The following is a 72,089-nucleotide window of genomic DNA, read 5'->3' on the forward strand; positions in this document are numbered from 1 at the left end:
AGGCTGATTCTAATCAGCTCTACATGCCCATTGTGCCTCCATTTCTGAGTTTGTGCTCTCCAAGCTTTCCACCTCCATTTTCTTCCAAAACTCCTCAAAGTGATCAACTTTCTTCTAGTTTTCTTCATCTAAACCTCATGGTTGAGTGTAGGAGAGACTTGGGTGGGAGTGTGACCCTTGTTTTCTGAGTTTAGGCCACTGTAGGTGAGGGAGAGAGAGTTGACTCCTTGGCTTGTGAAGAGGGAACCTTTTCCTTGTTGTGTGAGGTTGCAATAAGCCATTTTGATGGCAAAGAACCAAGCTTTGATGGTCAAATTCGTGGACCCTTTGAAGTCAGACTTGGGAGCTGCATAGAGAGCTCCAAGAGCCTTCCTTGTTCTGTTTTGAGAGCCATGGGTATGTTCTTGAACCTTTGATCATGAGTTTTCTTACTAAAAGAAGAGTCTTGGCATGTTAAATGAGTTGTATAGGTAACCAACACGAACATGAACCTAAATGTGTATAAAAATGCATGCTTGGATGTTAAAATGGGCTTAAAATGGAATCTTGTATGGGTATCTTCCCCAACTCTCCTCAGCCATTAATGCAACTGCTCCTACCCTATTTTCCTCTCTCCCACGTTTCTAACCTAAACCGTTCCACCTCCTTACCACCACCATTAGCAGTTGAATACCACTAACCCTAACCACTCGTTCTATAACGTTCCCTTTCCACTACCTCCTCAACTTCCATTCCTTAACCTCCACGTCCTGAAAAACTTCTCATTTCCCCTCCTCTGCATGCCTATTTAAACTCATCTCTTTTCTCCTTCAAAGCCCTACTATTTTCTGCCAACTTAGAAACTTTCGCTCTTATTAAATCCCTTCCCCCCTGCATTTTTCCCTAACCTCGTCTTCTTCCATAACCATGACTAGACTTTCAGTAACTGTCACCCCTGTGGCCAGCCGTGACCAAGCACCTAAAATCACTGAAGAAGTTGTATCTCTCTACCCAGAGAGGAACATCTTCTTGCAAGACAAAGCTCCTCTTCCATCATTCGTGAAGAGGGCTTTAACCAAACTCAAGTGGAATTTGTTTGCCATAGACGTATAAGAACTCAACACCGCCTTAGTGGCTGAGTTCTTGTATCATGTGAAGCGGTTGCCTGAAGGATACACACCTGATGTGGTGACTGTGAGGGGGAAGAAAGTATCATTCTCCCCTTCAGCCATCAAGGAAGTACTCCATCTTCCAACCATTTCCAACTGCCCGTACCAAGGGTACATAGAAAGCAAAGAAGTCCCAAAGTTCTTGCTGGAAGTAAAGAACTTGATCACCATTGGTGACCCTATTTATGCCAAGGGAGCCCTCTGCAAGGGCAGTTTGAAGACGAAGCCAGATTCTGTGCTTTGTTCACTAACACCAATCTTACCCCCTTCAATCATGATGCCATTGTCAAGTAGGCATTACAGGTGCAACTCTACTGCATCATGAAAAATATTTCCATTGATGCAGTACCTTTCATTTATGTCAGCCTGAAGAAGAAGATTAGGAAAACTTCTGTCTGCCTTCCCTGCCTAATTACAAAGCTCTGTCTAAGAGCTGGAGTACCGACTTATGATGATGAAGACCTAGTGTTGGGGTCTGTCATTGATTTTAAGACGTGAATTGGTTTGAGGAGCACCTACATAGAAACAGAGATTCCATGTCCTGAAGGTTACAACGTCAGACGTGACGTTGATGACATTGAAGAAGAAGAGGGCACTGAGGCCCCAAAGAAGAAAACCACGAAGGCAACCCCTTCAAAATCTGCAACCACTTCCACCTACACCCAGGCAAGGAGAACTGTTCCCCCTTGACACGAGCTGTCGAACTCGCGCAAATTAAAAATTATTTTTTTAATTAGGGTTCAGAAAATTTGCAGTAAAGTGGAAACCCTTAGTCGTCTCTCAAGGAAATTGTTTTGGTTAAAATCGCTTATGAGAACAGAAAATTAAAAGGGGGGTTTTGGATTTTTGTTTGAATAATTAAAAGACAGAATATAAAAATTGGGATTAAAAACTCGTAATTAAAAATTAACCAACCTAAGGTTAGGGTTCCTAGGATGTCCTTCCTTGGATAAAAATTACCAAATTCGTGATTAACCTCAATTGAATCAGAATCCTTATTTTCAATTGAGAACAATCTGATCATAAAATCTGATGATCATTCTTTTCCTATAATCGCAATTGTGAACCTCAGATCGAATATCCACAATCACAGAATATCGATCTGAGTTAGGGTAAAGAAACGAAACTGATTAGAGAGTGATCGCGAATCCTTTAGACAGATCCATGGAATCCCTTCCCCTTAGGTTGATTAAAGGGGTTTTAGCATAGCATGGCTAGGATAAACATGATTAAAAATTAAAATAAAATAAAAAGAAGAAGAACAAGATGAAGAACGCGAAGAACGCTTCAGAGAATTTGCTTTGATCCTCAAATTCGAAAATTACAGAATGAATAAAAGTTTCCTACTCTGCCGTCATATACCCCTACCCAAATCGGGTTAGGGCTCAGTTCTGATCGGCCCATCTGTCTATAATACGAAATAAAATAAAATAAAACTAAAAGTTGGCTTTGGGCCACTTAAGTAATTGAGTTTTAATTTAAATTACTAGGCCAATAATCAAATAAAACTTCAGCAAAATGCGTCCAACTTAGAGTCAGAAATCGACCAGCTTCCAGTCCGAATTGGGCTTCAAGCTCTTCATAAGAATTGTATCCCTCTGTGTTATCTGAAAAACCCAACAAGAACGAAGTCAATCCGACAACTGTGGACCGAGGTATGGCCAAAATACAGAAGTAACGTAAAACTGAAAAATTCTGACGAAAATAAATTAAACCCAATTAAAAACTAAAAATCTAAATTAACTCAAAAAATCATTATTTTATTCAAATAAATCCTAAAAATACTAATCAAGAGTAACAAATAAGTGCAATAAAATATGAGTTATCAAATTCTCCCACACTTATCTTTTTGCACTCCTGGGCAAAAACTAGAATAGAAAAAGAAAACAAAGAAATAAGAAAAGAGTGAAGATCAACCTATCCTTCCTAATAATTAGCAAGTATACAAAAGATAACAAAAATCACAAGTCTTGAACAGATAAAACAACCAGGACAAAAATTCCTTAATCTCAAATCACAAGACCTGTCAATTTCAACTGCAACTGCAAACTACACAAAAATAGTTCCTCGCAGGATGCTCTCAATTTTCTCTCAAGTGTATCAGTTAATTTAGTATATCACTCAAATCAACTCAAGAAAATCATCCTACCATAGGCTTGCTCAAGTTCTACTTCTTCACTGCTAATATCACATGCATGCACAAATCAATAGGGCTTTATGCAGGGTTGTAATAGGGTTGAGGTAAAGGTATGGATGAATATGGAAGAGAAAGCTAAACACCCCAGAAATTTACAAAGAGCAAAAGTTAAGAACTAAACTAAGAACATAAAACAAAGATAATGAAAAGATAGAGAATAACACACATATTTTTTTCTTTTTGCTTTTTCTCTTCTTTTTGTTTTTTTTTTCCTTTTTTTTGTTTTGTTTTTGTTTTGTTTTTTGTTTTTTGTTTTTAAACAATAATACAGACAAAATATCCAGATGGTTACCCCCCACACTTAGACTTTGCACGTCTCGGGCAAACCCCCACACTTAAACAAAACACTATAATAAAACCAATGCTCAGTAAATCTCCAGATGTGAAATTAATTAGTTTTTCACTTAGGCTTGTAATGTGGCTAAGAAACAAGGGTTACATAAGGCACAAAAGGGCTAACCAAGGGAATACAATGTAAGGATGGCTATTTGGCTAAAGTGGGAAAGAAAAGAAAGAATGCCTCAATCATATTCATGCATGCAAGTGAAAAATGCAGTTCCAAAAAGAACAAGAGCAAGTTCTAGAGGACAACAATCAAGAGCAGAATCACACAACAAAGAAAGATTGGCCTACAGACCATGTCTACAGGCTCAAAACCTCACAAGGGTATACCAAATCATGCAATCAGCAGCACAATATCAAGTAACAAGTAATGCAATCCAAGAATCAAGAACCAAACCTAAACAGAAATTTCTATCAAACCCTGTGATTTAAGTATAAGCCATGTATAACTCACTAATCATAAGAGAGAACAAGAAAATCAATCAACTTTTTTTTTTTAAATCCAAACATGAAAAACAAAGCTAAGAAAGGAAGTGAACTCCCTGTCCTCCCTAAGGAGGGTAAACAGCATCAAGCAGCCGAAGCTTTGCATCCATCTGTGTCTCTACAAGCTGTTGTTGTGCTCCTTCATAAAAGGGCTTCAGACGATGCCCATTCACAGTGAAAGTGTTTCCTGTCTGCTTATCATTTAATTCAACTGCACCATAAGGAAAAATATCAGTAATAACAAAGGGGTCATCCCATCTTGATCTAAGTTTACCAGGCATGAACTTAAGACGGGAATTGAATAACAGCACATTCTGGCCCACTGCAAATTCTTTCCTTAGGATCTGCTTATCATGGAATGCCTTTGTCTTTTCCTTGTATATGCGTGAGCTCTCATAGGCATCCAAACGAAGCTCCTCTAACTCTTGCATTTGTAGTTTCCTTTCTCCCTCTGACTGGATTAGGTGTATGTTACACTGCTTCACAGCCCAATATGCCCGATGCTCCAGCTCCACTGGTAGGTGACATGCCTTACCATAAACAAGCCGGTAAGGGGACATCCCAATCGGAGACTTATTATAGGCAGTCCTGTATGCCCACAAAGCATTTTCCAACCTCTTGCTCCAATCCTTCCTATTACCATTGACAGTCTTCTGAAGGATTTGCTTAACCTCTCTGTTTGAAACTTCAGCTTAGCCATTTGCCTGTGGATGGTATGCTGCAGCTACCTTGTGGAGGACTCCATATTTTTTTAGTAAGGCATCCATGCTCCTATTGCAAAAATGCGAGCCCTGGTCACTGATAATAGCTCGAGGAATGCCAAACCTGCAGAAAATATGAGAACGGACAAAATCTGGTGCGTTGCAAAGTCCAAAGGGCATCCGCCTGTATGCATATGTGCCAAAGGGGCATGTGAAGGTCGTTTTCTCCTGATTCTTAGGTGCAATGTGGATCTGAAAGTAGCCTGAGTATCCATCCAGAAAACACTAGTGGGATCTACCAGCCAACCGCTCCAACATCTGATCAATAAATGGAAGAAGATAGTGGTCCTTGCGGGTTGCCTGGTTGAGCCTACGGTAGTCTATGCAGACTCTCCAACTGTTTTGAGCTCTTGTTGTAATCAGCTCATTATTCTGGTTGGCAATCACAGTGACTCCCGACTTGTTAGGGACCACCTGAACAGGACTAACCCACTGGCTATCAGAGATGGGGTAAATCATTCCAGCTTGCAAGAGTTTTGTTACTTCCTTCTTCACCACATCTAGAATCAGTGGGTTCAAACGCCTTTGGGGTTGTCTCACTGGTTTAGCTCCTTCTTCAAGTAGAATACGGTGCATGCATGTGGAAGGACTGATGCCAATAATGTCAGCCATTGTCCACCCAATTGCCCTCTTATTTGCTTTTAGCAAAGTTAACAGTTTATCCTCCTGCTCAGGTAGAAGGTTCTTTGCCACAATGACTGGTAGCTGCTCATTCTCCTCTAGGAATGCATATTTTAAGTGGTCAGGCAGAACCTTCAACTCCAATTTCGGAGGCTGCTCAATGGATGGAAGAGGTGTAGTTGGTGGTGCAAGTTCTGCAGAAAACAAGTTAGCAGCTGTGCCTATAAACAAATTCTCAGAAAAAGAATTAGGATCGTCAATAATATTAGCAGGCAATTCAGACAATGCAGATTCATCAATCAGTGCATCATTAAAACCAGAAAGATATGATGTTATTTCAGCACACACAATGCACTCTTGACTATCACCACAACCACAAAAATCAGAATCATGAGTAGATGAAAAATCAGAAAAATCAGCAATGAATTCAGCAGAAACATCCTCAACAACTTCATCTATCACATCAATGCAGAAAACAGAATGTTTTTCCCTAGGATGTTTCATGGCATCAAATATATTAAAATGCACAATGTTATCACCAAACTCCATGGAAAGAGTACCAACATGAACATCTATCTTGGTCCTAGCTATTCTCATGAAAGGCCTACCAAGTATAATTGGTGATCTATTACTAGCAGTCTCACTCTCTATTTCTAAAATGCAGAAATCAGCAGGAAAAATCATATTATTAAATCTGACCAATACATCCTCAATCAAACCAGATGGGTGAATACTACTCCTATTAGCTAATGTAACCACAATACTAGTAGCACGCAAAGGACCAAGACCAAGAGACTTATACACAGATGTAGGCATAACATTAATGGAAGCTCCTAAGTCTAGTATGCAATCATGAAAAACAGAATTGCCAATCACACAAGGAATAGTAAATGTCCCTGGATCTTGACACTTTTTAGGCATGGGCTAGATGAGTGCTGATACATTCTGACTCAGGCTAACTCGCTCATCTCCTTTCAGTCTCCTCTTATTGGTGCACAACTCCTTTAAAAACTTGGCATATCTCAGAATCTGTTGTATTGCATCCAGAAGAGGGATGTTCACCTCAACATTTCGGAAGGTGTCAAGTATCTCTTTATCTTGAGCCTTTGCTGATTGCTTCTTGGACTGAGTGGCTTTTTGAGGGAATGGCAGAGGGATATGGATATCGGATGTATCAGTGCTCTGCTTCTTGGAACTAGTGTCACCTCCCTTAGATGACTCAGCAACAGCTTGGTTTGGCTCTTCCACTTGCTTTCCAGACCGCAGAGAAATAGCACTCACATTTCTGCTTCCATTTGGATTTGGAATTATTTGAGATGGAAGGGAGCTGTCACCTGCTTGTTGATTCTGACTCACTGATGTTGCAAGTTGGCCAATCTGTGTTTGCAGATTCTAGATGAAAGACTCAATCTTCTGCTAGAACTGCAGATTGTTAGTTGCCATTTGCTTCACTAAATCCTCTAAAGAAGGATCATTGCTACTGACTTGTTGCTGCATTGGTGGCTGCTGCATTTTCTATGGAGGTGCAAATTGTTGAAAATTTTACCTCTGTTGTGAAGGTACAAACTGCTGCCTCTGCTGGAATGGTGCACTTTGCTGATTCTGCTGGAATGGTGCACTTTGTTGATTCTGGCTCCATTTGAGATTTGGATGATTTTTCCAGCCAGGATTGTATGTATTGGAGAATGGATTGTTTTGCTGCTGCTGCTGGTGGTACTTTGGCTTTCCAGGAAAAACTGCAGCAACAGACTGATCAACTTGAAAACCACTATCTTGAAAAGAAGGACAAGCATCCGTGGGGTGAGAAGGATCACAGCAGATGCCACACAGGTTGCTTATCTGTTGAGCAGAAGGTTGCACAGTCTGTGTCACTGCCAACTGCCTCACCATTGATGTCAACTCATCAAGTCTGTTCTCCATTCTCTGGTTATCTATGCTTAATGCTCCTGCTGCTGTCACTATTGGATTTTGCATTGGAGGAGCTTGCACTTGGAACACTGACTGCTGTTTGCTCTAGTGCCAAATTGTTGAGCATTAGCCGCTATCTCAGCAATCAACTCTTTTGCCTCATCAGGTGTTTTATTGCTCAGGACTCCTCCACTAGCTGCATCTAAAAGATTCCTATCCATAGGCAGCAACCCTTCATAGAAGTAAATAATCAGGAGATTGTCTGGAATCTGATGGTGTGGGCAGCTTGCACAAAGCCTTTTAAACCGCTCCCAATACTCATGCATGTTCTCCCCATTAGCCTGCCTTATGCCACTGATCTCCTTTCTGATTAAGGTGGCCCTGGATGAAGGGAAGAATTTCTCCAGAAACAATCTTGACATGTTATTCCAGCTGACAATGGAGGAAGGTGGCAAGTAGTACAGCCAGTCCTTAGCTCCGCTGTCCAAAGAGAAAGGAAAAGCACGCAGCTTGGTTTGTTCCTCATCCAACCTACGTGGTTTCATAGTGCTGCAGACTATACGAAATTCCTTCAGATGTTTGTGAGGATCCTCACCTGCAAGACCATGAAACTTAGGAAGTAAGTGTATCAGTCCAAACTTAAGCTCAAAAGGTACAACAGGATTAGCATAACGAATACACAGGGGCTGCTCATTATCAACATTAGGAGCAACCAATTGCTTAAGTGTTCTATCACCCATGATTTCAGAATCAAATAAATAACCAAACAAACAGACTCAACAGACTCAGATTCTGAGGTATGCTCAGGAACAGCTCTACTGTAAGTCAACCTACGAGCTCTACTACCAGCATGCAATGACCTCTCTATCTCAGGGTCAAATGCATATAAATCATCAACACTGGTAGTACTCCTAGTCATGCATCATAGGCAAGGGCATACAACAGTAAAATCACAAAACATACGATAGGACACAAAAATTTGCCGAAAATAGCAAACAAAAGCAAAAATAAATCTATGAAAAATACTAAATGACCTCAGAATGCTATGAGACCAACTCTCCTAAACTCTAAATGACCTTACAGACTCAAAAATCAAATAAAATTTTTTCAAAAAATAAAATAAAATAGTAAACGAATGAATTTGGCGAAACTAGGGCCTGATTCGTGGGGCAAAGCCCCATGACTTTTGACAGGGATGATCGTCTTCTTCAGGACACAAAAAACGCGAAGAACGCTTCAGAGAATTTGCTTTGATCCTCAAATTCGAAAATTACATAATGAATAAAAGTTTCCTACTCTGCGACCCAAATCGGGTTAGGGCTCAATTCTGATCGGCCCATCTGTCTATAATACGAAATAAAATAAAATAAAATAAAACTAAAAGTTGGCTTTGGGCCACTTAAGTAATTGGGTTTTAATTTAAATTACAAGTCCAATAATCAAATAAAACTTCAACAAAACGCGTCCAACTTGGCGTCAGAAATCGACCAGCTTCTAGTCCGAATTGGGCTTCGAGCTCTTCATAAGAATTGTATCCCTCTGTGTTATCTGAAAAACCCAACAAGAACGGAGTCAATCCGACAACTGTGGACCGAGATATGGACAGAATACAGAAGTAACATAAAGCTGAAAAATTCTGACGAAAATAAATTAAACCCAATCAAAAACTAAAAATTTAAATTAACTCAAAAAATCATTATTTTATTCAAATAAATCCTAAAAATACTAATCAAGAGTAACAAATAAGTGCAATAAAATATGAGTTATCACCCCTCCAACCAAAATAAAGAAGGAAGCCCCTGTTGCTACTGAGAGCAAACAGGGAAAAAAGAAATCTCCTACCAAAGCTCCCCCTAAAAAGGGGGAACGTCCCAGTCAGAGGCTGAAGAGATCCTTCAGTAGCGCAAAAAGGACAGAGGGAGCATCCTCTGAGAAGCCCATCACCCTTTCTGTCAAGGAGGAGGACAGTGAGGAAAATGAGCCTATTGCAAAAAGGTTGAAGAAAAGAGGAACGTCAGAACCTACACCAGCCGCTAAGGAGACGTCCCCAAGTAGCTCTGCTACTTCTGAGTCCTCTGACGTTCCATCCCCTCCACCATCACCTGCTCATACTTCACCACCACCAAGAACACAACAACCCTCTCCTAGGCAACAACAAGGAGGGGGAATGAAAGAAACAGATGCAGCACTTGCTACAGAAGAACAAGTGGCTGAGCAAGAGGCTCAGCCACAAAAGAAACCTGACAAAGGAAAAGCGATTCTTGTTGAATCCCCTAAAAAGAAAAAGCCAACTGTGCCCAGGAAAATCAGCCTGGGAGGGCCCTTCTCTTGCCCCATTATTCGTCCTGATACTTCTAGGGACGAGGCCATTGCTAGGGCTCTAGCATAAGAAGAGGGCTTGGAAATTCCTCCACTGATGGGGGAACAAACTACAGCAGCCCCCTCTTCCTCCAAAACAAAAGAGGTTGTGATCAAGCAAGTACCTGAAGAACCTCCAGTTGCTGGAAACAACAACCAGAATAAGAGGAATAAGCCAGCCTCCCCTATTCCAGCAATACCCATTGCATCAAGGAGAAAATCTCAAATTGGGATTGCTGAGATTTTTGAAATGATGGGAAGGAAAATGGAGAAGCTGTTACCTGAAGCACCATGCGTTCCTCAGCTGGACATGACCAGCACTACTGAAAAGCTGAAGGCTCTAAGGAACGGACTAGAGCAACTCTCATCTGCCTTCATCAAATTCCAGGAACAACAGAAGGCAGATAAGGATCAACTTCTCAACACCATCCAAGCCAGCCTCAAAAGCATCAATGTTGCACCCTCTACACCTACCCTACAAGCTGTCAGGGAGGAAATCACAAATGCATCTGACTCCCTGAAGCTTGCTCATGCCATGCACAACACCAGAGCTGAAAAACAACTTAGAAGACTCTACCTCCAAAACACTGAAGAACGAACAGAAACTAAGGAAGCTCTCAAGGCTTTTGGAACATATTTGGAGGGGAGAATTTATCAGCTGGGAACCCGAGTGCTGGATATAGAGGGGCAACTGGTGCATATTCATAATGGTAGGATAATGATGAGATCCACTATTGACCACCTTGCTGTTGTAATCAGTGATCTACTGAAAGACGCTGAAAAGTGGCTTCCTGAAGCTGAAGTAAGAAGATTAAGAGATCAGCTTAGGAGAAGGCCACTTACATAGGAGGAGATTGAGGCTGAAAAGAACACCGAGTTGGGCAAGAGACGTCCACAGTGAAAAGGAGAAAGACCCTCCTATTTTGTTTATTTTTCATTTATTGCTTTCTGCAAGTTTACTTTTGTTTTTTTTTCTGTTCCGTAGTGTAAATTTAATTTCTTTTTGAAATAGAAAATCTTTTTTGTTCAAACTGTTTGGAGCATACATTTCAGTTATAGTATTGTGGCTGTAAAAATTTAGATAACCAATGGCATGAAACACAAAGTCAATGAGTAATCATTCTTTTTCTTACTCTGAATGCTTGAAATGGGAAAAGTGAAGTGAATTTAATCTTCAGATTTTTGAAGGATACTGATCTGTGTGAGCTAAAGTTGGTAAGGAATGAAAAATGTCAAACACTTACTCATGAGAGCGTTTCTGAGGTGTCACCACAATGAAACTTCTAAACTTGCCTTGTTGTTGTAAGTACTGCTGAAGAACATGTGAATTCCACTAACAAGGATCAACCATCAAACACTCACCTCATCACAATCAAACAGACGCTTCTATTCCCATTCATACCTCAGCACAACCACACACACTCATACACATCTCCAGGTCAACTAAAAAGGGCAAGGAGCAAATCCAAAATGAGCAAAAAGGACAAGAAGAAAGGAAACAAAGAAAATGGGAACAACCATTCAAAAGAATTCAGAAAAAAAATACCCGACAAGATCCCTCCAAAGGAAGAAAGGAAGGTACAAAAAGATAAGGTGTTCCCTCAAACAGAAAAGTCCAGCACTGAACTAGAAAAACTAAAACATGTTCTTTGACCCCAAGACCTATGACCATTCCATTTTAAACCCTTCCATCAATCTTTTCAACAAAGATCCCTTGAAATAAAAGACACATGCACTTCATAGGAAAGCAGCAGAGAAGCAAGTTTGAAGAATCACATCCAGGAATGGATAGAGAAACACCAAGCCTATAGTGATAGTGAGGCAGAAGATCAGCAACCTTCACTTATCTTGGAATAAATTCTTTCTACTTGTCATCTATGGAAAGTAGTTCATTCTTTGAAAACATCATGATTACTCACTGGCTCAAGTTTCTGAAGTTGAGCTATTCTTTGAAATTAAGCAGCCTAAGCCACTATTTCTGAGTTGTTTGAGGACAATCAACAATTTAGTTTTGGGGTGTTTGATGGGACGAAAATTCGTTCCTATCTAAGCCCATTTTGATGGAAAAATACCATCTGTTCCCTCATCTGATGAGCAACTTTAGCACTAAAAGCACATGTTTAATATCTTTATGACAAAAACACAGTGGGGAACGGATGGTGACGTAATCCTTTGAAAATATACCAAAAGGGGAACAGATTTGGAACATTAAATACACCTGCTCCACTAACTCAATCTCTCTGACCACTTTTCAGGAAACGTTGAAAAGAAGTTTCCATAAAGCATAATCGGAGCAGCAATCAAGCAAGAGGAAACGTGCGCAACAGGGAATAAACGATTCCTATTGGCTAAGAGGAAAGCAAGGCATGGAGAAAATCAAGAGGAAAGACAAATCTCAACAATAACTGTCTCATCCAGCCACTTGCGCCCCTCAAAGCACGGTTCACACCGCCCTTTTCAGGCAGTCAAGAAAACAACTACAAGGGAATTACGCATTTTGCCACTCGTTCTTCTGCCTATAAATAGGACGTCCCAGCAAGAAGAACAATATCGAATTCCTTAAGAAGAGATCACTTAGTTTATTTTGTAGTTTTTCTTTTGTATAGTTTTAGCTGTAGTTAAGTGACAAACCTTCTCCTTTATTCTATATCACCCACCTGAGACTCCTCACGAGCAGCAACCATATTCTCCATTTTTCATTTTCTTGTAACCTAATTTGTTTCCAATTAAATACAAGTGTTATTTGTCTCATTTCCACTCGTTATCTCTAAACTGAATCTCGGGTCTATGGGATTTCAGTTCAGAATAATTATGTTTAAAGTAGTAGCCATGGGCTAAACTATCTGTGGAACGGAAAAGCTGCAAAGTTCTTAAAGAATTATTTTCAAAACTTTTATACTGAGTTTTTGTATTTCTCTGGTTAAGTAAGCTATATTCATTGCGTATTAATGGAAATTGAACACATACTGAGAGAGAAACTTCCATAAGGAAGGGATTTCAGACAGCTTAACCTGAGAGGGAAGGCAATTTTGTGGAAACAATACTGCTGGTTGCCTTAGGAATAAGGGACCACCTCGTTCATTTGAAGGTTCTGTACTAAGTAACAATTGGAGTCAAGGGAGCCATAAGAATATGGAAAGTTGTGAGCCATTTAGTCCATGAGCTGAGGAATCAGAGTTGGCAGTTAAGAGACTGGAACAAATACAAAAGTGTTAAGTCTTGAGCAGAGAAAATAGCTATTTAAGAATGGAACAGTGAATCCGTTCCTTGTGTTAAAACTATTTTTAAACCATCCATCTTGTTGTCTCTTAATTACTGTTATTACTGTTGTTATTTTTGCTTTATTCAATCTTGTATCTACAAATCTCCAATGATTATTGTCGTGCCTTCTTTCACCAAGAAAGATTACATATATAACGACGCGAGGAGCTGTTTGCTGTCAGATTAAACCTACTGTTCTTGAGAAACGTTGTCAAGACAGTAAGGAACGTTTGAACAAACAGGTCAATTACTAACATTTCTTTTCATTTTCATTCTTTTTAAAATAGTTTAAGGCATTAATTAGAGCTACATCCTCGTGGGAACGATAATCTGGGCATTAACACTCCTATTTATTACTTGATGCGTGCACTTGGGTTGAAATTAAGAGAACGAATGTGTTTTCTCTTACTGAACTAAACAAAGGAACAACATTCATCATAATATTTTAATCAACCAACAAGGTTTTGACCCAACAGGCACCCCGTGAAGCCTCACGATATCGCAAACATCTAGCTTGGCCAACTGCTCTATAGAGAAGCTCACTTTAACCGGAAGAAAATGGGCAGACTTAGTCAATCTGTCCACAATGACCCAGATCGGGTCACAACCAGCCTGAGTCTGAGGCAGTCCCACTACGAAGTCCATGGAAATGCTCTCTCATTTCCATTACGGAATCTCAAGAGGTTGAAGCTTACCAGACGACTTCTGGCGTTCAATCTTTACCTTCTGACATCTCAAACATTTGGACACATATACCGCTATGTTCTTCTCCATACCCGACCACCAAAAATTTCTCTTCAAGTCCTGATACATCTTTATAACTCCAGGGTGGATAGTGAATCAGCCCTTTGAGCCTCTGTCAACACCCCTCTCGGTCAAAGGACCTCGAGGAATTACAATCTTCATCTGGAATATTATCAACTCATTTTTATTCCAAGACACACCATCTTAGTTCTTCACATAATTCAGACACTTTCTTTGCACTTGCGCCTCTTTGATATTCTCCATTAGCTCATTCTCTACTCTTATCGTCTTTATCTCGAGAAGTGCACCCCCAACAGAGAGGTCACTATCAGATCTTGAACTTCTCAATAACATCAAAATCGTCATTCGATTCTCTGGAATCACCAGTCACTTTATTAATAGAGGTGACCTGACCCTACATACTCTATATTCTATTCCTCACAATAACTTGGGTAAGTTTAGGTCCTATTCCATGACTGTAACCTCGACTTGACTTACAGTTTTATAAATCATTATTCTCCAAATAAAATCCTATTCCTTTCACAGTACGAAATCATAATCATGTTCATTTCAATCAATACATGTTGGCTAACATGCTAATTCACATAGTAATGTACCTTAGTTCACGTACACCTGCAAAATTTTCAATTCCAATAACATAATAAATCAAATACTCCATACAATCGTATACCTCAATCTCCATGGCATCTTACCTTTCATGCCAAACTTGGCATATCACTCTTCGTATATTTTACGCATCCCACCACTTGGTGTTTGGAGAGTATAAACTCATATTTCAAGTCTCCTTATGCATTACTATAACATGTGGCAAACTGAAATTGATTGATCTGTGCACCTCGTGCACCCGGGCCACCCGATGAGTCAAACTCAAATCGATGCCCTCATGGGACTTCCAAGAGTCAACACTCTTAGGATCCAATCCCCAAAGGAAAGCCCATGACATAGATTATCGGCCAAAGAACAATAAGGCATACCAGCCTCCTGTGTACCTCGTACACAAAGACCACTCAATGAATCACACATCAACTGAGCGTCTGATGGAACTCCTCAGAGGCAACCTCTTCGGATACATCCCCTCCCGGGATAATCCACAATACAATGATGGCCAATAACCCACTCAATCAACCTAGTTCCTCAGGTCATATTGTCAAACACTACAATACAACATTCAACACACAATTTCTCAACAGCCTGTCCATTATAACACCTAGGGGTGTTCATCAACCGATCCAAACCGATTCAAACCGCAGTAACCGAACCGAAAAACCGATAACCGAATAAACCGAAAACCGAAAAACCGAGAACCGAATAAAAACCGCAAATATTAATTGGATTGGATCGGTTTTTGGATGGGTTGATGAAAACCGATCCAATCCAAACCGATCCAATATATTAATTCCCCTCTACTTACTTGGGTCTTTCCTCCCATCATAGCCCAAATTTTTTTAAACCCAAGACCTATTAACCCATCAACTAAACCCAAGAAAAAACCTAGTCACATCTCATCAACAAAAATTTATTTGTGTAAAGCTTCATATCTCATTGCCAAAACAAAAATTATATTATCATTTACTTTTCTGTTTAATTTTTTTTTACAAAGCCTATTATACAAAAAAATGTTATTTGCACAATAACTATAAAACAAATTTTAAGATTTTCAAAAAACCGAAAACCGATCCAATCCAAACCGAAAAAAATTGGATTGGATCGGATCGGATTTGAAAAAAAATCCAAACCGAATGGATGATGACATGATCAAACCGAAGAGATTGGATCGGATGATTTTTCCTTCCAAAACCGATCCAATCCAGACCGCGAACAACCCTAATAACTCCTCGCAATTCTAAATTATGTATTAAAATATTAAATGAGTAATTAAGTGAAGAATTGGTGAAAATCCTGAAGATTAGGCCAAAATACAAAGAAAAGGCAAAATGGTAATTAGCCAACATGCAACCCTATGAAGATAAAAATTGAGTAGAAAGTCTCAGATGGTAAAAATAACCCTGGAAATGGATTCAGAACAAAAAAATTGAGTGTTTAGGTATGTTTCAGAAAAATCAGTGAATAGTGTTTTTACTAGGTAAAAATATCGCGGTACGATTACCCCGTAAAACGTGCCGATTGAGTTTTGAGCTCTAGGTTTGAAAATAAGTTATAAATGATTCATAGAGCTAGGAAATATAATTTTTGATGAAATTTGATGGAAATAAGTTAGCTTGGGGAAGCGTGCCAACGGCGCGCGCAACAGCTTAAAACAGCATTTTCCCTGAACGACCGGAAAACTCAGGATTCATGTGATCAAGTATCATTAAAGGAGAATGGTTAATGTTAAAAATTAGAGTTTCTAAATAGGTTTTGAATTTGTGGACGGTTAGTGGAATCAGAGGAAAATTCGTGTTAGTTTTAGATCGCGTGAGGTGGTGGTGGGACCTACCCCACTCAAATCCACTTAAGCCACATCATCCCCTCACTATTCATCATCATCTTCTCTCCCTTTTCCCCTTGCAAACCCGCGCCAACAGCCCCTCCACCACCATCTTTGTGCAAAATTTTCAATTTCTCCACCGAATCCATCGATTTTTGTCTTGAAACTTGATGGAAAACACCTCTTAAAGCCATTGGTAGTACTCTTTGGCCTTGAAACCGTCTCCTTGGTGAGATCCAAGCCAAAATAAGTTAAGAATTTGTTGAGGAAAGTTGATGTTCATGGAGTCATTTGGCCTTCCATTGCTTGGATAAGTCTTGGAGGAGTATCAAGCCTTGATTGTGAGTATGTTTCTATACCATTTCCATGGTTTATTTGTGGATCACATTTATGAACCCTAAACCTTGAATTGTTGATGTGTGATGTTAGAGAGCTCAAATAGAAAATGTGTATTAGATGATAATGTCTTAGAATGGGGTGTTAGAGCTAGAAATGCCATGAAAATTTTAGGTGAAAAATATGATTTTGTAACTTAGAATATTTTGAGGTGTCATGACTTGAATTTTGAAAATGCATTAGGGTTTTATTGGTGAGTAGTTGGATGATTATATGTTGATATAATGGTATTGTGTGAAGTGTGGAAGGGTTGAAAATTGAATGAAATCCCTTGGAATTACATAGGTAACAATTCGGCCATTTAGGGAAGTTTAGGGAATTGAAGTTATTTACATTGCTTGGATGATGTTTCAAGTGTTAAATGGTATTTAGATGGGTTGTGTGGTGGTTGGAAAGTGGAAGAATCAATGAAAAATAATAAATGGTGTTAAGGGTCATAAAGGATCCTAGAGTGAATTATTAAGCAAAACGGTTCTTAAAAGGCGTAAAATGGAAAAACGGCACTTGATTTAGCCTTTTGGCAACCTATAGTTTGGCCCTTTAGCTTATGCTGGGTTGTTCTTTCATTGAGCTCTTCATTTCTTCGAACACAAGTCCGCATCAAATAAAATAATTGTAAAGAACCAATAAAGTCAATTAATGATTTCATATTTCTCTAACACGTTCCCTGAGACAAGAGTTTATTAAGCTTGAAAGGATTGACAATGCATAAGCCCCTTCTACCTATGCTACAAACTCTATTACAAAACTCCATAATATTTAATTATTTATTAATAAAATGGTATAAGAGAGGATCGAACTCAGTGGAGGCCAATTAATCGTTTTATATTTCTCTAACAATAATAACAACATTTTTTGCTCTTCCATAGATAAATATATTAATTAATCACATGAAGAGGAAAAACTAAATGAATTTAATGTGGCGGGCATTCAAAATTTACGTTAGTGTGATAATATTTTTATACAACTCACAAGTTATCTTCCCTTGTACACGGGTTTTTTTATAATTTATATTAAAAGTTTGCTTTGTTTAATCATTATTTTATATAAATTAGATTCACTAAATATTTTTTTTCTAAATAATTTTATGTAAGTGAATAGAATGTTGAAATTTAAAATCAATTTCCTTTTATATTGTATCTTTCATTTAATGTTTGATTTTCTTTTTGTGAAATAACTTATTTTATTGTTAATACTTCCATTTACATATTTTATTATATTATAAATAACTAAATCTCGTAATAATTATTATTATTAATTTAATTATCGATATTAGCAATTGCTTCTAAAGATAATTTTATTATTATTATTATTATTAATTACCATCACCACTACTGTAACACCCTGTATATATCCGGTAGTGTTATCATTACATCGTATTAAGCTACGCTTAATTAAAAATGCGGAATATTTTTTTCTTTTCAATTATGACGTCATTATCAATTACCAACTTGATTACTTAATCAATTTCATAAAATATCGCCTGAATGTAAATTGCAATAAGACATCTACTGAAATACCTCAATATATAAATAAGTGAATATCTAAGTCACGACATTACATCACGTAATCCGGACAATATCCTGATACATTAATACAACTCTAATTAAAACAAGACATAACAAGTCTACGTGGCATGGACAATCTTCATGCTCACCAAATCAACAGCGTCTCAACAAGATAATCCAAAAACATAAAATGAAGCTAAAAGCATATAAGCAGCAAGCATATCCAGCATCCAACAAGTCAGCATATAATATCATCAATATCTAACTCAGCTCCGGCCTCCTGCCGCCTGAGGTCTCAACATTTCCTGACCCTGTAATAAGCATTCCCCAAACGTGGGGTGAGATCTCTAAACCAGAAATCTCAGTAAGATTAGGGGTCCTCAAGGATCTTCCACCCCAAGCTCACTTACACATGAAATATAAGTTCTAAAAGCATTTATATCAATATCAGTTCCAAAACTATGCAGTGCAACAGATATTCATGCCATGTGTGTTTATCACTATTCTACTGGCCAGAGAAATGCAGGAATACGTCTATACCTACATGTAGTACAAGGAACACCGCTTGCACCTCATCCACAGCCTCACCATATTGTATGTACCACATACTCAGGCTTACCGTATAGGTGGAACACCACATGCATATCATAAAGGCACTAGCATATAACAGCTCAACAGCATTTCCAAAACATCAAAAGCATGTAACACAGCATGCATATAACCATACCCCCATGGGACATGGTGGAACCACAACATGGCTAAACCGAGGACATGAAAGCTTACCTTGCAAGATCACTATCCAATGCCAAGAGTCCTCACAGCTCAAGTCCAACACACAGCAGATCACAATCTGATTTAGGACCAGCAAGTGTATCAACATACATAGCTCAAAAGCATTAACATAAAGACTACGTTCTCCTTTTACGATTTACGTCTTAAGGCTTCCAACAAAGCCCCAAGCCCTTAATCACATGATTCTGACTTAGTTCATTAATTACAGAAGTTCAACTTCATCAATCTAGGGTCCACAAACTCGCAATAGCCTACTGTACCCACAGCACAGCTACTGTTCTTCGAAATCCCAGAATATCCGGATATTCCTCAGGGACATATCCGGATATCCAATATCCGGATATCTTACTGACAATATCCAGATATCCAATATCCGGATATCCAGATCCCCATATCCAGATATCAATATCCGGATATCAATATCCGGATATTTCACGGGCAAATATCCGGATATTTCGCGACAGAATGCAGTTTCTGCATTTCGCGAAGATATCCTTCAAAGGTCCAACTTTTACAAGATATACACGTCCAAGGATTCATTTTTAAGCATATGCAGGTTCACATAGTTGTTGGTTACTCCATTTTTAACCATTAACATGCAAAGACATCACCTTTAACCTATCAAAACTCAAGATGAAGGGAGGGAACTTACTCAAGGCCTCAAAACAGAAAGTGAAGGTGCTCTTGGAGCTCACCCTTCAGCTCCAAGGTGCTGACTTGGTCCAAGCACGAAAATGGATCAACAAGAAGGGTTCCTCCTTCACAAAGGTGATACTTTGAAGCTCAAAAATGTCATTACCAAGGTTCTCATCAACCAACTCTCAAACTCAGCCCTTAACCCAAGAACTCAGAGGCCAAAGACAGCAAAAGGGACACTCTACCACCCTCACAAGGATCACTCACACAATGCCCAAGTGTTTAGATGAAAGAACAAGCATCAAAGGTGATTACTTGGTCAAGAATGGAGAAGGAAGCCAAGGAAAACCATTCTGGTCAGCCACACTCTACCAAGTCACGTATAGCATGAGTAGTTATCTAGGGTTTTGTGCAAATGAGAGTATATATAGCCACTTTAAAATAAAACACACAGCATTAACTTTAATTTCTACGCTTAGCATTTTAATCTCAAACTTTGGATTCTTAACCTACACAATTTTACAAGAATTGACATATTTTTATTATATTTTTCGGAGCACTTTTCCAGTACGCGCTTTTCATAGCCAGTATTAGTTTCTGGCACCAGTTCTCATTATTTGGACTTGAAACTCATTTTACAAGTCCTATATATTATTCTAGTAATTATCATGCACTTTTTATAATTTTCCGGGATACTTTTTCGGTACGCATTTATATCGACTAGCAAAACTGGTATCTGCACTTTTCTTCCGAAAAGCGACTTTCAGCATTCTTAATCACTTATCATAATTATTAAAGCCTCTTAATAATTATTATGGTCAATTATGGAATCATTTCTTAATTTAACATAATTAATCAGTTAAATTCCTTATTTAACGGTGCGGGTTCTTACAACTACCATCATCATCTAAATCAGTTGGATAAATTTATTGAGAAAACAATGGGCTCTCATATTAGCAGAAGAAAAGGGTACAGATTAGTTCAAATGCTTTGATCAATCTCGTAATATATGCAGTGGGTACCCTGTTCTTCGACTTATTCTTCCATACCTTCCTCTTCAGTCTCATAGTCATCAAATTCAAGCTCATTGTCAGAAAAATAATTGAGAGGGGCCTTAATTTGCGATGGGTTTGTTTAGAGTGTCGTCGCAAATTTGACAATCGGTGGAATACAATATCAATTCGCCATTTCAATGACAGCCATTTGTGACATTCTGATTCCATCGCAAGTAGCGACGGACCTGTTTATCCATCGCAAAATTTCATCGCAAACCCTATTTGCGACAGATATTGCCAATCACAAATAAGTTACTTTTTAGTAGTGTAACCTATGCGCTGATCAAGGACCCGAATTCGGGTCATAACATTATTTTTCCTTTCATTGTCGTTTCGTAAAATTTTAATGCGTATTATGATATATGCATTCTTAATTTATTGAAAATGATACTAGTTGCAATGAATATATTTATTTGGGAAATGTACTATGTCTCAGTTGAAAGCAAGAGACATATATGCAGTGGCGAACCCAGCTTTTTATGATAAGCGACAAAAGTAAAAAATATTATTATAAATCAAAGTACTTAAAATACAATACAGACCTAATATAAAGAAATTTGAAAAAAAAAATTATTACAGAAATTAAGATTACTTCACTTAACTCTTACTTTACGTGTTTTCATATCATTAAACTCTTCTATAATTTAATATGTGCTAAAACTCAAAACAAATTCTTTTTCAATGAATGTATCAAAGAATCATCAAAAATTTGTCCTATGCTTTCCAACAAAAAATAATTAAATAAATAAAGAGAAACAAATAGAAAAATAAGTCACACATATAAACACATGTCTAACAAATAAAAATAAGATATGTAGATGCATACAACACCCATAAGTCAAATAATATTTTTTTATGGAAATTTTGAAAATAGACAATTTTTTCAACGAGGAAAAAAAGAGGAAAAAATATAAAGAATAAAGACTTACTGTTAGTTGTGAAAGTCTTAAGAATCGATGGTGAGCGATTAATGATTTGGATTGGATAAGAAGTTAAGAAGGAGACAAAAGAGTAGCGAAATAGACTTGACAAATGAAAAAATGGAAGATTATAAAATTTTAAAAAATGAAAATAAAATCAAAAGCTATTACTTTATTACAGAATAACTAGATATTATTTTATTAAAAATAAAATAAATATAATTTGTTAAAAATTATGAACTGGGCTTAGAGGTCATGCCTAGTAAAATAGACTTGTAACCTATTTAAATCCCTCGGCAAAGATTTTATTTTAGGGATTTTTATTTTTTAATTTGAGGGGATTAATTTTTAAGACAAACAATCCACTAATACTATCAAAATGATATTTTGTATATATAATTTTAAAAAAAAAAATAATTAGGGAAGGGCGGATGACAACCTTAGCCCCTCTACCCCTAGGTCCACTCTTGGACAAATTTGAATTAAATCCTTTGCTTTTAACTTATTTTAAATGAAAAAGAAAATTGGCAAAATTATTGATATTTGTTGCCTTGCTAACAGTTATGCAAGCTATGTGCGCAAGTATACGCGACAACAAGTAATATAGGGCTTGTTTGAGTCACAGTTATCGTTCCCACAAAGATCTTTTGGCAAAAATTTCAAAAACACAAAGTGCAAATGCTTAAACTGAATTTATGAAAAGAAACATAAAAGCAAAACTAATCTAAAATAGCACTGACCATGTTACTCTATTTTTTTTAGAATTTTCTGAATTAATTTCTTTAGCTAAAGGATGGAAAATAGTAGAAAAGCAATTTAAGTATCTGATGTAAAAAAAAATTATATAAAAAATTGTAAAACAGAATGATGATTAAAAATTTAAAAATCAGAGGAACAGACAATTGCGTTGGTGAAAATGTTTAGAAAAATAGGTTGGTCTTTGGTTTACCTTTCCCACAGCAATGGATTGACTGCCAATTACATATTACTAAATTTAATTCCCAGTTAACGGATCACTCTCGTTGATTTTAATCTCTTAAAATCATTTTATCCCAAACAATCATTTACACATCTCTGTGCTAAATGTAGTGAGGACTCATGCATTTCAAGTCCAAAGTTACATGGTTGTTGTCCTTATCTCTAAGTGACAGCCCTTGAATAATTTCTTATTCAAGCCCATGTGCTTAATGCATTTTCCAGAAGTAGCCACCTCTCGATGACCTCTTCCTAACACAACATCTAACATCAGGCCTCAATTAAAGAATGTTTAAATATAAAGCATGGCATTAAACAACTGAGAATTAAATATTAACAATAGTAATTAGCAATCAACCATCACTGAGGTTCGGGTAACCTAAACCCAACCTTAAAAGGTTTAGCTCATGCCCATAAGGGTTGAGTTACAAAAACAGCAAACGAAACTTAAAAAGAAATTACAACTCTAATGGAAATTATGAGGCAGAAGCTATATCCACAAAATAGCTCTACTACATTGCTCAGAAAAAACTAACAAAAAAGAAAAATGTAAAAATGTAAAGATCAGAACAGACTACAACGAAAAATTGAAAAGATGGAGTGAAAAAGTTGCCTACAATGCTTTTCTCCTCTCTTTTATAACTGATGTTCCCACATACAGAGACGATTCACACCTCAGCCAGCACGTGTACTACGTACGCGCTCCTCCCAATTATGCGTTTTCCTTGCAAAGGCAGCAACCGTACTCCAAAAATTACTTTAGCCAACACTCCTAACAAATTCCAGCTCACCCAATCAGTTATGGGTAGTGTTTGGCATTTTCTGTTTGAATCAAAGTGGCTAGGGTCAGTGTTTTGGTTGAATGCTCACTTAGGGGACCATAGGTGAGGACTAAGGCTCAATGGGTAAACCAAGATTAAGGACCTAGTGTGGCTTGGTGGTTTGGCTGTAAAAAGAAATCAAGAACGGAAAGCTTGGGGTTATGGTTGGACGGAAATGGGTTGATTCGCAAGATGAAGGTTAGGGTTCACTGGTTACATAATGCTTTTCCAATTGTGTCTCACGCTCCTTTGACTTCCTTTCTTCCAATTCTTTCTTTTCTTTTTCTTTCTTCAACTGGGCTCTTTTGCCTTGCTTTACAAAATTCAGCCCACTTCTTTTCTTCTTCTTTTTTTTTACTTTTCTTTCTTCCTTCTTTGCTTTGGAAAGTATTAAGATGTGGGCCTAAAAACAAAATTAAGGCCCATTAGCATTTAAGTCCATAACATTCCAGCTCAATGCAATTGGGATATGAATTATAAACAAAGTATTCTTTTTTTCTAGCATTTTCATATCAATAACCATATGTTTTAAGTCACATGCACTAATTAATATCCAAAAGAAAAAGTCAGTGCACATGCCATTGAGAAAAGTATTCTCAGTACTCCTGCAGTAATAAAAACTAAATGAATCCTTTATCAAATTAAAAGAAAAAAAAAGTAATATAATTAACTTTTCCGTTTTACCCATCTTTTATAATTATTCTCTCCTACGTCTAATATTTTATATTTTTAGTAAAGTAATACGTACTCTAGTATCCAAGATATTCTTGCCATTGAGATTGTGGGTCAGAGTTTAGGGAAACTCTTTTTCCTATAAACCTCACAAGATTACTGATTTCCTTCTAATCTAATTTATTATTATCTCCGTGAACATTGATCCATTAATTTTGATGGAAAAGAGAACCTTACCACAAGGCGGCAACAACGGTAAAGAGAGAGCACGAAAGGAAGAGGTTGGAAATAAAAAATGGAATTGAAGGTATAGGTTTACACATATAGAGGTTTAATTGTATCGAGTGGGCAGTGTAATTAGGTTTAAGTTTACAAGAAACGAATTGAAAAACTTTAACCACCCCACTCACTCATCGCAGAACACACTGAATCGGAACACCATTCATATCACAGCCATTTTGCACGCTCTCCTTTGGATCCAAATCGCACATTTTTACACTAACTGGATGTCAAATCCTTTTGGAGGACATAAGTTGATGTCGTTGCTTGGATCAATTATTATATACAGATACAGCAAGCACTGAATTTCCACAGACACCATGATTTGACCAAGTTTTGAGAAAACTTAATAATGAATGAATACACGATTTACAAAGGAAAAGAACAACTCATCTATCCTTTTTCAAAATGTATTCTACTTTTCTACCTCAGTTTATGATTATATCCTCGCCTCCAATTTTATAAAATACCAAGTTACCTCAAAATATCATAACCAAATTGGAATATCCACTATATTGGGCCTGGCCCAATCACCCTCTGCTAGCGACTAATACAGTTATTAAGCATATCATTTTGATGATTATTCGGTCATCAAATTTAGTAACTTCCTGTGTTCTCGAAATTGAACAGAATAATTAATTAATGTAATAGACAAAAATTATATTACAGAAAAACATGCAGGTATAGTTTTCGGTGATATTCTACACATTAAATTTTAAGTTATACAAACTGATTAGTAAATAATTGAGTTAAACGGTTTCAAATTGTTATTTACAATAGATAGAACGTAATAGCATGAGCCACCAATATCTTAAAATGAGTAGCGCCAACTGTTATCATCCAGCACCCCTTCAAAAAGCATGCTACGCGCCACTGCTAAAGTTTCATGGCAGACCGTTGAACAATATCATAGAGAGACAGAAGGATTTCAGCACCAATCAATGCAATAATGAGCCACTCTAGAAAATCGGATTTCCTATTTTGAAGAATTTCTTGTAGAAAGCGGATATTGTGCTGCAAAATTTAACAGGGGAGAAGTTAAAATGCAAAACCTATAAATTAAAAAGTGAATGGGAAGACAAAATGCGGAATATATATGTTTCCAAGTAAGAAGTTACACCTCCACAAATTTCAACTTGAAATCAAGACTTGCAAATCTCTGAGTTAATTCAAATTCATCCCTGAGATACTCCCATATCTGAGCATATTTGGCATCCTTCCAAGCAATATCTGATCTGTAAAAACCATTTAAAGTCGAACAAAAACACAGAGAAAGTGACTACAATATTTGAAATCTTACTATTGTCAAGTGTGAATGTGTATTGTAAATCCCATATCTGATTACCCGAAACAAGCATTTTAATTTACTTCAGAAATTTCTATTTGGAATATTATTTCAAAATTTTAAATTCAAAGAATCGATCTATAAATCAAGTCGGCCATGAACAGGATCCGCAATTTTTTGCATGCTGTTAGAATGTGTATATATATTAAGCTGTGCTAGTCCCACATAATGTAAATAGGGCCCAAACCCATGTATTTTATTATTACAAATATAATCCTTGTATGGTCGTCCAGACATATAATTTCCCCAACCTTAAATTGGTACCAAAGCTCTATGTTCTGGGCAACCCTATTTCCGCAAAACCTGATTCCCTTGTACCCACTACGGCAGCTCACCCTCATCGCCAGGCTTCATACCAGCAACAACAACTTATCTTCCTTGCCATACATCCTTCCTGCAGCCCCCTTTTTGGCCACACATCTTTCCGGCCACCTTGTTCAAAGGACCGTCGTGCCTCTAACCAACATTGCTGCCCCTGGCCACTATCAAAACACAACTGTTCACATTCGCCTCCGCATGATCTACACCATTGCCCAAGTCATGCGACCAAACTCCGCCACAAATGCCTGCATGCACTAGAAACAGCCAGCGGCCAGCTTTTCTTCCACGTGCCCATAGCAGCGTGTGGATGCGCCTCCCTTCTCCAATCAACCACAGAACAGGTCGCCTAGACCTGTACTACTCAGATGTTCCCTCTCCAGCCGTGGGTCCTCAATTTACGTGATTTCCCCTCCTCCTCCTCTCTCTCTCTCTCTCCTTTTTGTGTTTTGTAGGTCCGTTTTGACTCTATCTTCCCAAATCCGTGACCCACTATGATGGAAGACCACAACCTTGTTTCCCACGGTAGTGGCTATTGTCGTAGCATACCTCGCTATCATTTTGTCATAGATCTCTAAGGTTGACATTATCCTTCCAATTGCTTTCTTTGATCCTCTGTCCACAGGTGTCTTTGGTCCTACGGTTGTCCCTCCACCATCTTGTACTCCGATCACTTGACAGTGACGCCCTCAACTACTCACCGATGCCAATCCCATTTTACAAGATATTGTTCCTGACTCACTACCTCCTTGTGTCAGACAGTCTTCCCATTGTCATCCATAAAGGTACTAGCTCCACTCTTAATCCTTATCCTCTTTATGCCTTTTTGAGTTACGATCAACTTTCTTCATAACATTTTACCTTTGTTTCGAGTATTTCTTCTATATTCATTCCTAAAACCACAGGTGAAGCACTTTCACATTTGGGTTGGTGAAAAACAATGACCGATGAAATAACTGCTCTACATCAATGTTGTTAAAACGTAGAGTCTACGCAGAAATGATGGGGGTGAGCAAAAACGTAAAATCGAAAAACGTAAACGAAACGTAAGAGTTTACTACGTACTGAATATATATATATATAAATATATCCAACATATATTACACCAATACATAATATATATATATATATATATGGGACAAGATCATCTTACACCGGTGTAAGAATAATAAATCTTACACCAAATCTTAACCATTGATTTTCTACATCTAACGGTTAAGATTTATTAGGTCTAACTCATTAATTAATTTTTAATTCCCAACAAATGGATGCACGGAAATCAACGGTTAAGATTTGGTGTAAGATTTATTATTCTTACACCGGTGTAAGTTGATCCTATCCCTATATATATATATATATATATATATAAATAAATATATCCAACATATATTACACCAATACATAAGTTATTATAAATTTAAGTTCAAACATTAAAGTAAATAAAAATTAAGTTTAAACTCAGTCATCATGATACAAATTAAAATCCAAACATTAATTAGATGAAATAACCCAATATTTAACATTATTAAAATGAATTTGGATAAAAAAAATTCACATATAAGATAAGTAATAAAAAAATATAAAAGATAAATGATAAGAGTTTTTGAATTTTTTTCCTATAATTTTATAGCCATTATAGTGTGTGAATATATTCTAAATATTTTCAATTAATACACTGTAATATATTAATGGGAAAAAAAACATAAGTAGCAAACTAGGCCAACCCAATCCAATAACTAATGAGCCCAAGTCGATAAGAATATGAAACACAACAGTTTTGTTAGGGTTTATGAGTTGAATAACAGAGGTGAGAAATCAGAGAGGGAAGAAGGGGTGGGAAGATGGGAAGAAGAAGCGGGAAGGTCATTGCAAGAAACTCTTTGTCATCGATTGGAGTCTTGCAAGTTCAAGTATTCTACTGTTGATGAACTCGTCAACCATCTTCGCTCAACTTACCCTGATTACCAGCGAACGAAGCACGAAGACAGATTGCAAAAGATGGAAGCATCATCACATTAGAAGGAGGATGCGAAGCAATCAGATTCAGGGCCCTCCGTCGACATCCTCTGCTTCAGCTTCGGAGAGCGAAGAAGATGAGGCTGTTTGTGTCGACGTCAGAGTCGATCTCTTTCTCTCTTTTTTTTTCTGTTCTGAGTTAACTCGGTAAAAACGTCGAGTCAACCGAGTTTACCGAGTTAACTCGACGTTTCAACCGAGTCTATCCAAAATCCGTTTCTATCATCGTTCTGAAACAATTTTGGCCAAGAAAACGTAAAAACGTCTATTCCAACCGAGTTGAACGACGTTTTAACAACCATGCTCTACATTCAAATGGCACATGGGACTTGTTTTTGCTCCTCCGAGGAAATCTTTTGTTGGATGTCGTTGAATGTTTATTGTTAAAGTCGGTCCAAATAGCGTTAGTAATCGTCTCAAAGCCCGCTTAGTAGCCAAGGGATACACTCCCAAATTTTTGAAATTGATTATAGAGATACCTTCTCTCATGTAGCCAAGATGGCCTCCGTCCGCCTATTTCTTGCCCTTGCTGTTGTTCGTCACTGGCCCCTTTTTTGGCTTGATATTTAAAATGTTTTCTTACATGGTGATTTACACAAAGAAGTTTACATGGAGCAACCACCTGGAGTTGTTGCTCAATAGGAGTCTGGATTGGTGTGCAAAGTCTACATATCCTTATATGGCCTGAATTAGTCACCTCGAACTTGGTTTAGCCATTTTAATTCAGTTGTTCAGGCTTTTGGCTTAGCTCATAGCAAAACTAATCACTATCTTTTCTATTAGCATAATTCCCCTGATCAATGCATCTATCTCCTGGTCTATGTAGATGACATTATCATCACTGACAGCGATCAAGTTGGGATTGAACAACTAAATCAGTACTTGTTCAATCAATTTCAAACCACGGATCTTGGCATGCTTCAATATTTCTTAGGCATTAAGGTGGCACAATCTAGGCACAACATCTTCATCTTTCAGAGGAAGTGTGTCTTAGATATCTTGGAAGAAACTTGCATGTTACGATGCAAGCCTACCGATACACCCATGGATCCAAATGTCAAGCTACTACATGGACAGAGGGAGCCTCTAACAGATCCCTGTTATCGAAGACTGGTCAACAAGTTGAATTATCTTACTGTAACGATGTCGGATATTTCTTTAGCAACTAGTGAGGCTAGTCAATTCCTTGATTCTTCTTGTGATTCCCATATGGACACAATTGTCAAGATCCTCCAATACATAAAGAAATAGAATTGTGGTAGACTCCTTGTGATTCCCTGAATCTTCTTTAGCAATTAGTTATGTTTTCTAACTACTTTGAATAAAAAGAAGCGAACTGTGGTAGCCAGATCAAGTGCAGAAGCTGAGTATCAAGCAATGGGAACTGCAACTTGTAAGATATTGATCAGACAATTAAGTCTCTGCGAACAACGACAAATGAAATTGATTTAGGACAATCAAGCAATGTTGCACATATCCTCCAACCCAGTCTTTTATGAAAGAACCAAGCATTTTGAAATTGATTACCATTTTATCTGAGAGAAGATTCAGTCCAAAGAAATCGAGACAACATTCATCAACGCTAATGATCAGCTTGCAAATATTTTCACTAAGGCTATTAAAGGTCCTCAGGTTGACTATATTTGTAACAAGCTTAGTGTCTACGATATATACGTATCAGCTTGAAGGGTAGTGTTAGAATGTATATATATATTTATTAAGTTAGTTCCAATGTAAATAGGGTCTAGACCCACGTATTTTATTATTATAAATACAACCCTTGTATGGTTGTTCTAGACACGCGATTTCCTCAACTTTAAGTCATGCTAATGGACCAAATACCACATTTAAACGCAGTCCAAATTAAATTCCTCATCTTAGAAGGACATATCAAGACCTCTAAAATGACCCTTAAATGCTCGTAGCTCTATGGACAAATCCAACAATCACAAAATATACAGTAGTCTACACAAAAATCAAGAAACGTATAAATAAATTACTGTTAGTCTCATAATCAGCAAGACGACATAAACATCGGGACAAATAGCTTTGTGAGGTTTGGAAAAAGGAAATTAATCATTTGTCTTAATTCTATTGAGTACTACAGTTCATCTGACATACAATCTGTCAAACTAAATCTAGTCATATCTAATGTTGTTTGAAACCAAAATTAATTCTATACTTAATGTATGTCAGATGAACTGCAGTACTCAATAGAATTAGATATGACTAGATTTAGTTTGAGAGATTGTCATTATCATCTAACATATACAAAGGTCTGCATAAAATGCACCCTGCCCCAAAATTTTAGCCTCCTTAATCCTTGTTTTTGCCAAAGCATTTATATATCTAATAATCAATAGATTCTGTTCCAAAGAACATTGTTTAAAGTGTAAAATATAGATTCTCCCTCCTGTTGTTTCGCACATTTTCACCTTTGAATACACAAACATTTTTTAACATGTAACCTCCTGACGTTTGGATGAGAGTGAAAATGTTAGTTGCTCTTAGTTTTAATGAAAGGTCACATGCACCTTTCAATCTTGAGCACAGTTTTTTATGTTTGCTTTCCCTTTAGATGCATCTGGGGTTTAAATGATGAAATGAAAGTATTGGCCTTTGGAGCTGGAGAAGGTGATGCTGCACCTTCTCTATTCAAAACAAGAGAAGAATGCAGAGGGCGTGCTACTGGAACTTCCTTTCATTGAGGGGACGGTGGAGGAGGTTGCGGAGCGGTAGTGGTTGAGTTTTCTTCTCAAGAATCATTGTTGAAGGGTGTGGAAGTATGGAAGTGGATGTGATAGTTGAAGTGACTGCAGCTGGTGTTTTCCCAGTAATGATACTTGTTAGAATATTAGATATGATATGATTAGATTTGATTAGATATGATATGATTAGATTTGATTAGATATGATTGGATTCTGTCTTATCCGTAAATAGTCTGACTGTATTCTGACTGTATTAGGATTAGGTTTGGATTAGGTTTGGGCCTTACACTTAAGCCCATTAGGGTCTCTATATATTGTAACTCCCTGACACAGATCAATACACAACGTATTCTTTTACATTTAACTTGGTATCAGAGCATGGATGGTGCCGGAATTATCATCGGCAAAGACAACTGAGCTGACCAGGACATCAGCATCAAGATCCCTCTCAGACATTTCATTTAACATGGTGAGCAGCCGTGGTTTCCCCTTGACTATGCTACAAGCTTATTACAAGAAAGACCAAGTACCATAACATCAAAATAAATCTCCTAAATGAGAAACCAAAAATCAACAATGTGCTAAAAATAACGTCGAAATGAACATCAACATGGAAAATGCCGGAATGATCATCGGCAAAGACAATTGTGCTGGAATGACCATCAGCAACATGGACGGTGCTCCCCCTCAAGAGGAACTTCTAAACAGTGCCGGAATTATCTTCGGCAAAGACAATTGTGCTGGAATGACCATCAGCAACATGGGCAGTGCTCCCCCTCAAGAGGAACTTCTAAACAGTGCCGGAATTATCATCGGCAAAGACAATTGTGCTGGAATGACCATCAGCAACATGGACAGTGCTCCTCCTCAAGAGGAACTTCTAAACAATGCCGGAATTATCATCGGCAAAGACAATTGTGCTGGAATGACCATCAGCAACATGGACAGTGCTCCCCCTTAAGAGGAACTTCTAAACAGTGCCGGAATTATCATCGGCAAAGACAATTGTGCTGGAATGACCATCAGCAACATGGGCAGTGCTCCCCCTCAAGAGGAACTTCGGTATCAGCGGAGACAACATCAGCAACTTGGACAGTGCTCCCCCTCAAGATGGATGATGAATAGTATAAATACTCCATCTTGGGAAGAAAGAAGATTAAAGAAAAACAAAGCTTCGCGGAATCGGAAAAGTCGCCGGAGACGGCGGTGGGTCGTCGGAAAAGTCGTCGAAAAGTCATCGGAAAAGTCACCGGAGACGGCTGTCAACGGTGGACGACGCGGTCAACGGTGGTCGGTCAACGACAACGGTGGTCAACCCAACAACTTCCCAAGGATCATTCTTTTCTGATGTGACAGATCAGTCTAAGCTGCAGTCACAGAGCATACTAAGAAAAACCCGAAAAAAAAATAGCAACGGGAATCCCTCAAGGAGGGTGATCTCTCTATAACCATATTGAAATTATGGAAAATAGAACTAAGTTAAACGGATTAAGATTCCTCTTGTTAGGCTCTAGATACCATGTTAATTACCAAGAGACAAGAGGTATTCATTGTAATCCTTGTTATATTAAACTACACAACATTGGTGCTATTATATAGAACACCAATTGAAGAATACAAAGATACACACTCAATGTGGGACTTCTACACTATTAACACTAACACTCTTAACACTCCCTCTCAAGCTGTAGCATATAGATCATATGCTACAAGCTTGATACATAAATAATACTCCCATTAGGAACCAAAAACAACAATGCTACATCAACGAAATGAAATGACTAAGTACAACAAATCAACTGGAATGACCATCAGTCTGAAGAGCTGATAAAGAGACAGTGCTGGAATGGACATCACTTAAGCCCATTAGGTTTGGGCCTTACACTTAAGCATATAGATTAGGTTTGGGCCTTACACTTAAGCCCATTAGGGTCTCTATATATTGTAACTCCCTGACACAGATCAATACACAACATATTCTTTTACATTTAACTTGGTACCAGAGCTATTTCGTTCTGGGAACCCTCGCTTCCGCTTAGAAATCTTGTTCTTCGCTTTAAAACCTAAGCCCACTGCTTAGGAGTCATCTTTTCTTTGCCGTGCGTCCTTCCGGTAAGACATCAAAGGCTGTAAGTCCTCTCCAGGCATCTTCTGCACGTGTCCACATCCCCAAACAGTCACCGGAGCACCATCAGCCACCGTCAGCCACTGTTCAGGCTGCCGGAGTACTTTTCCGGCGAGTTTTCAGTCTGGAACGAACGCGAACAGAACCCTCTCCTCCCGGCGACCTGCTCTGTGGAAGTCCGGCCACCATCGGAGTTGTCACGCGCTCTCACGCGCCTCCAGTCTTCTCTGCGCGTGGGCTTCACGCGCCACCTTCTGCCGGCGCGTGAGCACTATTAGTCTCCATCTCCTCCTTTGAGAAATTCTCCCAATATCATCTCTACCAATATTGGGTCCATTACCTCTTCAAAATTGAAGGGATCTGTTAATTACAAGAACTGGGCCACCTCTGTTCGAGTTTGGTTCTTTGGACAAGGATATGGGAACCATCTCACAACTAAGTCTACTGATGTCCCTAAGGAGGACAAGTCTGATTGGGAAAAGATTGACAACCAGCTTCTGAGTATCCTCTGGCAATCCATTGATCCGATTGTCTTGGATATCTTTTATTCATTTCAAACTTGCACTGAAGTGTGGGAAGCAAAAAACCTCTACACTAATGATGTTCAGCAGCTCTATTTCATCATCTCTCAGTTTATGGAATTGAGCAAATCATCCGACATTCAGATGGAGACATATATTGGCAAGAGTCGCTCTTTGATGCAGGCATATTTGGATATGCTGCCTTACCCTACTGATGCTACTGCATATCGGAAACAGGTGGAACGTCTCTTTATGGTTGCCACACTTTCTGGCCTTCCCGAAGAATATGATAATGTTCGTGATACTATCTTGACTAGTGGGGAGCCTGATCTATCCATGACGTATCAGCGTCTTCTGAATTTGAATAAGAAATCTGCTCCTGCATCGTCTTCTGCTGTTGATTCTACTGCTCTAGTTTCCCGTACTGATTTTCGCGGGCATATTGGAGGTGGACGTGGTCGTGGTAGAGGCCCAGGAGGCCCAGGAGGCCCAGGAGGACGTAGCCCAGGAGGTCGTGGCCCAGGAGGCCCAGGAGGTCCAGTCGGACGTGGTCAGCGACCTCGTTGTCATTACTGTCAGCAACTTGGTCATTATGAGGAACGCTGCTACACCAAGTATCCTCACATGCGACCTTCTTTTGCTGCTAATGTAGCTCAATCGGATACTGCTTCAAATGGTTCAGTCTCTCTCTCCTCTGAAGAATATGCAGCATTCCAGGCCCTTCTCAGGAAGTCCTCTCCTCAATCTCAGGCCTCTGCTTCAGAAACTGGTAATCCTGTTGCTTGTGTTTCTCATTCTGCATCACTTGGTCCTTGGATATTTGACTCAGGTGCTACTGATCACCTCTGTGGTAATAAGGAACTCTTTTCTTCCCTTACATATTCTAATAATTTACCCTCTTTTACTCTTGCTGATGGAACTAAGGCCCCCGTTCATGGGATTGGACAAATCTGTCCAACCTCCTCATTGACCTTGACATCTGTCTATTACATTCCTCACATCCCTTATAATTTAATATCGGTTAGTAAATTGATCAATTCTCTTAATTGTATTGTCACATTCTCAAACCATTCTGTTTCTGTGCAGGACCCGGGTACGGGGAAGATGATTGGAGTGGGCCGTGAGTCACGGGGTCTGTTCTACCTTGATGTGCCGAGTCCTTCAGTTGCTTGTTCTCTCACAGAATCTCCACAGCTCATCCACAGTCGTCTCGGGCATCCTAGTCTTGCGAAATTGCAGAAGATGGTTCCTCTTTTATCCGGTCTTCAAACTTTAGATTGTCAGTCATGTCAGCAAGGAAAGCACATACGCTCCTCCTTTGCTAATCGAGTCAATAAACGAGCTGATGCTCCTTTTTCAATTATTCATTCAGATGTTTGGGGTCCTAGTCGTAGTGTGTCTATTTTAGGTTTTCGGTATTTTGTCACCTTTATTGATGATTTCTCCCGTTGTACTTGGATTTATTTAATGAAAAACCGTTCTGAGTTGTTTTCTATTTATCAAAAGTTTTCTGCTGAAATTCATACTCAATTTGGTGCTTCTATTCGTATTTTACGTAGTGATAATGCTAAGGAGTATGTTTCTGTTGACTTTTCTCACTTCTTAGCCACACAGGGTACTTTACACCAAACCACTTGTCCTCACACTCCACAACAAAATGGAGTAGCTGAACGTAAGAATAGACATCTCATTGAGATTGCCAGGACTCTTCTTATTCACATGCATGTTCCTCTTCACTTCTGGGCTGATGCAGTCCTTGCTTCTTGCTTTCTCATCAACCGCATGCCTTCATCTGTGCTTAATAATGATATTCCTCATAACTTATTGTTTCCAGATGTTCCTCTCTTTCCTCTATCCCCACATGTTTTTGGTTGTACCTGTTTTGTTCATGATCTCACTCCTGGTAAGGATAAGTTAACATCCAAAGCCTTTAAATGCATTTTTCTTGGTTATTCTCGTCTTCAAAAGGGTTATCGCTGTTACTCTCCTGACCTCAAGCGTTACTTAGTTTCCGCGGATGTCACCTTTTTTGATCAACAACCCTTTAATTCTATCCCATCTCCATTGTCACAGGTTGATCATGTTCTTCCTGTTCCTTTTCTTGACTTGTCTTTGCCAGATGCAGGTGCTTCTACTCCAGATAAGCAATCACCTATTGCTCCAGTACCTAAGGACCGTCCACTTCTCACTTATCAGCGTCGTAAGACAGTACCTCCAGTCGACTCGACCCCTGCTGACTCATTGCCCTCTGCAGTTGATTCTTCCCCTCCGGATCCTTCACCAGAGGCTCTTCCCATTGCTCAAAGAAAAGGTACACGTACTACTCGTAACCCTTATCCTCTTTATACCTTCTTGAGCTATGATCGCCTTTCTCCTCCTCATTTCACCTTTGTTTCTAGTCTTTCTTCTGTTTCTATTCCTAAGACCACAGGTGAAGCACTTTCCCATCCAGGATGGCGCCAAGCGATGCTTGATGAGATGACCGCACTTTATACCAATGGCACTTGGGACCTTGTTTCTGCTCCTCCAGAGAAGTCTATAGTTGGTTGTCGCTGGGTGTTTACTGTGAAAGTTGGACCTGATGGCCATGTTGATCGTCTCAAGGCACGCCTAGTTGCCAAGGGTTTTACTCAAATCTTTGGCCTTGATTATAGCGATACATTCTCTCCAGTCGCTAAGATGGCGTCCGTCCGCCTATTTCTTGCCCTTGCTGCTGTTCGTCACTGGCCACTCCTTCAACTTGACATCAAAAATGCCTTTCTTCATGGTGATTTACAAGAAGAAGTTTACATGGAGCAACCACCTCGTTTTGTTGCTCAGGGGGAGTCTGGGAAGGTATGTCGTCTTCGAAAATCCTTATATGGTCTCAAGCAGTCTCCTCGAGCATGGTTCAGTCGCTTCAGTTCTGCTGTACAGGCGTTTGGCCTAATTCGCAGTAAAGTTGACCATTCTGTATTCTATAGGATTACATCTCCTAACAAGTGCATCTATTTGTTAGTCTATGTTGATGACATCATCCTCACCGGAAGTGATCAAGACGGAATCCATCAGTTAAAACAACATTTATTCAGTGCATTTCAAACAAAGGACCTTGGGAAGCTGCGTTACTTCTTGGGAATTGAGGTGGCGCAATCTAGACAGGGCATTTCTATCTGTCAAAGGAAGTATGCCTTGGATATCCTAGAGGAGACTGGTATGTTGGGGTGTAAACCAGTTGATACACCCATGGATCCTAATGTTAAGTTATTGCCCAGACAGGGGGAGCCGTTATCTGATCCTGGATGTTATCGAAGGCTGATTGGGAAGCTCAATTATCTTACTGTGACTAGGCCAAATATTTCTTTCGTTGTCAGTACGGCCAGTCAGTTCCTTGATACCCCTTGTGATTCACATTGGGATGCTGCTGTGAGATCCTCCGATACATCAAAGGAGCACCAGGAAAAGGTTTGTTGTATTCGGATCAGGGAAATACAGAAATTTGTGGTTACTCAGATGCCGATTGGGCAGGATCACCCTCGGACAGACGCTCTACTTCTGGTTATTGTGTCTTCTTCGGAGGAAACTTAATCTCATGGAAAAGCAAGAAACAACCTGTTGTTTCCCGATCTAGTGCAGAAGCTGAGTATCGTGCAATGGCAAATACTACCTGTGAGTTGATCTGGTTAAAGCAGTTGATTCAGAAGCTTCATCTTTGTGAACAGAAACAACCCATGACACTCATCTGTGATAATCAAGCTGCGCTACATATATCCTCTAATCCTGTTTTTCATGAGAGGACCAAACATATAGAGATTGATTGTCACTTCATTCGGGAAAAGATTCAGTCAGGAGAAATCAAGACAGCTTTTGTCAACTCGTCTAATCAACTAGCAGATGTTTTCACTAAAGCTCTTAGAGGTCCTCGGGTTGAATACATTTGTAACAAGCTTGGTGCTCATAATATATACGCACCAGCTTGAGAGGGAGTGTTAGAATATTAGATATGATATGATTAGATTTGATTAGATATGATTGGATTCTGTCTTATCCGTAAATAGTCTGACTGTATTCTGACTGTATTAGGATTAGGTTTGGATTAGGTTTGGGCCTTACACTTAAGCCCATTAGGGTCTCTATATATTGTAACTCCCTGACACAGATCAATACACAACGTATTCTTTTACATTTAACTATACTGAAACTGAAGAAGGCAGCAAAGACAAGTGCAATCTGATTTAACAAGATCCTTATGACCAATCAATACTCAAAGTTCACATAGGCGGAACCTCCTGAGACTTAAACCTTCTATTAGGGAATCAAGTTTTGAATTGCATGCCCTCTGTTTCCATCATAAATAGAATATAAATCTTATTTTCTTCAACAAGTAATCCTTTCATATTAGTTATATTCGTAATGAGGTTGGTGCATATGATTTATATGCTTTTTTTTTTTTTTTTTTTGATAACAAGATTTATATGCTTTAACTTAAGGGAAACACGTATATTAGTACTTTCCTTATTTCCTTAAACGGTATGGCTGAAGCTTTAGATAAACAGTTCTCCTTCCTCAAATATTACCTCTCTCCTATGACGGTCAGCCTGAACCTTCATACGGTTCTGTGCGAGTCTCAGATTGTGCTGCAAATCATTAAGAATGGTGTCTCTCTCAAATAACAATCTAGAAATTTCATCAACTGCAGTATCAGGTGTTTTTGCTAGAAAAAGACTAGGTGGATCATTGCCATATAACACCTTGAATGGAGTCATGCTAGTGGATTCCTTGAATGTGGTATTATAACAATATTCTGCCCAATGCAGCCATTTGGGCCAGTGTTTGGGCTTTGGGCTGCAAAAAACAACGGGCCAGTGTTTGGGCTTTGGGCTGCAAAAAACAACGCAAGTACACCTCCAAACAGCAGTTGACCACTTTTGACTGCCCGTTAGACTGTGGGTGATAGGCAGTGGTGTAGTTCAAGTGAGTGCCAGATAATCTGAACAGTTCTGACCAGAAAGTGCTTGGACCCGTGCAGCCTAACAATTTCCTTAACAAACACTTCGGCTATAGACTTGGCTGTGTAAGGGTGACTTACAGCCACAAAATATGCATATTTGGTCAGCCTATCAATGATTACGAAGATGGTGTCAACTCCAAAAGCTCATGGCAGCCCTCCAACAAAATCTATTGAAATGTCAGACCAGACTTTAGTGGGAATAGGCAAGGGATTCAGCAACCCAACTGGAGACAAACTTTGAATTTTATGCTGTTGACACACATTACAATTCGCCACATAGTTCTTAATCTGTCTTCTCATTCCTTCACAGTATACAACTCCAGCAATTTTCTTATAAGTACGTAGAGAACCTGAATGGCCTCCTATTTGGGAATCATGAAATTCTTCCGACAGCAAGGGAATTAATTGCGAATTCTGAGGTAGTGCCAACCTTCCTTGATACAATAGTCTTCCTCCACACACCTCAGAACCAAGATGGGACTGCAGATTCAACAAGTCTTGAATGATACCGCGCAGCTTGGAATCAGCTTCAACCTCCCTCTCCAGTTCTACCAAATTGTTCAATTCCAAACAAGAAATGGCAACAAACTGCTTTTGCCTAGATAAGGCATCTACAACAACATTCTCTTTACCGGGCTGAAATATGATCTCAAAATATATCTTAGCAACTTCAATATCCATTTTTGTTGCTCTTCTCCTAGGGCATTTTGACCTGTAAGGAACCGTAGGGTTCTTTGGTCTGTTTTAATTTTAAAATGTTTGCCCATTAGATAATGCTTCCATTTCTGGACAGCAAACACTATGGCCATTAGTTCCTTTTCATAAACGGATTTAGCCAAAGCCTTTGGGGAAAATCCTTGGCTGATATAGGCAATGGGCCTATTTTCTTGCACTAACACAGCTCCTACCCTTTTGCATGAAGCGTCAGTCACTACTGTGAATTCCTTGGTAAAGTTGGGTAGGGCCAAAATTGGCACCTTACACATCAACTCCTTCATCATCTCAAAGGCCCCTTGAGCTTCCTCTCCCCACTGAAAGTTATCTCCTCTCCCCACTGAAAGTTATCTTTTTTTAGATTAGTAAGGCCCCTTGACCCTCCCACCTCATTGAGTAATTCACCAATCATTGGAATTGGGAACTTATCAAGCACAATATGTTTATTTAAAGCCCTATAATCTACACATACACGCCAACTTCCATCTTTTTTTTACTAAGATAACAGGGCTAGCATATGGACTGATACTCTGCTTAATCCATCTATTACCCAACAACTCAGATACTAACTTTTCTATTTGTTTTCTGATAGTATGGATACCTGTAAGGACGACAGTTTGGAATTTGGCTACCTAGTTTCGAAGTTATAGCATGATCTTGACTTCTGCTAGGAGGAAGTCTTGTTGGCTCCGGGAATAAGTCCTGAAACTCTATCAACAGCTCTTCTAATTCCTTCCACGAAGTACCCCTACCTTCACCCTCCATCAGTTTTTGCTCGATCAAGAATCCTTCCCCTTCACTCTGGAGCGCCTTTATTATGGACTTTAATGAGGCTATGGACTTTGAAAGGGATGGGTCCTAAGAGTAAATTACGGAAGAAATTAAACAATAAGACCACTCTAAGAGTAAAGAACGCTGTATTTATAATATGAATCCTCCCATCTGGGTTTCAGCTCAAATTTACAATGACAAACTCCAGGAAGTTAACCAATTCAAGACAACAACAGAAAAAATTACAGACTCTAGATCAATATTCTCCAAAGGCAACTACAACCCAAGGCATTCAAGAGGCCATGGTTCTCTCCTAATGCCAATACCAAAAAGGTCCCAAAATTCTCAAGATGACGCTACTGTATTATTCTCTGCTATAAGTAAGAGTGTGGGTGTTGAGCGTGTGACCCCCAAATCGCCTGTGGATGTTGCTGTATGTGGGTGCTGCCTGTGTGCTCCCCTTTTTTTTTAACAAACTGCTGACTCAGCATGAGGGGCTTGTGATCCTCTACTTCTGTTGATACACTTTCCTGAATCTGTTACTTAACGCCACGTCCGTATCAGACGTCTTTTACGCCTTGTTTAAGGTCCTTGAGAATTCCCTTGAATTGAAAGCGGGTAGCGGAATTGTCCACCTTCGAGAAAGATTCCTTCACCACATCCCAAATTTCCTTGGCGCTAGAGCATAACATATGTTTCTCCAATCTCTATCGTCATGGAGTTCACCAGCCAAGACATCACCAGCGAGTTTTCCACCTCCCATTCTGGGAATTTTGGATTGCATTTTGGGGGCTTTAGTGCGTTGTTAGTTAGGTTGTCATCTTCCCTTTGCCCCAAGTAAACATTATGACACTCTGGGACTATATGAGATAATTTGTCCCATTAAATCAGTATCCAGTGATCACCATTGAAGGGCTATCATTTGAAGTTGTTATAATAGGTGATGCAAGCGAGTCCTTGTTGAGTTGCGGTTAGGATGCAACAGAAGCATCATCAGGGCTGGTTGTTTGGAGAGCCCTCATCGTGCCAAATCATAGTGGACCCATGGGTAATCAGGCCCTCAGATTGAGGGCTCTGATACCATAAAGAATTTTGGTAAAGGAATGATAATTTTTCAGAATAATTTAAATTTCTAACTTGCTTTTCATCAAAGGGATTAGTACAATATATAGACAATAAAGGCTTCACATCAGGTCAGCCTTTTTCCTGAGATGAAAGGGTACAATCCCCGTAAATCAGCTACCACTAATTAGGGAAAGAAATCAGCATAAAAAATCGAAAATAAAATCACAACAGATTAGGAAGCAAATAAAAAAGATCAGAATAATTTTCTGAAATCACGCAATGATTGAACGTAATTATTGGGGCGCAATCAATGGGGAGCAATTATCCTGGAGCATGACAGCAAGTACAATTTCTCTTTCGAAATTCAAACACTAAAATTTAACCGATGCTATTTGTCTCCACAAATAGAATTATTACCTCTCAAAAAGTCCAAGCTTTAGAATTACATCAGCAAGATTTGAATTTGCCTTGCCCACCAACTGGAAAAGTTTTTTCCTTTGCATTCTGAATTTTCCAGTGGCTTCCATCTCACGGTTTATGTCTGTAAATTCTGCAACCATTCCATCAACCTACAAATTAAAAGTAAAAGGTGGCTAACTATTGCCTTCGAGAAATATCACCAGTATACGGTATATCCAAATATCAAAAAATCACAACCATATGTAGAATATACCTGTCGGCCATAGTAATCAAGAGCAATACTTTGACCCAGAACACTACCAATAGTTCGAATTCCATCAATGTTCAAGTATTGTAACATTATATAATCTAGTCCACTTTGCATCCATGTGCTTAAAGCTGGTTTTTCTCTAACTTCATACTCTAGAATTTCAAAACAGAGTAAAAATCAAATTGTATAAAAGCATGTTAACCTATAAAATATTCTAAGACCGTGGAAGCTTAAATTATAATCAATAAATAAATGTAGAGTAAATACCATTTTGGCTCCTCAACGAAAAACACATAATCTATTTTAATCCCTAAGAAAAAAAAATCGACTTGTGGTCCCTCTGAAATTCCAGTTCTTTGAAATCGTGGTCCCTCAGAAATTCAAAGAAGACTCACATTAGTCCCTCAAAAAGGACTAATATGGGTACTTGTTTCCTAAGGGATTAAAATGGATTCTGTGTTTTTTGTTTAGGACCCAAAAGGGTATTTACTCATAAATGTATTTACAACAATATGGTAATAGCATATCTACCCCAAAATAAAATTAAAAATAAAAATACAGGCACAAATGGTAATATTTGGTTCACTCGTCTACAAAGAAAAAAAAAGTACAGCTTGTCCTCCATCACTTAGATCAAAAATTCCAAGCTACATCACAATGTAAAATATAGGCTCTGAGCCTACAAGCTTTTATGACAAATCAGGGAAAAGGAACATATGTCTAGACTCTAGACACTGTGAAGTGTTCATTGTCATAAAGTAACACAGTTCAAACAAAGCATTATCGATTAAGAGCTTTAGCATTCCAAAAACAAATACTAGTCAATGCCAAACTTTTTTGAGCAATATACTAATAAGATATAAAAAGAAAATATTTAGATGTAAAGGATCCTGAAGGGTCTAAAATCAGAGATCCAACATGAGAGGTTCCGTCCCAACAATGAAAAAGCTATCAGTAATAATTTATCGAAGCACTGACTCATCAATTTTCTGGTGTGTAGAAGTGTCCATCATTGTAACAGTCAAGGCAAGCTGATCATGCATGACAATCACATGTCAACCAATTTCAAAATAATATTTTTTCTTCTTTTGATGAAGGAAGAAATTATTATGATGAGAAAATATTACAAAGGGAAAGGAGGATAAGGAATCCTCATAAGCAAAAGAACAAAACAGAAAACAATCAATAAAGAAGATAAAATCAATGGAACAGAGCTTCCATATCCCTTAAAATGTCTGTTAATGAAACCCTACTGGAAAGGCCATATTGTTTGCACCAAATAGAAACCAAACACCAAATCCATAGTTATTAATAGCGGGTAGCGGCCGATAGCGGCCAAGCTCAAAAATGCTATAGCGGTATAGCGGGTAGCGGTATAACCGCTACAGCGAAGTCCGTAAAAAAATTAATTAAAATTAAAAATATACATTCATAATTAATTCTATTGTCACTTTCATTCCAAACAAGGATTCAAAGAATATAAAGGAAATAATATAAATTCCTTGAAAAGAACTACATTAACAAAAATCAAGGAACATAAGGAAGGATCTAAATATTGTCAAATACGAATTTTAATGGTCTATTTCAAAATCAAGAAAGGAACTAAGCAAAATCATCATCTCCACCATCTTCTAAGAAGTCTTCTCCATCCTCACTGTCACTAGTACTAAAATTATAAATTTGTTCTTCCTCTTCTTCAATTTCCTCATCACCACCACCTTCATTATCAACACTTTCTTTTTCCTTTCCCCTAGTGATAAAGCCCAAGTAGGTTCAGATTAAAAAATCTATTTTACCCTTATAATTAAAGTTTTTGACCATAATACCCTCCGTTCCTCCTTTTCCATTGCTTTCTCACTGTAGCGTGCAATTGCCCCGCTAACCACGCTATCTGCTACTGCAAATTGTTGACCGCTACTGCCGCTACATTGAATAGTAGCGCTGCGTGCGTTCTGTTGCGGCATATGGCCGCTACCCGCTACAATAGCGATATTGCGCGCTATTGCGGCGCTATTTTCATCTATGACCAAATCTTATTCCAAATCAAATTATGTGCTGAAGAAACCTCATTAAAAATATGAGAGTTTTGTCCCCAACCAAATACACCAAATTATAGCATTAAAAATAAAATAAAAAATAAAAAACTCCCCGTTAAACCCGACTAGCGAGTGTGGGGTGGAGATAATCCTTGTACGCAGCCTTACCTTGCATAATTGCAAAGATGTTATTTCCTGGATTCGAACTCATGACTTTTCAGTCAAAATATAGCATAGATCAAATATATTTTAAAAACAAATTGGATATAAAAACTCACCATCCTTTCTCATTTCAGGAAGCAAACCAGATGCATGCTTCTTTACAATTTTCAGATAGCCATCAACCTCATGCTCATGGACATTAAACAATACAATGGAGCCATATTGAAAAACAACCATGTAACAGCCATTTCTTCCATTCAAGAAACATGTACCAAGACCCTGAAACAAAACAGTTTTCAGATACTGTCATCGGTCTTATGATTAAAAATAATTCCATAACAGTTGAAGCCACAGAATACACTTAATCATCCAGTGCATGAAAACTTTTCACATACATAATAGACCACGTGAATGAAACACCAACAAAAGAAAGGGAGAGGATGAAGATTCAGGCAATTTAACAACTTAAAATTCGTACTCCTTGCTAATTAACATGATACAAAACCTCAAAAAACTGTTGTGGCTTAAGCTACCAAAATCCACATTTCATAACAAGCCAATACCAGACAAAGAATCTTGCAAATGTTATCCATAATTTTCAACCCCAGCATGAAAACTCTGCCTATATGTTTTCTCCTTCCTTCAGTCCTTTATGTTGCACGACTTAAATACCCCCACCCATAAAAAGCATGCACATGGTACAATATGTCCAAGGCTACACGCAGAGAAGTAGATTTGATCCAGTACAATGTAAAGATGTTTATATTATCAGGATTCACACACGTTACAGCAATATGTAAGAACAAAAATGATTTCTCCAACTTCAACATTTTCTAAACCTCATTCTATAGGTAGTCCATCTAAATCTAAATTATATCCCTCGCGCATGAGTTTGGTCTCATGGCATTTTTTGATATGCAAAATGTTAACCAATAAAGACAAGAAAAAAGAAATGATAGTTACCCAATAATTATTTAAGATTGCAAAACTTCTCCATTATATCTCTTTCCTCCAGATAAAATAAAACAAAACATGCAGATTGATATGCACTTACGAGTGTCAACTCTCAAGATACTATTATCAATTGTTCCTTTTACACCTTTTCTTGATGTTGCACTTAGGATAAAGATTAAAGACATATAATGAACACAATGTGTGAATATAATGAATTCCATGCCTTATAGAATCTGCAACTTCATAAATAGCATATTTCCAACAATTAAAAGTTATAAAGTGAGGAAAACAGGGTAGAACATGGGTAAATAGTGAGGGAAAAAAAACAAGAACATTACCCATGAGAGATATACCTTGGAATCGCAAACATCGCCAAACTTGAGAACAACATAATTAGTCATTCGTGACGATGGTGGGACAAAGTTCAGTTTGTTCTGTTCCATCAAGCTTTTCAAATCAACACTACATCCAAAGAAATGAAACTGAGATATCTAAAAAACAATATATATATATATATATATATATATATATATATATATATCTGAAGCAGCAAGCCATCAAGTAGATAGCAACATTTAATTATCAAATTCCAAAAATTCTGCATTATTTTACCCTATCACTTCCTGAATTTCCCTAAAGTACTCAAAGAAGAAACATTCTATGTTGTCTGTCCATTTCTCCAAAATGTAATTGCTTTCCTATGACAACAGCATTAGAATATCACACCTTTTGTGGTTCACAATCCCAAAATCCTGAGGAGTTACTTAACTACTAGCATAGTTCAATGAGAATAATCAATGAGCACAGTTTTGGAACACTGAAGGCACATTTTCCAAATTTAAAATTAATGCCAACTTACAAGCCCACAACGCTTCGACATGCAGTTACTCTATATTGCACAATTCATAATTATATTCACAAATTGATGATAGTGTGACAAATTATTCTAGCAATGGGAAAATATAAGCCCATTGATGCATAGTCTTCAATGGTAACCTTTTGAAGGAACCTAAACCACTAATCAAGGCTTCATAGCTATCACCATTCACTAAATTACATAAGAACGTTTATGTGAATAAGACGAAAACATGGTATAATGTATTAGGAGCAATATGATTTAAGTATATCCACAATTCAATAGGATCCAAGTTATTCTTTTTTATTCAAGTGTTTCTTTTAATCCAATAGGATCCATATAATTATTTTGTTTTCTTAAAAATATACATTTTTTCTTTTTAATTTTTCTTGTCCTAAAAAATTGTTTTACAAAAATAATAATGATAATATAATAAAGAATAATTCAAAAACGAACTTTCAAGAAATGTTACGAATTTTTCTTGTTTATTGAAATTAAAATAAACAAAAACAGATACCTTGTAGAGAAGAAGAAGGCTCTAACAGGAATGGAAGGCTTTGTATCTTGGTCGAGGGTTCCATCATTGACCTCAGCATTAACCTCCGAGCATGAAACGGCGTCGTTCCAGTCTAGGGTGGGATTGGGAAGTGAAGAAACGCAGCGCGTGACGCAGGAACCAAAATTGGACACAAAATGGTGGGGGGGAACAGTGAAGGAAACATGGGTTGTTGAGGGAATGGGAAGAAAAGAGTGTGAGTAAGTGATGATTGTTCTCAAACTCAAACTCAAAGATGAAGAATAACAAATGTTTGTGTTTGAAACTGAAAAAGAGGAAGAAGAAGAAGAAGAAGAAGAAGAGAAGATGAAGGAACGAAGGCGCAAGGTTTTGAGGGTGAGGTGGGTGCTGTCTACTGTGCGCCACATCTTTCTTTGGTTTTCAGTCTCCAACACTCAACCAACCCTTTTTATTTAATTCTACAGTTTTTTTTTTTTTTTTGTAATATTAATTCTACAGTTTTGATCGACTGGTATTGTTTTGTTTTTCCCTCAAATCTCTCGGTCCTCGATTTGTTTAGTTTAAGTCAGTAACGCACAATAATCGTTTTTTTAAATAAAATATGAGTTTCCTTATCTGATTACTGCATTTTGGAGCAAAAAATATAGTATTTTTGTAATTTTAATTTATTTCAGGATTATTATAATCTTGTTGAAATATATAGTCTCACATTGGTTGTATGTGCAACTAATGTGGAGTTTATAAGGTCTTGAGCACTCCCACCCCTTGAGCTAGCTTTCGGGGTGGTGTATCCCAAGGTTCTTTACATGGCTTCAGAACCTCGATGTACCGGGTTCGATCATCACCGCTCCCCACTTTCTTTCTAGTGGAATTTCTTTCTTCGCACAGGTAGGTGGGCTTGTGCATTGTCCACCCTTCAAGCCAGTGAGCTCTCGTGTGAGGATGCGTGTTGAAATATATAAAACCATTAATGTAGCATCACCCAACAGTTTAAGCTTTTGGGTTGAATTGGTTCTTTACACTTATAATTATAATTTTTTAACATTTCAATCCCAAAACGACGTTGTTTTAGGAGTAAATGCAGATAATTTATCTGTAGTGATTACAGAAATATTTTTTTGATAATATATATATAGGGATAGGATATTGTGACACCCAAGTTATGTTACACCCATGTGACACCCAGTCAATCTCACCGTTAGATCGCTTATGTTGATCCAACGGTTATATATATTTCCATCTTTGTATGGTCATGATTTCCCAAATTTAATATTTTATATTTATTTCTACCTTTGTATGGTTATGATTTCCCATATTTAATGCTTTCACTTTAAATTTGGGAAATCATGACCATACAAAGATGGAAATAAATATAACCGTTGGATCAACATAAGCGATCTAACGGTGAGATTGACTGGGTGTCACATGGGTGTAACATAACTTGGGTGTCACAATATCCTATCCCATATATATAAGGTTTGGTGTTTATCATTTTAAAGTATATAAGTTATGTCATTTTAGGAAAGTTAGACACAAAAATGGAAATCATGTGAGAGAGACAGTGGGTGGTTTTTCTTAATTTAAATTTTAAATAAAAAAATTATTTTGTGTCTATCTCTCTCTTAAAATGACATAACTTTATGTCATTTAAAATGACAAATATTTTTCCCATATATATCTCGACAAAGTTTAGGAGTGGATGTTACGTGTGATTTATTAATACCTACAAGAATCGAACCAACATTCATCATATTCAATTTTACGAGGAGCAAACTTCATTCAAAACATCGATTTTAATTTATTTTAATAAATTAAATAGGCCAGCCTACAAGATTGTAGGCCGGGCTTGACAAAATTGGCTTATGGCCTATTTGTTAAAAAAAACCTTTTTATAAGACTAAGCCTACTCTACTTTTCTGAAAGGTCGGGCCTGGGCCGAGCTCAATGTAGGCCGGGCCGGGCTAGCCTGGCCTATTTAGACCCCTAGATGTAAGTTATATCACTTTAGGAGAAAGATAGACACAAGGAATAAAAATCATTGGGGAGAAAGTTGTGTTGGGAAAACTCGGTTCCCTCAAGCTCGGCTAAGCAGCCTTAGTGCGGAAGTCAATCAACAAGATCCTGATCTCGGATCTCGGCAATACCTCGGCCTGAACTTCACCAGGTCGGGTAGCGCAACGGAAAATCAAAACGAAAACAGGAGAGAGAGAAGAAGAACACAACCAGATTTAACGTGGGAAAACCTTCTCCTATGAAGAAGTAAAAACCCACGGGACCTAGTCCAGATCAGAAATCCACTATGAAAATAATGGTTACAACGAATCAAATACACCAATGTGGTGGTTAACTCAACCTCTCAAACAATGGTGATAATCAAACTACCCTAGAGATGTTTCACTCAAACTCTCTCTAGAGATCTCTCAAATGCAAAGCATAAAGCTTTTGCTCAAACAATCAAATAATTCTCTCAAATTTGTTCTCTCAAATCTGACCTAGCCTCCACCCACAACTAATGAGTATATATAGAGGAGGTGGAAATTAGGGTTAGGGTTTTTAGGAAACCCCTCAAATGGGCTTGGGCTTAGCATTGAAGGAGGAAGTCCAACAAATCTCCCCCTCCGACTTCAATGCGCCGGCTTCAGCATCAACCCGGCTCCTTCACAGCAGTCTTCAAATTTTCTTGCTGGAACCGGCTTTGTCATCATGTCGGACCAATTTTGGTCAGTGTGCACCTTGACGAGTTCGAGCTCTCCACCTTCCACCACATCCCGGATCCAGTGATACCTCACATCAATATGTTTTGTGCGGGAGTGATAGGTAGAATTCTTTACAAGATGGATTGCGCTTTGATTGTCACAACTCAGCTCGTACTTGTCTTGATCATGGCCGAGTTCTATGAGGAACTTCTTCATCCACAGCATCTCTTTGCTTGCCTCAGTAGCGACAATGTACTCAGCCTCAGTTGTCGATAGTGCAACACATTTCTGAAGTCTTGATTGCCAAGAGACAGCTCCTCCGGCAAATCTCATCAAATATCTTGTAGTCGACTTCCTCGAGTCGGCGTCTCCCCCTAAATCAGAATCTGAGTAGCCTTGCAACTCGGCTTTGCCTTCTCCAAAACGGAGACATAAGTCAGTCGTACCTCGTAGGTACTTGAAGATCCACTTCACTGCTTCCCAGTGCTCTTTGCCGGGGTTTGACAAATACCGGCTTACCATTCCTACAGCATACGCCAAGTCAGGTCTAGTGCAAACCATTGCATACATCAAGCTTCTGACGGCGGATTGGTAAGGGACCTTCATCATCTCATCTTTGTCTTCATCAGATCTCGGGCATTGCTTTTGGTTCAGCTTTATGTGTCCGGCTAGGGGAGTGCTCACTGTTTTGGCTTTGTCCATGCTGAATCTCTTCAAAATCTTCTCAATATATTTCTCTTGACTCAGCCACAGTAGCTTCTTCTATCTATCTCGGATAATCTTTATTCCGAGAATCTGCTTTGCAGGGCCGAGGTCCTTCATTGCGAAGGACGAGCTCAACGCCTTTTTCAGGGCGGCTATCCTCGATTTATCTTTCCCTACAATAAGCATGTCGTCAACATATAACAACAAAATCAGAAAATCTCTGGCCTCATACCTCTTCACAAATACGCAGTGGTCGACATCTATCTTTTCAAACTTATGATCAGTCATGAATGATTCAAATTTCTTGTACCACTGCCGAGGTGCTTGCTTCAAGCCATAGAGACTCTTCTTCAACCGACATACCATGTCTTCTTGGTCTGGAGCTTGGAACCCTTCTGGTTGCTCCATATATATCTCTTCTTCTAAATCACCGTGAAGAAATGCCGTCTTCACGTCTATTTGTTCTACCTCGAGGTCCATTGAAGCCGCCATGGCTAATACGGTTCGGACCGAGGTCATTTTCACCATAGGAGAAAAAATATCCTCAAAGTCTACTCCTTTCTTCTGATTGCAGCCTTTCACTACAATCCGGGCTTTGTATCTCGGCTTTTGCCCGTTCTCTTCATTCTTAATCTTGTAGACCCATTTGTTTTTCAGAGCTCGTCTTCCTTTTGGCAACTCAGTCAGCTCATAAGTTTGATTCTCGTGCAGAGACTTCATCTCGTCTTGCATTGCCTTTTCCCATTCTTCTTTCTCTGAGCTCATCATAACCTCATCATAACTCTGAGGCTCACCGTCTTCAGCAACAACAGTGTATTCATCAGATGGGTATCTCGTAGAGGGTCTTCTTTCTCGAGTTGGATATCTCGGCTGTTCTTCAGCTTGAGAACCCGGTTCATCATTCTCATCCTGGATCTCATCATCAACTCGGACCTCAATGTCTTGGTCATCTTCAGCTTGTTGCTGATCATCATTTTCTTGATTTTCTCCCCCTGCTTCAGCTCGGATAGGAGGGATGGGTTCTTCACGTCTGACAGTAACCCGGACTTTGGGCTTCGAGATGTCATGAATGTTCTCATGCTCATGAAAGATCACATCTCGGCTTCTCACGATCTTCTTATTGATTGGATCCCAAAGTCGGAAACCGAACTCACATCTCGGCGAACCAAGATAAATGCATTCTTTGGTCTTTGCATCAAGTTTGGCCCTTTCATCTTTAGGGATATGCACGAAAGCTCGGCATCCAAACACTTTCAGTTGATTATAGGCCGCTTTCCGACCTGTCCAGACTTCTTCTGGAATTTCTCCTTCAAGTGGTCGTGATGGTGAGAGGTTGATCAAGTCAACAACAGTTTTGACGGCTTCTCCCCAGAATGATTTTGGTAACCCGGCATTGGATATCATGCTTCATACCTTCTCTTCAATTGTTATGTTCATCCTCTCAGCCAGTCCATTCAGCTGAGGTGTCTTGGGGGGCGTCTTCTCAAGTCGAATCCCGGCCGCTCTGCAGTATGCATCAAATGGGCCGCAATACTCACCACCATTATCAGATCGGACCACCTTCAATTTCTTGCCAGTCTCCCTTTCAACCATAGCATGGAATTCTTTAAAGGATTGGAGTACCTGGTCTTTAGTCTTCAACAAATATACCCACACTTTGCGGGAATGGTCATCAATAAATGAAACAAAATACTGAGCTCCTCCAAGAGATTTCTCCGACATGGAGCAAACATCAGTATGGACGAGGTCAAGAATATTCCTTCGTCTTCTTGGTCGATCCGGTCTCGCAAAGGAAACCCGGTGCTGTTTTCCAGCTAGGCAGTGCGTGCAACTCTCCAACGCTTGGCCTTTCAACCCGGTCAATAATCCTTTCTTGTTCAGGATCTGTAGCCCTTTCTCGCTCATGTGGCCGAGGCGCTTGTGCCATAGCTCCAAGCTAGGTTCATCTCGAACAGAATTGGCTTCTCCGCCATTGATTTTTCCTTGCATCACGTACAAGGAGCCTTCCTTCTTACCTCGGGCCACGACCAAGTTTCCCTTGGCCAGCTTCCATCTCACACTACCGAAGTAGTTCACTAACCCGACATCATCAAGTTTGCCTACCGAGATTAGGTTCAAACGCATGTCAGGAACATGCCTTACATCTTTCAACACAAGTCGGCATCCGACATTTGTGGTCAGAGTTACATCACCGACACCAACAACCTTGCTGGTCACCTGATTTCCCATCTTCACGACTCCAAAATCACCACCTCGATAAGAGGAGAAGAAACCTTTGTGTGGAGTAACGTGGAAGGAGGCACCAGAGTCAACAATCCAGGTGCAATCATCATATGCAACATTCAAATAATTATCCTCACCAAGGAGGAATATCTCGGCATTCGGGTTGGCAGCCACCGCAGTGGTGCTCTTGTCTTCCCTCTTCTTGGGAATAATCTGATCCGGCTTCACAGAGCTGTTCTTCTCATCATTCTGTAGGGTCCAGCAGTCTGGCTTCTTATGGCCTGTCTTTCCACTGTAAAAGCACTTCAACTCATATTTCGGCTTTGACCGACCTCTGGACTTTTCTCGTCTGTCACGACCGCTACCTCGGCTTCTGCTTCTACCGCGGGAGTCGGATTTCCCTTTGTTCTCAGCAACGTTGGCCTCAGATGTACTCAAAGTACCTTGTTCTCTTCTCCTGGATTCTTCGCCCAGGAGGCTGTCTGTCACGACATCCATCTTCAATTTTCCATCTGGAGTCGAGTTATTCAGGGTCACCACCAGAGTATCCCATCTTTCTGGCAGCGAGCTCAACAGCAGCAATGCCTGCAATTCTTCATCAATTTTCATATCAGCCTTTGACAGCTGATTCACAATACCTTTGTAGGTGTTCAGGTGTTCAATCATGCTCATGCCGTCCTTGTATTCAAGCTTAACAAGTCGGCAAACCAGGTGTGCTTTGTTCCTGGGAGTTTTCTTCTGAATCATGGACTCCAGCTTCGTCCACAACTCATACGCGTTCGTGAATTCAGACACTTGATCAAAGAGGCTTTTATCAATATATTTCCTGATCGTGGCTACCGCCTTCCGACTCAGGATCTCCCACTCCTTATCTGTCTTGCCTGCCGGTCTCTCATCAAGGATAATGGGCTCATGCAAATCTTTACAGTAGAGATGATCTTCCATCATCGGTCTCCAATAAGTGAAGTTGTCAGCGGTCAACTTGAACATATCTCCATCATGAGTTATGCCACTGGTCTCCATCTCGTCTCCTTCAGAACCCGTTGAACTCGGGCTCTGATACCACTGTTGGGAAAACTCGGTTCCCTCAAGCTCGGCTAAGCAGCCTTAGTGCGGAAGTCAATCAACAAGATCCTAATCTCGGATCTCGGCAATACCTCGGCCTGAACTTCACCAGGTCGGGTAGCGCAGCGGAAAATCAAAACGAAAACAGGAGAGAGAGAAGAAGAACACAACCAGATTTAACGTGGGAAAACCTTCTCCTATGAAGAAGTAAAAACCCACGGGACCTAGTCCAGATCAGAAATCCACTATGAAAATAATGGTTACAACGAATCAAATACACCAATGTGGTGGTTAACTCAACCTCTCCAACAATGGTGATAATCAAACTACCCTAGAGATGTTTCACTCAAACTCTCTCTAGAGATCTCTCAAATGCAAAGCATAAAGCTTTTGCTCAAACAATCAAATAATTCTCTCAAATTTGTCCTCTCAAATCTGATCTAGCCTCCACCCACAACTAATGAGTATATATAGAGGAGGTGGAAATTAGGGTTAGGGTTTTTAGGAAACCCCTCAAATGGGCTTGGGCTTAGCATTGAAAGAGGAAGCCCAACAAGTTGGTGGTTTTTTTTAATTTAAATTTAAAATAAATTTTTTTTATTTTGTTTGTATCTCTTTCTTAAAATGACATAACTTTATATCATTTAAAATGACAAACATTTTTCCACACATATATATATATATATAGCAAGATTTAATGGAGTGGGATATAGATTGGCGGACGGTATGTCTTAGAACGGAATGGAGAAAAGCTATAAGTATGGTGGAGGGTTAGACCCATTGTTATTCCTATGTTCCAGATAGTCCCTTTTTAGTTCTTTTCCCCTTCATTTCCCCCACTTCTTCTTTTCTCTTTCTTTTTTACTGTTATTTATGGGACAAGATATACTTACCACCAAAAAAGTTTACAACTTTTACAACCAACTTAATCACTGTTGATTTCCGTCAATCTAACGGTTCTAATTTATTGAGAATAATAATTAATTAATAAATGCAACCCAATAATTTTCCATAAATTATAGCCGTTAGATTGACAGAAATCAACGGTGATTAGGTTGGTTGTAAAGGTTGTAAACTTTTTTTGTGGTAAGTATATCTTTCCCCTTTATATATATATATATATATATATATATATATATATATATATATATATATATATATACATATATATACATATATATCATTACTGTTTTTTTTACAACCGTTTTGTACCTTTCATGTGGGTTCATCTACCACCGACCTCAATTAATTTGGAATAAAGGTGATGTTGATGTTGATATATATATATATATATATATATATTAGAAAAATATTTTTGCAGTTAATGCAGATAAGTTATCTGCATTTACTTTTAAAACGACTTCGTTTTGGGATTAAAAATTTAAAAAATTATAAAGACTATAATAACCCTGAAATAAATTAAAATTGCAAAAATATCATGTTTTCTGTCCCAAAACGACGTCGCATTGGGCTTACTACAGATAACTTATTTGCAATAACTGCAGATGAACCCTATATATATATATATGGGGTTTACATTTCTACAGCTGTTGTACGTGCAACAATCAATTACTTGCCATATATATACTTGAAAGCATTAAATGCGAGGAATCATAACCATACAAAGGATAAAAGCACTAATTGTGAAGAATCATAATCATACATCTATCGTTGTTGTACGAAAGCGGTTGCAAAAATAATTTTACCTATATATATATATATATATATATATATTAAATTATTTGTAATTAAAAATGTATTTTTAAAGTAACAAAATTCAGTACTCCATCCGTGAGTACAATCTTTGGCACTTTAACCATTTTAGGAGATGTATTGGATTATGATTTTAAAAGATTTTTTTAAAATTAAAAATCTTATAGATTTTAAAAGACTATTCAGAATTGGATGGACTTTAAAGATTTTTTTTAAAAAAAAAACTTTTTTTATAATCAAAATTTCATAAGATTGGATTTTAAAATATTTTAATAGGATTTATAAGATTTGAAAAGACAATATGAATTTATACAATTTTAAAAAATCATATTAATTTTTAACAAACACTCAAAATTACAAGAGTCAATAAAAAAATAATAAAGAAATGCAATGATATTATTAAAAAAATAAAACCTAATATAATTTTCTCAATCAGTGAAATATAATATAATTTTTAACAAACATTCAAAATTACTAAGCAATAGCTCTCCACATATCTAAAGCTATATTAGTCCTCCACACGTTAGCATTTTCTTGTTTTGCTCTTGGTTTAACCAATGGGTTAAAAATTATCTTCTTTAATTGGTAAAAAAAACTATGTCGATATGATTATAAGACCAAATTTTTTTATTTATTAAAATAATTCTAAATTTACATATCGAACCTAAAGTTCATGATAAAATTTCGTTTGAATTTTTTTGCAATTGATCTTAGAAACCTTGGGATTTTTGGTCTACGTGATGAGAGTTTTCTAACCATATATTATATACATGTTTTCGTTGAGTATTCTAAGAAAATTTTGAATCTGAATTTCTGGGTGTTATTAAATGAAACCTTAGAAAATTTCTCAAATTATTTTCAATCGATACATTGAAATCTTAAATTGCTTTTGGGCTTTTGAAAAACAAGTTTTTAGTTATCTATTGACACAAAAATTGTTTGAAATTGTTTCCTATAGCGAAGGAATTTCGTTCATGAAGGTATTGTTACTTTCTTTAAATTGATATTGTTTAATTGATGTCAAACGAAAATCGGTTTGAGGGTTTTAGTTTCCTTGTTGTTTTTCCACTATTTTATGTTGCTTTTAATATAAAAATCACACTTTTTGTGCCAAGAAAAATCGCAGCTTATAGTTTGAAAAATTATTTTTTAAACTTCCAAAATCTCTCAAAAATATGCGGTCAAAATATGAATTATATTAGAATCTTGTTGGTTTATTGTTTCTGTGTTGTTTTGTGATAAAAATCGCACAAAAATCTGCTGTTTTTGAGCTTTGGCGAAGCTCCCACGGCGAAACCAGGTTTCGAGCGAGTCAACTCGCCAAAAGAAAAAGAAGACACTGCAATAGAGAAATCTCAAGAAATTCTAGGGGATAGGGTGAGATTGTGGGAGGGGCATCCTATTTATATTTCTCACTAAAAAGTCTCATGAAATCCACATCAATAGAAAATCCATTAAAATCGTTAGATTTTTTAATATCATAAGATTGTTTTTCCTTTGTTTAAAATCCTGATTATTCACCAATATATTTGGACGTAATCTATAATAATCTTTTAAAATCCTAATCGAATACCACATGACTTTTTTTCAATCCTTTAAAATCCTAATTGAATATCAATGAATTTTTTTGTCCAGATATAATCAAATAAAATCTTTTGAAATTCCAATCCAATATACCCCTTAATGTATTTGAGTACAATATTTAGTTCATAGGAAATAAGCTTAATCAGAATTTTTATTCAATGATTCATTTGCATAAACATCAAAAATTTCAACATTCAATTGGTTTTACCTCAACACAAAATAAGTTCTTTGAAAAAAAAAACTATCTAACGAAGAAATAGTTGATGGAGGGTGTGTTGGGTTGGTTTTATTTAGCTTCTATTTTCCTTAATTTTCTTTAAAATGATTAATTTAGCCAAATTTTTTTTTATAAAAACTCTTATTATATGTAGAATTTTTCTATATTGAATTAAATAAGAAGCTTTTTTATTTGGGATATCACTTCTGTTGAAGTAGGAGAGGAAAAAAAAATTGTTGACTCTTTGAGATACGTGTTATGTTTTTTTTTTTATAAAAAATATGGGGTCGCCAGAACATTGAGCTTACAACCGGAGATGCCACTCTCTCCTACTACATGAGAAGATGATATCTCTTTTTATATATAACATTATTATCAAATGATGGTAGCTCAGTTGGCGCTAGAAAACTGAGCAGGTGGGGGTGAGAGCATGCATTCGATCCTCCCTATTACCATCTTTTGGAGGGATTTAAGATCTTAATATCGAGACCTGCCCCGAATCGAACTAAGTGCGAAACAATGAACCGATTGAAATATCTTCAATATATATATATAAGTTTATTGTTTATCCTCTCACATGAGTTAAAATTATCTCCTACAACCCTAAAACTGTGTCGTTTTGAGGGTTAGGGAAATTAATGAATGATGTTTTGATAAAATTCATGTAATAAAAAACAAATAAAATTATCAAAACACCCTTCATTAATTCTCTGAACCCTAAAAAAGACCTAGTTTTAGGGTTGCAAGAGATTACTTTATCTCCTGTGACAAGAGAAATATTTTTCCCTTTATATATTTATGTCAACTTTTTTAGAAATCTATTTTTTTTCAATTATACCTTTATTTTAAAATTCTATTTACAAATTTTACTTTTTATTCTGATGAAATATTATGTGATCTATTCCCCCTTTCCAAAATGTTGAGAATGTCACCAAAGAGAATGACTGTCCCAAAGGTAGATTTTGCATGTTAGTTTGTCGTTGGTTCATCTCTTGGGATGCAATATGTGGGTGAGCTCTTGAGAACTCAACATCATCAGAGGTGGCAGGCCAAGGTTAGACATGTGATCCCATTGTGTAATAACCTAAGGTTTCTATTTATTATCGATATACATTTGAGTATATACAAATAAGGTATTATTTTTCTCATGTTACATGAGAGAGAAATCCTTTCATGCACACACAAAGTGTAATATGGGTCCCACTTTGTGTTTTGCTCTCTTCTCTATTTAGTGGGACCCACATTGTACTTTGTGTGTGCATGAGAAGATTTCTCTATCATGTAATATGAGAAAAATAATATCCATACAATTATCATGGTTTTGGTGGGTAACTGGTGATGTATAGTGACAAGGATTCTAATCAGTCCAATAATGATTGGGCTAGATCATCATACACGGTTAAGCCTATAATGTCTGAGTCTAGGCTTGGGTTGGTATCTATTCGCGAGATGTTTGGTTCACTAGCGAGATGCTTAGACTGGAACAAATGTTTAGAATGGTTGGAGAAGACTAGGGGAGATACCTGTAAGTTACTTTGACGCTCAAGTCAATATGTATTCAAGGTATTCAAGTTATTGATGGGAAGATGATCATATATAGGCTTAATGCCTCTGTATATAGCAGATAAACATCTTCATTATGCCGCCTTGGTATGACAGTATTCATTCCTATTAGTGGACAATAGTAGTTTCCACGGGCTATTCCCTGAGCGGGATATTTATAGTTAGGCTAAACCTTTGTAGATGCAGTGGCAAGTAGGTGTTTATCCTCTGGTCATTGGTCATAAAGGGGAGTAGTAATGCTCTGAGCAGCTAATGTCTGTAGCCGTTGTTGAACCATAGGTTTCTAAGCCTATATATTTGAAGTTTTGATATTACAAAGCACTAATAAGCTCAACATGAATGCACAAGTTAGATGGAAGTGCAACAAGTCCCAAATGATAGTAGAAGACCCAGGCAACATGTAAAAGTGAAGAAAGGACCTAGAAGACTCAAAGGATGAAGACACTTGAAGGTAATTGAAGACTTGTATTTTAATTAAGTGTCATGTACTTTTAGAGTCTTAGGTTGTATGAAGTTGAGTTTATTGAGCTATATCTCTCTAGTTTGCATTTAAGAACATAAACTCATGCATACAAGTCTCACACACGTGGAACACTGTAATAATGATGCTAGAAGCATGCATTCATGTGTGAGAAGTGAGAAAGAATACAAATTGATTTGAATCAAATTCAAATGCATTTTAGGTTGTTGCGCTAGGTCCTTTGCCATTGCCAATCCTGCTAAGACTGCCTCATATTCTGCTTGATTATTAGAAGCCTTAAAGCCAAATTGGATAGAGTGTTCCACAGTGATGCCTTGAGGACTTTCAACAATAACTCCAGTACCACTTCCTTTAAGATTAGAAGATCCATCAACAATAACTCAAGTCACCTTCCGATTGTGCGACTTTTGAATGCGTCATTTCAACAAGGAAATCAGCTAACACTTAAGCTTTGATCGCTTGACGCGATTCATAAATGATGTCATATTCTGATAATTCAATAGACCAAGTGATCATTCATTTTGCAAGATCAGGTTGACGTAAGATCTGTCTAAGGGGTTGGTTAATTCTGACTTTAATCGAGTGTCCTTGGAAATAATGATGCAACCTACGAGATGTTACGATGAGTGCAAATGCGACCTTCTCAATCTATTGGTAGTGCAATTCCGGTCCTTGAAGGGCTTTACTGATGAAATAAATTGGTTGTTGACCATTGGCGTCTTTGCGCAATAATACCGCGTTGATGGCCTTATGGCTAATAGAAAGATAAAGCACTAATGGTTCATCAGGTTGTGGCCTTACCAAGACTGGAGGATTAGCCAAGTGCTTCTTTATCGCGATAAATCCTTCTTCGCATTCTGGTGTCCAATCAAAAGTGGTTTTCTTACGCAATAGTTTAAACATGGGTAAAGATTTTTGTGCCGAAGCAGACAAGAATCTAGTCAGAGCTGTTATTCGTCCAGTCAATTGTTGGGACTCTTTGATATTCTGCGCACTGGTCATGTCAAGAATTGCTCTACATTTGTCAGGATTTTCCTCTATTCCCCAGTGTGTTAACATGAATCCCAAGAATTTTCCAGCTGGGACTCCAAATGCGCATTTTGCTGGATTAAGTCGTAGCTTATATTTGCGCAATTGCTGAAACATCTTCTCTAAATCATGTGGATGTTGTGAGATTGTTGTAGTCTTAACAATCATATCATCAATATAAACCTCCAACATTTGACCAATTTGTTAACTGAATACTTTATTCATCATACGCTGATATGTTGCGCCAGGGTTTTTAAGACCAAAAGGCATCATGTTGTAACAATACATGGCCTTTTCTGTAATAAAAGCATTGGCTTCTTCATCGTGTTTGAACATTGGAATTTGGTTATACCCTGAATAAGCATCCATAAAAGAAAGAATCTGATATCCCGCTGAATTATCAACTAACTTGTCAACAGTTGGAAGAGGGTAAAAGTCCTTTGGACAGTGCTTATTAAGATCTGTATAATTCGTGCACATTCGCCATTGGCTTTCGTGACCAAAACGACATTTGAAAGCCACGTAGAATACATGATTTCTCTAATGACCCCAGCGTCTAGCAACTTCGTCACCTCATCATCAACCACCTTCTATTTTTCAGGAGAGATTTTGCGTTACTTATGCGCAATTGGTTTTGCTTGCGGATTAATAGTAAGGTGGTGGAAAATTACATCTGGATCTACCCCTGGAATGTCAGCAACTGTTCAAGCGAATAAATCTTTGTTTTTTAACAATACTGCTATCAATAAATTTTGTCCCACTCCTGCATGTGTCGACCAATTTTGGTAACGTTCCCCGGGAGTGGGCCAGTTGAAGATCTTCTAACTCACCATCAGGTTGTGGCCGCACATTGCGCAAATCCTCGTGCATGTCTAAATCTATCATATTGATAGAAGTTTTGCCTTTAGTATCTTGATGAGTGGCAGATTTATTGTTCACCTTTAAACTGGTATTATAACAACTACGCACTGCCCTCTGGTCACCTCTAATGGAAATGATAGTACTAGTAGGATCTATGAACTTCATTAAAAGATGCGGCATGGATATGATTGTGCCCAAAGCGCCAATGGTTGGACACCCCAGAATTACACCCCTTAATGGTTCGTCCAAGAGACATAGTCCCAAAAGTTACCAATATTTCAATGATACCTTTAGGTTGTACGCATTCGCCAGAAAAACCAAGCAAGTCTGTACATCCAGGGATTAAATATTTTTCTGGCATATTCATTGTGCGAAAGGCATCCCAAAAAATTATATCAGCAGAACTACCACTATCAATCAAAATGCGTTATACCTGGAGATTTGCCATGCAAGCTGAAATTACCAATGGACCATTATGGTCAAGAATGATATCACCGTAATCATCATCGTCAAAATTAATTGATTGACAATTGGGACGAGACATAGAAGGTTGCCCATGATTATTAACTGTCATGACAGCTTTTAGACGTCGCTTGCGTTGTGAGCTGGTGTCTCCTCCCCCAGCTGTTCCTCCAGCAATGGTGGCCAACACTCCGGCAGCATTATTGGGCAGTTGCGGAGGTCTCTGGTGCATCGTCTGTTGTTCATGTTGTCTATCACGTGCTGCTGCTCCCTCTTGTCTACCAGTGTGCTCATAGTGCGCATTCCTTTCCAATTTACCTCAAGGCCAATCATAACTGCTTTTCTCCTGATTCCGTCATCTTTCAGGGTTCCTACCATTATCAGGGCTTCTATCCCTCCTCATTTGCGCCTTATAATCTTTGCAAGAAGAAATAAATTCTTGAAGTTTACCTGCTCTAATAAGTATTTCAATAGTATTTTTTAAATCGAAGCACTCGTCTGTAGTGTGACCAATATCATCATGAAATTCACAAAACTTAGTTTCATCACGTCTTCCATTCTTTTTTAGTGGTGGAGGTTTCGAAACACGAACATAACCAGCTTGAAATACTTCTTTAAGAATTCTCCTTCGCGATGTATTCAAAGGAGTATAATTTTCAAACTTTTTTTTTCCACTTTTTTTTTCTCGAAACCGTCTTTGAAAATCTTTTTCAAAATTATCAATTTCTGGTTTTTATCCCAGGAATGTCCCGAGAACGCTTATAATCTTCCAAATTAATAAATTTTTTTGATCGCACTCTAAGGTCCTCTATATAGTTCATGGACGATGTTTGGCCAACGACATAGAGAACGGGCCTTCCAGCAGTCCTTCGATGATGAGATGTAAAGAGACTTGAGGGTCTAAATCTTTCACCAAGAGTGCTTCATTAAAAAACCTGTTGAGGTAATTGCGCAAAGTTTCGCGCGTTCCTTGCATAACTATTTTTAAGGCATGAGTGAGTTTGTACTGCGCTTTACTAGTGGCAAACCGTATAAGGAATTGGCTGACGAGATCCTCCCAACTTTGAATTGAATTGGTCGATAAAGCCGAATACCATCTGAGTGCAATTTCTTTTAACATTGTTAGGAACAGTCTACATGCTACTGCAACGTCTTGAGCTATCGTTTTGGTTTGAAACTGCTCTAAATGTTCTTGTGGATCTCCCTTTCCATTATACTTTTCTGTTGTAATTTCACGTCCCTAGGAATTGGAATGTTCACGACCTGGGAAGTAAAAGGATGCAAAACTCGAGAAACTATTTTTGAGTTCCCCTAAGAATTCTCAAGTATTTCTTTTTCCTCTTCATCTTTTTTACTTTGACCTGAAGTAGTAGGATCTTTCTTTGAGTATTCATGTCCTGGTTCACTTTCATCAGAGTTTTCGCGATCCTTGACAGTTTCTTTTTCCATTTCTTTTTTCTTTTTCTTTTCCTTTCTCTTGAGTTTTTTCTTTGGGCTTTTGTAGTTTTTTCAACTGGGCCAAGTCTCGATTCTGCTGGACAATTTTTTTGTTTTGCTGGGTGATGAGTTTTAACAAGTGTTGAGTGGTAGGTGGATTTTCATTGTATGCAGAGATTGGTGCAACAGAAGAAGCTGATTTTTCTCGCGAGGTGGGTGTTTCTTTGCTCTTTGCCTTGGAGCCATTCTGCGACTTACTTCTGGTATCAACCATGTTTTTTGATTTGTGATAAAGTAGGATTTAATGATATGTCCCCACAGACGGTGCCAATGATCAGTCCAGTACAATATGGGCAGGCCAATATGGACTGGGCCTACCTAATCACACATAATTGAAGACTGAAGACTTTGAGTTGGATGGAGTACTTTGTGGGCTGATGTTGTCTGCTATATAGTTAATGGATGTTGAGCTTTCTTGGCGCAGTGGGTTTGACTGGGGGGTACCTGCAATCATACTTCGACGCTCAAATTAGTATCAATGCTAGGCTTATGTTATATTCTTATTAGAATTAGATCATCATACTTGGGTGTGTATCCTTTGTTTATATAGCAACTCTTATGCCGCCTTCGGTAGGCGGTATGCCTTCTGATTGGCTGCAAACTTATCTATCTCAGCTAGTGCCTTTCTGGCTATGCACCTATATGTTGGGCTGCCTTCTTAGGGTGGTGGCAAGTTGGAGCTGTCTTTCGTGTATTGACTTGTAGCGTGGTGATCTTAGTTTTATAGGATCCTTCCTTAGCTCTTAAGTCATATAAGGCGGTTTGGCGCAATGAGGTCATTGCGCCTTCGGGTTTTTATGCGCGATGGAGACATCACGCATTTCATAGGGCCTGTATGTTTTTGGGCATATTCTGGGCTTTAACCCTTTGTGGGCCTATTGTAGTTTATCCAGATCATCTCCTAATATATAAAAGTGTATGGGATCAATTTTTTTTTTCTCTTTTCTCTTTACATAGTTTCGTATGAGCTATATATATATATATATATATATATATATATATATATATATATATATATATATATATATATATATATATATCGACCCTAATTACCTCTTTGAGGTGAGTTGGCCCCCCGGATATCCCCACAAGCTTCAACCGCTTTGAGTCGGTTATGAGATTAATTCCGAGTCAAGATTTAGTCACATTTAAAGCTCTTTGTCCTTTCCCAATGATATATTTTGTACGAATCGAACACAAGGTCTCTCCAAGTCCTATATATTTTTATATATGTGTAAAAGATAATTTTATTTCTTAAGAAACTTTAAACCCTTAAAATTGTAACTATTAATCTATGAATGAATAACTAAAATTTTCACATAACATGACTGTTACGACAAGACATTTAAGCATCCATTCCCGTGCGGTATGTCTTACTTTTGATAGGCCCCTTATGAGGCAAGGCAACATTATTTTTTGAATCACAATAACTAATGTAGAAGTTCTTGGGTGGCAACAGTAATCAATGCTTAGCATTATTATTAAATACAGTCATGACTTAATGAAATAAATAGAATAGAGATATAAATAGTTATGAACTCATGTTCACCTAAGATTGCAGAAAGCAAAGAGTAAACATGCTGATCTCTGGTGGTTTCCGCTACTTTGGCCCTACAACTGTGTAGAGTTAATGATGTTTATTTTGGTTGAGCCAATGCCAACGTTATAGGCAGAATTCTTATATGTGCTAATTTGAAGAATGGATGATGTTACTAGAAGAAATGAATCCTGATGATGCTGTAGTTGATTGCAATGGCCCTAAGGCAATGCTGCCATTGCTGCAAAGTTGCCATGCCAAGTTGGAAAGTCTTTGCAAAGGAACATATTCTATTCTGTTTACCATGGCCTTCTCCTGCCAGTAATAGATGATCTAACATTAGAAATGTTTGCAATAACATCCCTTCAAGTTGTAAAATTCACTTTCATTGTTCATGTTTTATGCATGCAATGGATAGGGATATGACCTTAAAAATAACATCTATTATATACGGGGAAAGATGTTTTGATTCCTAAGAATAATAAGTGTTATTCTCCATCTCAACCGTTGATTTCCATACATCTGACGGTTATAATTTATTGAATTATACTCATCAATTAATTTTTGGCTTTAGTGTTTCTACAGTGAATGTAGATAAGATATCTACATTTACTCTCAAAACGACGTCGTTTTAAGTTGAAAAATTAAAAAAATTATAATAAGAAAAACTATTATAACCCTGAAATAAATTATAATTACAAAAATACCTTGATTTCGATCCAAAAATGACGTCGTTTTGAGCTCAATGTAGATAAGTTATCTACATTAACTGCAGAAAAAACGAACCCTTGACTTTTACTCCCTAATAAATTACAGCCACTACATACATGAGATCAACAACTGAGATAAGGGAGTAAGATTTCTTATTGTTACACCAAATTCAAAAGATCCCTCCTGATTACAATCTAAAATAATATCATTTTGAGATTTGAAAAAAAATATATACCGTTTTAAGAAAATTCATGTAGTAAGAGTTTATCTAAAATATAGTATGGATGATCATCATGAATCTCCTTCCATGTATAATTATCATAAAATGTTGCAACAAGGAAAGCAAAGAATGTTACCATTATTTCCTTTTCTTTGGGTATCATACAAGCCGCATATCCAAAGGAAAATCCTCCTCCAATATCACAATTCTTCAATTGTTTAGAAGATGGAGAAATCCCTAGGCTCAAATCAAGATTATGGCAAGTACCTGCATTAATTGTAACATTAAGTTTATTTATATAATAGTTGTTTAATGAGACAATGTTAACACTCTCAGTCACACTTCAAGCCCGAAATGAAAATAATGGTCTTGGGAGAGCTGTCTCCTATAATGGGTCAAACAGTACTCGAACCGAACTAGTCGAATAATCGATGAACCGATGGATATAAAAAAAAAAGAAGAAGAAAAAAAGCAGCAAAAGAAATTGAGGCGAACCAAATACACATATATCATCTCTTCATACCTGCTCTGCTTAAATTTGCAATTTTCTCTCCCTTATAGGTACAGGGCTTGAAACATGTCTCAACTTCTCCATCATCACACTTGATGGGTGGCTTGGGACAAAACCTGCATGTAGAAAATGTAAAAATGCAATCTCTGTTGGATTGAACTCCTTATATCATATCTAACTATATGCTAGGACAATAAATTCATGATCCTAAGGAAGGACTATTGGAGCTTTCACTTTAGGATAAGCCTGCCAGTGGCACACAAGTCTATAAGAAAATATCATGGTAGGAAAGAAAAAAAGAAAAAGAAAAAGATAATGCCTAAATAAACAAGATAATAAATTATCTAAATAACAAGGCACTAGCAGTAGTGTATGCAAATTTCGTTCCACATTTACTTAAAAGTTAAAACAATGCATATATGACTAAAATTTAAATAAATCTTATTGCTTGAAATAGAAGTTCTCACTTATGCGGTCCCATTCCTGATTCTCCTTGACCATATTTGTGGAGAGGTAATACACCTTTGAATGTAGATCTTCTCCTTGAGGTTCCATTAATTTGTCGACGAATTATGAAGACAAACTCTTCCTTACTCAAACCTCTCATCTACATCTCAATCAAATTATGAATTCAATCCACACTTAAAAAGAGATTCAAATAGAAATCATAGTCATGAAAGTTTTTATTCCTCCAATACCTGCTTTAAATCCTCCTCATAATCACTCAAACTGAAGTTTATATCAGCATCAACTCCACGGAACTTAATAGCAGCCCTATCATATGCTCTGTATAGATAATCATATCAAGTTTTTGAACAAGTGTTTCAAATAAACATAGCCAAAAATAAAATAAAATTACAGACAATATAACTACATTCAAGATGGCGAGACTTGGCGCAGTGGTAGGTAAGATTGCTCTTTATGACGGGAAGGTCAAGGGTTTGAGTCCAGAAACAGCTTCTTTACAAATAAATGCAAAGTTAAGGCTACGTACTATCACCTCTACCCTTGCAGGTTGGGGAGCTTTCTGCACCTCAGTTTGTCTTTTTAAAAAAAAAAAAAAAAAATAGTTTCATTCAACTGAATAGTTCTCACCTAGCAGCAGCTTGAGCAGTGTCAAATCCACCTAACAAAATTGAAATTAGTCCAATTCAGCCTACCAAAACAGAGAAAACAAAAGTAAAAGAGAAACCACCCACAGAAGTAGCTTCCAACCAATAATTTAATCAAATCAACTTACCCAAATAGACCTGCTTCCCACAATCCCTGCACTCAAAAGTCACAGAAAAGCAAGAACACAATGAAGTGAGACCACCAAACAATTTATAAGAGTAACAACAATAATAGGGTACTACATTTATTAACAGAAACACATGAAAATTCAACATCATATACCATACCATATATGTGACTCCCATCTACCAGTCCTACGGTAGAAGGTAACACCCCGGTATTGTGAGCTGCGAGACCTTGGTCCCCTCCTACTTTTTCTAACTTGTGGTTTCTTCTGCTGCAAGGTTCTAAGTCCATTTTGTCCTTCAGGCTCAAGAAAAGACAAGTTCAGCCATTGAGTCTTCCCCAACAACCCCAACTTGTTGAAATCACACACTCTACCTCCTCTGTCAGCAGTCACAGGAAAAAGGGTCCTTGTGATTATCTCATGCTCTTGTCCTATGTTTTCTTCCTTGACCCTTTCAGTAGCATCAAATTCCATCCCATATCTTTCTTTCTTCATTATGTCAAAAATGAAGGGAGAATAATTGTTTGAGGAATCTTCCTCTGCAGGATTCACAACTGAGGAGTAGGCGGTCCTAGAATCTGATATTTCAGGAGGAAAATTTTGCAGTTGCATCCCCTTTTGAGCACAGGTTGAGTCAGCATCAGCATGGATAACTTCAACATTGAGATTCAACATAGCCATGTCTTGAAAAGCTTTATCTTATCAGCTTTTGGTCTTCAAATCATACATACCCTTTTAAGAGAATCTCATGTACTTTTTTGTTCACGTACACTTGTCTCGGACTAGAAGAGAAAGAGGGAAGAAAAAAAAAGATCCCTTTAAAGGTTAAGCATAGCAGAAGAAGATAGAATGACTTGGTGAAGGTAGAATATCTGTCAGAGCAAATAGATTGAAATTAAGGTAGAGGAAGTGCAAGGAGAAAACGTTAGAGAAAAAGGGAAGAATAGAAACTTGTCCAAGGATCAGAATTCAGAAGGATTACGGCGCAAGGACTTGATTGAGAGTGACTCAGAGGTGATAGGCCTCAAATGCAAAGATATTGTGAAGTGGTTATATGGCTAAATTCTTTCACCTTTCAGTATTTCCATTTTATACTACTTTTACAATCTTAAAACTTTATAGGCGCAGTTAAGTTACACAGTAAGGATTTGACTAATACTTTATTTATAGCTAACGAGTTTAGAGGGAAAGAGATGGAAGTAGATGAAAGGAAAAAGGAGAAAAAGGAAGGAAGAAAAAATAAAGGTATTCTCTTTTTCTTATTTGAAAATTAAAAATATGATACAAGAGAAAATTAAGGTTAATAAGATATTTTTATAATTTTATTCTTTTTTAAAAAATTAATACAATTAAAAAACTAAAGTAATGTTATGTTTACAAAACTAATATAATATAATTATTATATTTTATAATTAATGTTAAGGGTAGATAAGTAATTTTTAATATTTTTCTTTTCAAATCTCAAATTAGGGGAACTCTGATTTTAAGGGTGAGAAAATTTTTGGAGGGATTTACAAAAAATTTCAATTCCCTTTTCTCATTTTTTTAAACTCATAAATAGGGAAAAAAATATATATGTAAAACCTTCCATTTCCTTTCCTTTTCTTTCCAAAAGTGACTCGCAAACAACTTTCAAAAGACTGGGAGTCTGTTCTAGCCTACTAGGAAACCGGTGTCTAATCTTATTTAGACTTTCATTAAAATAAAATAAAACAACTTTATAGACAATATGCTAAATCATTCTTAAAGAACAAAAAAACAAAGTTGAATCACTAAAATGCAATGTATGATTAAACACATTAACTAATCCAAAAGCTTAGGTCATGAGTACAGTTATAAAGAAAATGCTAGGTTGAGATTTTTATTTATTTTTTATTTTAGGGAAGATTCAAAGATTCATTATAAATGTAAACTTTAGATAAGTTTAAATAAGTCCCATGTGGATGGGGAGAAGGAGAAAGAGAAAGAAATTATATAAAAAAGAAAATAGACTGTATTATAAAAATTTAAACACATATACTTATTTCATGTTGCACAAGTTTATGGATTAAGCTGTCTCAATTTGGAACATGTTGGTATGTTACTTAATGAGTTATAAAGAAAATATTTTGGGTGGTAGGGTGTTATGTGGTTCTAAAAATCAAAGAAATAAATGCGTAAAAATAATAAACCAACCTAATAATGTCAACTATAGTATTTTATAGTTGCGTCATGAGTGATGGAAAGTGACACGGGAAATGAAAAAAAAAAAGAAATATATTGGTGACACGTGACATGATATGCAGTCCACACGATGCAAGGTGTGGTAAGTGAGAAAAGACATCACGTGTCTAAATTGCGGTATATGGTTTAAGGGATTTTAGTTTGTCTTTTAATATGATCAGAAAAACTTTCCTACACACAATATTTTGTGGGACCTACACTTTTTAAATCAAAAAAAAAAAATTATGACGTGCTAAATGAATCTCTATAACATTACACAATAACTTTTCTTACGAGATAACTCTTATAAAATTCATGGTTTAAATGCCGTTTCTGTTATACCAAAAGTTAATTATACAAATTGGACCGATTCCTCTTTTCTTTCTCCTCCACAAGCCCAAAAGTTAGGAGATCATGTTCATAACTCCTTTGAATTACAAATTTACCCATCTTATACTGCATCTAATTATAGGGCATGCAATATCAGCAACAAAATAGGTAGAGTGGGCTATCACCATAGTTAATGGGTTCTATCTTTTCTCCATACACATTCTTTAACAATTGGATCTGCACGTCTTTGATTATTTTTTTTAAGAATTATTTACCTTGTTCATCAATTAGTGCCTGTTTGGATCCTCTTTTTTTTAAGCTACAAGCTACTTATAAGCATAAGCTAGGCCAAACAGGTTTTGGGAAAAGCTCTTATAACGAAAAGCTCTTTTTTTTATAATGAAGAAAAAAGTTGAAAATTAAAAGCTCCTAGGAGGAGCTTTTTTTTAAGCTCTTATCTGTTTTTCTTGAATTGTGTGCTTTTTTTTAAAATAAAGAGTGATAAAGATAGAAAGAGATAATTTTCTTGAAATATGTGTTTTTAAGTAATTTTTAAGCTAAAACTTTTATGTAATTTCCAAACAGCTTTTAGCTTATTTTTTTAAGCTCTTTTTTTTAGCTTTAGCTTATAAGTAGCTTCTAGCTTAAAAATAAGAGGATCCAAACAGGCTCTTAATATGATGAAGTCGAACAGGATGATAAAAACAACAAAATTTTCCTTATCGAGTTTCTAATATAATTGTAGGGTTTATCATCTATCATTTAACATGACCACAAAAATTTTCCTACAAACACAACATTTTGTGGGGCCCGCAGCAAAAAAAAAAAAAAAAAAACTTCGGCACGCAAAACAAATCTCTATAACATAACACAATCACTTTTCCTACAACATAAGTCTTATAAAACCCATAATTGTATTTTCAAGACTCAAATTTGAGACTATTAATTAAATTGAATCAATTCTGTGTCGGTTGATTCAGGTGTTTAGCGATCATTTTCCTGAAATTCTTATCCTCTCAAAAAGATTTTTTTTTTTTTTTAGAAAGTGTAATTTATACCTTTTTATTTTGAGTAAATACTATTTTGGATCTTGTCCTGGGTTTGTATACCCGGAAATCGCTAGCCGGGGAATCGGCTGAGTTAACTCAGAAGATCTTTGCCCGAGTTATGGGTCGATTATTTCACATAGTGATACTTGAGGTGGGTCCTACCATGATAGAATGATAATGTCTACCATCACCCACGTCCAGTGTAACCACCTAAACTAGGGGTATATATATAGAGGAGAGTATTCTAGGAACGGACACTGAGAATTAAAAAGAACCCATATTGATGTTCGTCTAGAACAGATCCTCAACAAAAAAATACAGAATTCATTTTAATCCCTTCGAAAAAAATACTCATATTAATTCTTTTTGAGGGACTAACATGAATCTTTTTTGAAATTCAGAGGGATCATAATTTTAAAGAACAGAAATTTTAGAAAGACTACAAGTTGATTTTTTTCTGGATTAAAATGGATTTTGTGTTTTTGTTGAGGACCCAAAAGGGTATTTACGCTTTTATTTTTGTAAATATGTGCGCATATAGAAAAAAGCATTTGTTAACCTTTAAAATTTTGACACAGCACCAGTTGAGGAAATATTTTTCCATACTCTCAGTATTACTGAAAACTTAGTATATCTTTTATTAAATTTGAAAAAATCTAATGCAAATGACATTTATCATTTTAACCATACTTTTATAATTATTCTCATCTAACTCTCACTTTTTATTATTTTTAATAAAGAAATAGATACTCCCGTAATATCAAGTATACACCCCGGTTGAGGTGGAACCAAAGAGGATTTAGAAGATTGATTGCTGCCACAAATTGGAGATTTTTAAAAATAACTGAGATGTTGTTTGTCGATTTTTTGAAATAGTTGATTGTGTTCTCTAGAAGTTTGAGATGCTTAAAAATATCTTAGAAGTTAGTTGTCCTTTTATGTGAATCAGTTGATTATCCTTTTCTTTTACTTTTTCACAGAATTTCGTGGCACTAGCTTTGAACCGCATTACCAAATGATATAATTTAATTGCTGCATAAAAGTTGAGTAAGTACATATGAGAGTATATGGTTGATTTTTTTAATATTATCTTTGGAAGAGATATAAAATCTTAATCTTAGATCCATCCCGAACAATGTTTGCACCGAACAACATTTGCACCGAAAAATGTGCCAAGTGAAATTTGTGCTCTAAGTTTGAAAATAAGTTGAAAAAGGTACTTAAGAACAAGAAATATAATTGTTGATGAAATTTGATGGATTTTAAGATTTTTGGAGAAACGTGGCAACGATGCACATATCAGGCTAAAACAGTTATTTCACCGAATGATCGAAAAACTTGGGATTCATATGTTAAAGTAAAATTAAAAGACTTTGGTGAATATTAAATTTTGGATTTTATGAATATTTTATGAATTAAGTGAAGATTAGTGGGTTAAGTGGATGATTTGAAATACTTTAAATTATGTAAATGTCATATGGGACCCACTCACTTAAGTGACTTAAAACATAAATCACATCAGCTACTATTCATCATCTTCTCCCTCACTCTCTCTCTTCATGGCCGAACCTCACCTTCCAAACAGGGGTTGGATTTTGCTTTATCATTCCTTGACCAAAACAAGAATAATTGATTAAGTCAAATGTACAAGTAGTAAAAGTAAAGCAATTTTCTTAATACTATTTAACAATTATGTTGTGCTTAATTACCATAAATAGTATATGGACCAGATGCATACGGAATGTTACACATTAATTTTTAAAATATATAAAATATCATTTTTAATTAATAAGGGTTAAATGTAATGGTAAGAGAGGGTAAAGTTTAAATATTGAACTAAAACAGAGTATAAAGATACGGATCTGTTTCCTATAACACCCCGTTTGCAGCAAGTTTGTTAACTCATGTATGGTACTTAAAGCGCTAAATAATTAAATTCTGAAGTGGAAGACTTAAACAAATATTTCACTGTTACTTAAATAACTAGGTGACTTAAATTTTTTCTTTTAAATTATCTTTACGTATCGCCGTCCATAATTTATTTTTGAATATAACATAGTCTATACAGTCCCATACTTGCATATAATTTATTCTTA

General features: G+C 37.3%; 3 protein-coding genes across 5 annotated transcripts; 1 reads left to right on the forward strand and 2 right to left on the reverse strand.

Annotated features, from left to right (window-relative positions):
• The first annotated feature begins 8,262 nt into the window (after positions 1-8,262).
• LOC133306874 (uncharacterized) lies at positions 8,263-9,852 on the forward strand. Its single transcript, XM_061507286.1, has 2 exons — positions 8,263-8,283; positions 9,256-9,852. Exons 1-2 carry the CDS (start codon positions 8,263-8,265, stop codon positions 9,850-9,852), a joined length of 618 nt encoding a protein of 205 aa, XP_061363270.1.
• Positions 9,853-24,999: 15,147 nt separating this feature from the next.
• On the reverse strand, positions 25,000-46,508 carry LOC133307116 (protein RETARDED ROOT GROWTH-LIKE). The gene is made up of 7 exons (XM_061507572.1): positions 46,098-46,508; positions 45,078-45,186; positions 43,887-44,049; positions 41,576-41,724; positions 41,320-41,471; positions 25,450-25,564; positions 25,000-25,343 (listed from the first exon to the last, which is right to left on the reverse strand). The coding sequence occupies exons 1-7, from the start codon at positions 46,502-46,504 to the stop codon at positions 25,206-25,208; spliced, it is 1,233 nt and encodes a 410-aa protein (XP_061363556.1). The 5' UTR covers positions 46,505-46,508; the 3' UTR covers positions 25,000-25,205.
• A 17,138-nt stretch (positions 46,509-63,646) lies between these two features.
• On the reverse strand, positions 63,647-67,285 carry LOC133307182 (APETALA2-like protein 1). Of its 3 annotated transcripts, none has more exons than XM_061507735.1 (8): positions 66,573-67,285; positions 66,413-66,438; positions 66,268-66,298; positions 65,871-65,958; positions 65,640-65,779; positions 65,185-65,288; positions 64,798-64,928; positions 63,647-64,045 (listed from the first exon to the last, which is right to left on the reverse strand). In XM_061507735.1, the coding sequence occupies exons 1-8, from the start codon at positions 67,091-67,093 to the stop codon at positions 63,881-63,883; spliced, it is 1,206 nt and encodes a 401-aa protein (XP_061363719.1). In that variant the 5' UTR covers positions 67,094-67,285; the 3' UTR covers positions 63,647-63,880. The 3 variants fall into 3 exon arrangements, with proteins under 3 accessions (XP_061363719.1, XP_061363659.1, XP_061363786.1); XM_061507675.1 differs by having other exon boundaries at positions 65,185-65,318; XM_061507802.1 differs by lacking the exon at positions 63,647-64,045 and adding an exon at positions 64,437-64,532.
• Between the last annotated feature and the right edge of the window lie 4,804 nt (positions 67,286-72,089).

Source organism: Gastrolobium bilobum, unplaced genomic scaffold (genome assembly GCF_033153095.1).
Source record: "Gastrolobium bilobum isolate Gb01-03AN ecotype WA unplaced genomic scaffold, APGP_CSIRO_Gbil_v1 utg3997, whole genome shotgun sequence".
In the NCBI taxonomy this organism is placed as follows: domain Eukaryota; kingdom Viridiplantae; phylum Streptophyta; class Magnoliopsida; order Fabales; family Fabaceae; genus Gastrolobium; species Gastrolobium bilobum.

What these genes read in the sequence shown, in the direction of transcription:
- LOC133306874 (XM_061507286.1), top strand. Translation starts at nt 8,263, where the DNA reads ATGCTCAGGAACAGCTCTACT. An exon ending in TGCTCAGGAACAGCTCTACT is followed by an intron (nt 8,284 to 9,255) that starts GTAAGTCAACCT and finishes AAAATAAAGAAG; the next exon opens with GAAGCCCCTGTTGCTACTGA.
- LOC133307116 (XM_061507572.1), bottom strand. Translation starts at nt 46,504, where the DNA reads ATGTGGCGCACAGTAGACAGCACCCACCTCACCCTCAAAACCTTGCGC. An exon ending in GCGATGTTTGCGATTCCAAG is followed by an intron (nt 44,050 to 45,077) that starts GTATATCTCTCA and finishes GTTTTGTTTCAG; the next exon opens with GGTCTTGGTACATGTTTCTT. An exon ending in TTGATTACTATGGCCGACAG is followed by an intron (nt 41,472 to 41,575) that starts GTATATTCTACA and finishes TTTAATTTGTAG; the next exon opens with GTTGATGGAATGGTTGCAGA.
- LOC133307182 (XM_061507675.1), bottom strand. Translation starts at nt 67,093, where the DNA reads ATGGCTATGTTGAATCTCAATGTTGAAGTTATCCATGCTGATGCTGAC. An exon ending in ATGAGGAGGATTTAAAGCAG is followed by an intron (nt 65,780 to 65,870) that starts GTATTGGAGGAA and finishes ATTGAGATGTAG; the next exon opens with ATGAGAGGTTTGAGTAAGGA. An exon ending in TGCAAATTTAAGCAGAGCAG is followed by an intron (nt 64,929 to 65,184) that starts GTATGAAGAGAT and finishes CAATTAATGCAG; the next exon opens with GTACTTGCCATAATCTTGAT.